We start from the raw sequence: 72,089 nt of genomic DNA, 5'->3' as shown, positions 1-72,089 counted from the left end.
GGTTTTAATCTGTAAGTAGTACATGTAATTTTAGGAATAAGCATTGTTGGAGATAACACACTATGCAGCGTTCTCTTTTTATCTAGCCATTGCTCACTCCCATACAACAGAGCGGCACCATGTGTTAACGCCATATTGAGGTCACGGAGGAGTGTGTTCTCACTAACAGGAGCGCACGGAACCTTTTGCATTTGGAACTTTCTATACAGTCATTCCTACCTGCATTCACACTCTCCTCTGTGTATTGTCTCAGCAGTGCCATGGCAAGCCAATATTCAGAGTTTTCAGTTTCTTTGCCATCTGTGTGTGTCACTATTAGTTAAACATTTTCTTATCATTCCCACTATTTATACTGTGTATATGGGATATCCATATCCTGGTTATTATCGTTACTGTGTCTCAATTCAACATTCTTAACTTGATTTATTGCACAGAATAATCTTCAAAAGCAGATAAAGTTGTGGGAAAAGAATTGAGGAACCCTTAGAAATGTTCTGAATCTCTGCTTTTATGGCTTCTATAATGTGATCTAATCTAAATATGTGAGTGATATATCATTTTTAAATAATTGGTGTGAACGACCAAGGTTATCGGTAGAGAAAGTGTGACCTCCTGGGGTAAGAGCATCTTTGAAAGAGAGAAATTGCAGTCAGATATTCTCTGATCAATCTTACTTTATGTTATATGCAGAAACCCTACACAATATTGGGCTAGCTGGATGCAATGCTATAGACCCCAACAGCTGCCAACGGCATTCATGTTATTTAAAAGTTTATTCATTAAATTTAGTGTTTTAGGAGTCGTGCGGATCAAGGACTCTATTTGCTACAAGGGCCCTGTTGGTGCACAGGGTGAATCGTGCACACTCCCTACTGCCTGTACATGAGCAGGGCTGGATGTGTAAATTCCAGTGCCCAAGGCCTGCTGTCACTAACCAGGTAAAGGGATACTTAAGCCAACTAAAAAATAAGAGTTTCACTTACTTAGGGCTTCTACCAGCCCCCTGCAGCCGTCCTGTGCCCGCGCTGTTCCTCAACGATCCTCCGTTCCCCCAATGCGGCTTAGTTTCGGTGTCGCCGACGGGCCACTGCACCTGTGCAGGACGCTATTGCAGACAGGAACGCAAGCAAGGATACATATGGCCAGGGCTGCGCAGGCGCAGTGGCCTGCCGACTCTGAGTCCGCAAAATTGAAACTAAGGCAGGGGAATGGAGGCACAGGAGTGGGAACAGGACGGCTACAGGTCATTAACAGCCCTGGAGTCAGTCTGACAGCTGGAGGAGAGGAAACTAGCAAAACTGATATACCATCTGTACATGCAAAAAATGACAAACATATGACCCTACGGAAGAGTGCGCCGACAGGGTCATACGCATAGCACCGCCCCATGCTCAGTGCGCACTGCTGGGCAGGAAGTACGTCACTGGGATTCCCTTCAGTCCGCGCATGTGCGACGCACCACGCTCCGTTGTTCACACATAGACTTACATTACTTCAATCACGGTGCTTGCGGTAATGTGCTGTTGCCCTTGTGTCTGCTCAGATACTTCCACGTACCCAAATAAATTATATGCATATAAAAAAAAGACAAATAAAAAAAAAACATAAATAGTTACCTTAGGGACTGAACTTTTTTAATATGTACAGTATGTCAAAAGGGTATATTAATGTTAACTTATAATGTTATTTACAAAATTATGGGCTTGTAATTAGTGATGGATACAAAATTAAAAAATGTTTTACTTCCAAATAAAATATTGGCACCATATTTTGTACAGTGGAAATATTTTAAATGCTTTAATAACCGGCACAAATGGGCAAATAAAATATGTGGGTTTTAGTTATGGTGGCATGTATTATTTTAAAACTATAATGGCTGAAAACTGAAAAATGATTTTTTTCCATTTCTTCTTATTTTTCCCATTAAAATTCATTTAGAATAAAATAATTCTTAGCAAAAAGTATCACCCAAAGAAAGCCTAATTGGTGGCGGAAAAAACAAAATATAGATCGTTTCATTATGATAAGTAATGATAAAGTTATAGGCAAATGAATGGAAGGAGCGCTGAAAGGCGAAAATTACTCTGGTGCAGAAGGGGGAAAAACCCTCAGTAGTGAAGTGGTTAAAAGCAATCCTATTACTTGATGTAGTGACTGGTAAGATTGTTCACAAAATGCAGGTGTGGTAGAAACAATTTATTATAAACAGGGAAGTGCTCCATTCATTGTTTATTGAATGCATTGTTTATTGTTTCACCCTTACCCACTATTTATGTTCTTAAACTACATAGCAGTTGCTATGGCCGCTATGCTGTATTTATAGACCTCTAGCAGTGGACACTTGAACACTAGACAATAATTGTGCTGTCACAACAGCCTCTCTATATGTTATTAAACATTGTTTATATTTTTTCTACAATAGTATATTCCAGTTCCCCTGCAAGATTTAGCTAGTTAGGATATCCCAACTGTCACTCCTTGCTTAGTAGACATTTTGTACATCATTCAGTTAGGGCCTGAGCCCACTAACGCAGGTGTATCCGCTTATGTCCGCTTTTCAGCATCTGTAATGCTGGGTACACACGATGCGTTTTTTCGGTCGATTTTCCATCCGATCGATTTCTGATTCGATTCTGTTATCTTTTCTTATCTATTTATATTGACTTCTATGAGAAATCGATCAGAAAAAATAAGATAGGACATGTCGGAAATTATCTATCGAACCATCTATCTAACACAAAATTGTACAGTATGTGTGTACCTAGCATTACATTGATGTGTAACTGAAAAGCGGCACAACTGCGTCAGTGAGCTTAGGCCCTTATAGATTGAAGTCAGTTGGTGAGGTGATCCTGTATGTACCTTGCAATCACATCGTCTTTTTACCTATGAAAAAGCTCTTAAAAAACATCCCTGTATGCTTTAAATGCAAGTAAAGATACTTCGGATTATACTTGGAGTCTTATTTCATTAAGTTGAACTGCCTGTAGAGGTTTCTGAATCAGTGTGGAGACATACTGCTATATAGACTGGTTCTAATGGAGTGTGCCTCACACATAAAGCGGGAATCGAAACAGAACAATAATAATAGTCAAGCAGTTAAAAATTAGGGCTCATGGAAACTTGTGAGAAAGAAGAACCAATAGTGATATCACAGTGGGAAGCCCCAGAGAGCAGGAGCCCTGTGCAATTACTCATTTTACTTTCCCAAACATCAGCCCTCAGTGGCATGACCAGGAAGAAAAGATCACCCCCCCTGGACTTTGATAAAGCTGCCTGGTTCAGATCCATTAGAAGCCCTCATGTAAGATTTTGATAGTGTGTGTTGCCAGGAAGATTGCTTGCAGCTGCTACAGAGACAACAAGACAGGTCTACTGGTTTATTCATAATACTGCTGAAGGCCGATACTCTTTGCAGCAGCCTAAGGCTCAAGCATCCTGGCGTTTAACCAGGTCAGTGGTTGAGCTCCACTGGAATTTCTTTGAGGGTATGAGTGACGATTGTGCAGTTGAAAGAAAACCACAACCATATGCAGCGAAACTCGACAAGACCTTTTTATTTTCATTTCCTAACAAAAGGCTGATCTGTCCAAAACATTCTTTACAAAACACAAATTTGTGCAGAAATATTACTTAACCACAGGCAATGAAAGTCCCTTTAGATTAGGGGAAATACATAAGCAAAGAAATGAGCAAAAGCCAATATGAGTCTCATACTGAAACCTTTGAGGAAAGGTTCTGCAAGCTCTTGCTGTTGTAGAGAGACTGTGATAAAGCGTTTGCTATGCAAACAAAAATTAAAGGACCAGAAATCCAAACATATACAGTTGGCTTGAGTTGGCTAGGTGTCCATTGAAGGACTAGAAGTTCAAAAATGTTAGGGTTTCCATACACTCATCGGCTGTTTTCAGTAGATTTAACATTAGATTCCATATAAATATTGAACCTAATGAAAACCTATTGAAAATATGATATATACAGATCATATCTTAACCTTTTCCGGACCGCCGCAGGTAAATCCTACGCCGCACTTGTGGCTGTCTAAGCCTGATGCGGCGTAGGATTTACGCCGCCTGCCATTTCTGCTCCCGATGCGATTGTGCGCACCCGAGAGGGGAGATTAAGCTGTCGTATGAAAGCTGACATCTTCCCTCAGTGATCAGGAGCCATCGCGATTAGCTCCTGATCACGTGTTCACTACGATCGCCAGTGGATCATAGTGATCACCATTAGAGCTGCGGCGGTCTGAGGGGAAGAAGAGGATCCACCCACCTTCCTGATGTTCCCCCGGCGATCGGTGCTCCCCTCCGCTCTGGCCGGCATCCCCACTTGCTCTGACGGAATTGTTGGATCCCGGCTCGATTATGTCATCAAGCCGCGACCCGGAACTTAATGTCAGTGCAAGCGAGGATTCCGGCAAGAGCGGAGGGGGCTAGAGCTGCTCATTGCTGGAGCCTGGGAGGTGAGTAAAGGCAGCTGGCTACAGGAGGGACACCTGGTTGCAATGGGAAGCCTCCTCGTGGCGCCCCTGGATAGTGCTGTATAGCATGAACTAATTCCCGCAGGGCGATTGTTTTGCGGTTTTTGGTTTTGACCCTGCATATTTAGGCATGCGAAAGCAAATGCTTATTTGCATGAGCAATGTCTCGTGATTAGCCAATAGGCCAAATTTGCAAAGCCAGATTTGTCAGGTTCACTTGGTTGATGCACACATGCTTTTTCTCTGATTATAGTCAGCATTGCATTTCTTTCTTCTGAGGGCAGGTAGTGAGTGGCTTGTTTTAGGAGGTGAGAGCCCTGGAGCAGGCTATTTACGCCTGTCCGCCCCTTATGTGTCGCGCCCAGGTTATGCGCATATAGCAGAACGCAATGGACGTTGAGGTAAGTGCCTGTTTTTAATCCTGGGAGGTGTGTGCGGGCGGCTCTTCCCGGCGCTGGCCACGCTGGGGAGATCGCCTGCACCCCCTGGCCTCCACCTCCGGGGTGCCGCTGTGTGGGTTCCAGGCGGTGAGAGTGCCTGGGACCCCCGCGGCCCCTGGTTGTATGGGGGCAATGGGAAGCCTCCTCGTGGCGCCCCTGGATAGTGCTGTATAGCATGAACTAATTCCCGCAGGGCGATTGTTTTGCGGTTTTTGGTTTTGACCCTGCATATTTAGGCATGCGAAAGCAAATGCTTATTTGCATGAGCAATGTCTCGTGATTAGCCAATAGGCCAAATTTGCAAAGCCAGATTTGTCAGGTTCACTTGGTTGATGCACACATGCTTTTTCTCTGATTATAGTCAGAACTAAAGATGTCACCACCAATGATACATTTCATAATGTGAATCGGGGAGAGGAAAGATTTTACAATGGGTAAACTCTGACTAAATAATCTATACATTAATATTGTAAATAATAAGCAATTTTGTTATGTTATTTTCACTACAGTTCTTCTTTAAAGTAAACCAGAGGCAAACCTTGCGTAAAAAAAAAACACTGCACCTCAGCACACAAGCTAGTGAACTGGGTCACGGGGTTGAGGTCCATGTCATGCTTTAAGTGACTCTGATGTTTCCTTCTTCCAAGCTAGAGGGAGCCAGGAGGTAGCAATAGAGTCTCATGAAGTATGGCGTCAACCGAAAGTGAGTGAACTCCCTGTGACCCTGTCAACTGCTTCGGACAGTCAACCCCACCCCATGTGTACACACACAGACCCCTTTCTACCCTCCACTGGCACCCTCTCATCACCTTGGAGAGTACTAGCACAGGGTGCAGTGTAAACTAAGCTGAATTCTCACCTCGCAACGATGGAAGATGGATCACAGCGACGATGGAAGATGGATCACAGTGATGTACCACGACGACTAGCGCTCCCCCTTCCATCTTCCTGCCAGCGGGTATGTGCAACGTCACATGACAGCATACAAAGGGTGCGAACAAGACTTCAAGTGATCGTGGTACCTTCAGTGGGATTCATCGAGGATCTTAAAGAGCCTGTCGTTATCGCTGCATGATGCTAAACGACGTTCACATGAACGCACAACTGTACCCATGTCATGAGACCGTGGAGACGACCGCTCATTGCTCAAAAAATTGCTGGTCATCTGGTAAATCGTGGAAAAATCGTGAGGTGGGTATGGACCTTAAGATTTAAGGACTCCAGCACTGTGCCAAATCTCAGTTCTTTCCAGCTGCTTCATGCTTTATGCTCCTATCCTTCAGCTACCGATGCATGATGACGTGATACGGAGCCAGTCTTTATGGGAATATATATCATGGATTGGTAAACTTGTGTCAATGAGCTCCTTGTTATTCTCTCAAGGTACTCCCAATGTGATAAGCCATGTGGGATGGGCTTTTACAAGAGTCAGACCCTCACGTTCTCTGACTCTGCCTTCCTTGCCACTCAACCCACATGGTTGGATAAGGAGGGGGAAGAACTGTTTTTTTTTGTTTTTGTTTGTTTGTTTTTGTGCTTTTTACTTTTTTGTAATTTCATTTCCCACTTTTTGCACATTGCGTATGTGTGCAGACAGACAGTTTAAATGAAGGTCTTCCCCAAGAATAACACTAAAGAGCCACAGGTCATTTTTAAATAAATGATGTGGTGTGCAGCCTCCACACAATACAGGGCAATATCTGCAATTAGGAAGGAAAATATGCACAGACGTATTATTTCCCATTCATTTCAATGAAACTGACCACCACAGCTCTTGATGTGTTGGGACCCTTAGAAGGCTCCATTTTCTGCACACCAAGGCTGCATTTTTGCCCAAGCAGCAGTGGGCACAACACTCTATATGCACCTGTAGGGGACCAAATGTGTTTTGGCACCTGTATCTCACCCTTTGACAGATGCCACCATAACAAGATAATCAATATAAAAATCTTCTCCTACCAGTGGTTTTAATGTACTGTTGTAATGCAAAAGCCTTGAATAATTATTTATTTATTGGACACTACTGCTTGCTTGCTAATTTTAAAATTTCAGGAGTGTGATAGAACTTCCATTAGGCTTGCTACTACTATTTGTGCCCTTATCTGAGAAAATGTATTTACTTCCTAATTGACAGAACTTGGGCAGTTCTTTATACCAGGGACCAATCAGCAGAGTGATTTTCTATCGCTGTTTGTAACTTCCTGTCTCCAAAACCAGAGTTTACATTGTTGCCATGGAGGTCCATGAAATCTTACCAAAGGACGCAACGTGATAAATCTCACCAACGGCATAACAATTACCTATTTCATCCAAATATAGTGGAACTAAAAAGGTTTTAATGTAACGCGGCTTGCGGCAATTTGCTTATTTGGCAGAAGTTGCACAGTCTTCGGAAATTCCCTTTTTGCTAAACTCCAAATTTGTTTCCACATCACACAGTGAACATAAATGTCAGTTCTTTTGCAGTTTGTGGGAGGCCATATGAAAAAAACAAGCACCTTTTCAAAAAATTCCCTTTAGCAAACATGTGCTTTTGGTTCTTGGCCACATATAAAATAAACCACGTACATGCTGAAGTGACGGGGAAATGGACTTACTGGGCCTAAATTACTAAGTCTGCATCCTGCCCAGGTGGCAATGCTGCAATCTGATGAAATAAATGGATTGAGAGAAGTGTATAGAAATATATCCATCACTGTTCATTGACCACACAAGCGCCTCTCAGCTGCAACCACTGTGCTCACACCATAGGGGGACTGTCTGTCCATCACCCATGCTGAGTGCTAGCAAGCAAACAGCCAGTGAATGGGAGTAGCTGAAAGGTGGTGAATTCACAGCTTTCAGTTGCACATGTAAAAGAGTCCTTAGTACATTATAGTAAATTATATACAATATAATATATAATACATATTAGATATGCAATTACATAGCATATGCACAAATCAATAAAGTTGCAAAAAAAGTATCTCTAGCCACTCATGCATGGATTTTTGCTCTGTGCACGAGCGGCTTTGTGCTACTGCGTAGGCGTGGACCACATTCACATTCGTGCACAGATGAGAAGGCAGCCAGCAGTGGTAGGTCGAAAAAAAGACATGAGGAGCTTCTGGACCATCCAAAGGTTTCCATCTACTTTGGTATCTAGCTTTTTATATTTTGAAAAGTCCCAAGAACTTTATCAACCCTGATACTTAAGTGGGCTATTCATGGCTTTTGCCATTCTTTCTTGTAACAAGTACTTTTATCTGTTCTGGGATTCCTACTTTAATACAGCTAGTAGGGAACTCTACAGATGAATGGCACAATTAATATCACATTTATTCAGGTACTCTTTATCTCTTCAGTCATGTCAAATGCAATTCCCCCCAAAATGGGAAAACGTACTGAAATACTCGGTTGTATCCTTCCTCATGCAGTACTCAGTTTCCATGTTTTTGCCTTTTATTGCTAGCAACAACTTGTAGGGAAAGGTATTGTGATTGGTAACACCATTAAGCTGTGGTGCTACTGTATAAGTACAAGAAGAGGTGTCACCTCCCTTCTTGCTGTATGAAAATCACATGGTCAGTCTTAAAGTGCCCCTAATGATACAATCTTGATTGCACAATCTTACCACTTCTATGTAATATGAGTATCCAGTCCAAGTATTCTTACAAGGCATTGTCGCTAATCATATTGGGGCTGCGTAGCTACTCTTCCTGATTCATGGCCACACATGCGCAGTATGCCGGAGCTGCAGACTCCATGCTACTGCGCATTTGCGGGCATGCTCATGTATCTACTGCGCTGCCATGAATCAGGAAGAGGAACTGTGTGGTCCTGATCCCCCCGAGGGGGGCCTCGCTCATCAACAGGGGGGGGCTGTTGACCACCTAGGGAAGCCTCAATAGGATCCTGAGGCTTCCCTCTCTCTTCAGGGTAATGGCCTATTTTGAACCCGAGTTTCAGCTCGGGATTAGACTGTTTTGAAGGGATAGGTGAACTTGTGTTTGTAAAATCACCTCTCCTGTAATGATTAAATTATTTATGTAATGCAGCAAACTGCCTGGTAATCTGTTTGGATTGCTGCCTGGGGTACATAAGCCTACAAACTTCTCATATTAATTGTTTCACCACACATATACAAAAATGATAAAACCCAGTAACATTAGAAGGAATAGTGTCCTTATTGTACAGCCAGATTACACAGAACATGATCTGTTATTAAGCAGAGAATTCTGTGAAAAAAAGATCAGGTAACTGAATTGTTATTATAATGATTATTTATTTGCATTAACCCACAGGTTTGGATAGGTGACAGATTCACATGATGTCAGAACAATAAGTTCTTCTAGCCGAGCATGCCCTTACATCTACTGTGTGTGTGTTGGCTCATAGCGTTGTAGGCTGCGCATCACTGACATGTCAGGCTCACGTTAACACTTTCTTGTCCCCGTTTACTTTCACTGCTTTCTGAGCACAACCTTCCAACACCTCTCTTCAGCTCTCCTTCCTTACATTACTATCATCTTTATTACACACATCGCTGCCTGTGACAAGCTTATGTAGGTAGCAGGAACAAACTGCGATGGACAAACTCTCACCCTCACAGACATTTTCTAGCTTGCTGGGTTCACACATAAATCTGTACATTTCCCTTCCAGTCCTGTTCTGTCCTGTCAGTTTTATACTAGTCTTGTCTTGTAAGTTTTGTATCAGTTTTCTATGGCTGGGTTCACACATAAAAAGTGTACAGTTCAAATCATGTCAGGTTAAAATTTATAGAAAACTGATGCTAACCTGACAGGACTGGAAGGAAGGCTCGGTTCCCACTTGCGCTGAACCACATGTGGCCAGCAGGAGTGGAGCCCTCCCATGGTCCGCTGTGGTCCGGATGGAGCCCTTGGTAGATGTGTTCTAGCCTATATGGGGAACACATCTGCTCTTATGGCATTATCCTGGACTGCACAGAAGTGTAGGGACAGGTTGTAAACCCCTCTGAGGGACAGTTAAAGAGAAACTCCGACCAAGAATTGAACTTTATTCCAATCAGTAGCTGATACCACCTTTTACATGAGAAATCTATTCCTTTTCACAAACAGACCATCAGGCTGCGCTGTATGACTGATATTGTGGTGAAACCCCTACCACAAGAACTCTGGGAACCGTGGTACTCCTGGCAGTTTCCTGTCTGTGAACCTTGTTGCGTTGTGGGAAATACCTGTTTACAGCTGGTTCCAACTGCCAAAAAAGCATTGCAGCAGCTACATCACCTGCCAACAGTAAAAATGTCACCATGTGATAAATGTCAGAATGTTAATCAGGGATTTAAAAACATTTACAATGGGCAAACACTGACTAAATCATTTATACATAATTATTGTAAAAATGAAGCACTTTTTTATTACATTATTTTCACTGGAGTTCCTCTTTAAGGGACAAGACAATATACACTGTACAGCATTGTAGAAGATGTCAGCATTATATGAATACTAAATAATACTAAATAATAATAATAAAGTGTAGTCCGCTTACAGCAATGGATCCATTGCAGATTGGCAAGTGTGAACGGCTCCTGTATATAAAATAGGTCATCAGTTTTGCAATGAGCGGAGGACAAACAAAAATGTCCATTCTCAGCTCAAATGGGAAAACACCTGAACAGAAATGTATAGATGCCCCAGTACTGCCCTATCAGTTTTGCATCAGTTTTCTATCCGTTTTAGGCTGTGTTCCTAATGAATGACACCTGCTGGATCCTTAGCGACACCCTAGCTACCACTGGGTGCATTGTTCTTCACACACACACTAGCAGCCACTACGTCTTTTATCAGACACGCACAGCTTTCACTGCTTCTGTCCCCCAAATGCTTTGACTGCTGTTGACAAGATGGATCTTGGCAAGACTGAACTTGCTATTGTCAGACGTTACTGAGATGCATCTCTGTGCTGCCATCAAATGGCTAAACAAGGTTATGGTGGCATTAGTCACCGCAAGCTTGTTTTAAAAATAATGTGCCACTTTTGTACATCATTTAGGAGTAGGGATGGAACTTGTCCTGGCCTAGGTTCCCCAGCGGTGAATTTCCTTCTCTTAATATCCAGCATGACCTCTGAGCTGAACTCAGTTGCCCAGTAGGGATGGAGTTCACGGCAGTGACCAGCTGCGTGTACCCGCATTCCCACCAAGAAACACAGGTTCACAAACGTCACTGACCAGCTGACTTCAGGTCAGAGATCATGTTGGGCAATGTGAGACAGAAGTTCACTGTTGGTGAATCTATACCAGGGATGTCAAACTGGTCCTTCGAGCGCCGAGGTCCTCACACATTTTTTTACACAGCTCAAGTTAATTGATGGGTCTTAATCAGGAAAGGTGTGGTCCATCAGGAAGAACACATTCCTCTCTTTTTCAGTCCATCCTAAACACTGGCATGGATCTGGCCCTCCAGGCCTGGAGTTTGACACCTGTGATCTATACCATTCCATCCCTATTCAGGGGCAAACGCAGGATTTTTAAGGGGGGGGGGGTTCCTGAAAGGTCCAGAAGCACGTATGTCCCCGAGTGCTTCCGAATACAGGTGGCTCCATACTGCCCATGCACAAAAGTGCGCTGGCGTATTACGGAGCTGCCTATCTTTGGAAGTACTCAAGGACACGAGTGTTTCTGAGGGCTTCTGGTAGCAGCAAATGTGAACGGGGTACAGCGCTGGAACAACTCCCCAAGAGAGGAACAGGAGATAGACTTAGTTTGGACAATTCAGTGGAATATGCTACATAGTGTCACATAGCGCAAGCGATACCCATATGATGCAGGGATATATGCATCTGCGGAAGATGGCGGCGCTATATAAATACTAAATAATAATATTTTGCCTCACCAGGATTGCACTTTTATTTAGCTTTCCTGTATGACAAGAACACACAGCCAGCTCTAGGGGAAGAGGGAAACAATGGTGAATGAAGGAGGCTGGTGCACACCAAGAGTGCTTCTGAGCGTTTTTCAAATCAACAGTGATTTGAAAAGCGCTTGACTAATGTTACCCTATGTGGGTGTTCCCACAGCAGCGTTGTGATTTTTTCAAAATCGCAGGTATACTGCATGTAGCATGTTTTTGAGCAATTCATTCAAAAATCGCTCTGAAAATCACTTCACAAAATCACACTCACAAATTGCTAGCGATTGCTATTGTCATTTTGGCGTGCACTAGCCCAGAGAGAGGAGTGGAGAAATTGAGAATAGCCTGAGATGGAGCAGAGAACTTATCTGTATTGCAGTCCCACATCAGACAGGCTACTTGCCTGTAATCGGACTCCTGTCCCTGTCAGTCTCTCACACAAGTCAGAAAGAAGCCCTCCTGGAGTCTAGGGACTGTCAAAAACTTTTCAGCTTGTTAAACACCTTACCCACACATGCAGTCATTATAACAATGGGGAGAGACCAGACAGATGTTTGCCCACGGACCCTGAGTCCAGGCAAGCTCTGCATCATGCTGTGCATATTTACCAGTTTGCCTGCACTCTAATTTCATCATGTCGGACACTTCTGTGCTGTGGAGAGTCCAGGACTCCATAATCAACATTCTCTCACTGCAGGCTGCATCTTCTTGTGAGCGAAGCTGGGCTGCCTCTCTCATTCTATTAGCTGGAGGGAAGCACCAGAAGTAAGAAGGGAGGGAGAATGAGGCTGTTTATATTATGCGGGCTTCCCTGGCTGAATACACAGCTCAGTGCAGGGGGGAGGTTCCAGACACCCGGAATAGCCCCCTCAGTTCACCAGTGCCTATTTAGGAGTCAAAATTCTGGATCTAACCTATTACAAGGCATAGTAGTTTAGTGGAGTTGAGTCTAGCCATGTTGAAAGCAGTACTTTCTCATTTTTGTGACTGCAAATACACTTTGACCTTCCAGAGTTTGCCAGAAGATGGTACCACTCAACGCAGATATCTAGTTCTTGGATCAAAATGCCTTTACTGTCAATAAAAGATATCATTACTGCTTTCCAATGAGTCTCCCAATATTAATGTTTCGCTTGTGTTAGTTCTGCAGTTCAGTAGCTGCAGCTTATTTATTTACCTCTTGCCTTGTAAACCGGTTTCTTTTCTGAAGCCAGTATGTTCTAATGTCTAACACCAGAGAATAATATAATAGCCTACTGATACCATCAAAGTAAAATTCCTACCGCACTTCAATGATTTCTATAAGACTCACCGCAATGACCTCTAGCTTGACATGCAGAAACTCTGATATCATTTCAATGAGGCCAATCTTTGTTGCATAACATGTGTGGTGACCTTTCACACCCAATAAACAATGGCTCAAAAGGTTCCACAAGTTGAATGATTCCTACTGAAGATAAAAAGGGGGGGGGGGGGTTATGAAGGGAAATGGGGTCTGTTTGTAGCAGAAAGAAGAACTCAAATGTATGAATTACAGACAATCAATATACATTGTGGCATGGCTTGTGTTTCCTTTGATTGTGTAACCTTTAACCAAGGAAACACAGAGTAATTATTAACCTTTTAATTAAAATGTCGCAAAGCACTCAAAGAAAATATAATATTTTAATGTTCATTTGTCTTCATTATGTTATTTGTAATGCTTTAAACTAGATCATATCAACAGTATGGCCAATTTCTACCTTACCCACACAGATTTGGGAGGACCAATATATAGAAACTATAGAGCAGTGAGGTAAATTACCGACCTGCACGGTAAACACCTTAATAAATGTCAGTAAATGTCAATTCATGGAGATAAAAGCCCAGAAACGTGCAGTGATTACCTACAGCTTTGATGTGTCGGAAACCAGCTTCATATGCGATAATACAAGACTGACAGGAGCAGAGAGGCAATAGGAAAAGCCTCCCTCTCCTGCAAGTCCCTCTAATAGGCTTCGATACCTTCTAAGAGTGGTCAAACTTCTCTAGCCTCCAGGCAGCGGAGGAGAGAGACGGCACAAAAGTGATTTCCCCTGCAGCCCTTCAGACATTTAACCCTTTAGGTTCCTGTTTGAAGATGCCGAGAAGCAAGTGAAAAAATCACCTAAGCATGGAATGTTTGATGTTTCTTGGAAGTTCTTTAAACTCTGCAATCAAATAAAATGTTAAGAAAGACTAATAGACAGATTCAGAGGGAGTAGAACAAACATGTACATCTAACAGGATGTTCAGGATGCCTTTTACTATTGTAATGCTGTCAGTGCACGGAGAACAACATGTAACAAAACAGACAACTCCACTCCGTTCTGCTGTTACTGAACAGGATTTAGTGAATTGAAGACCATTTTTTGGTAAATTACTGAATTACTACTGCACCAGTGAAAATCTTGATGAATTAGCATAATAATTCTAAACTACCAAATGCGGTATTTTCCCAACCTGATTTTTTTTTTTTTATCAAACAGCCCTTAATGAATTGAAGCCTAAGTTGGTAAAGCATACACCAATTATTACCAGGCCAGATACACCTCACCAACCCAAACACACAGAGCCCACAACCAAACCTTTCCTAAAATTGTTATAAGGGGAGTGTAGCCACTTTATCAAAACATTACACTGTTTATGTACAGCCTGGGTTTTTACAGGTTGGAATATTGCCATAGAAATCCAGAAGAGTTGCAACAATCAGTACAGATAAAATCTAAAATAAATACAGCTTAATGAGCACATTAATAACACCTGCCATATAATTGTTACATTATTCAGGCCTTATTTGTTATGCTAATCAGCAGTGTCAATTTATGTATTTATTTAGCATCCATTTTCTAATGGAATTAGCAGCTGTGCTTGCAGGTGAGTACACAGCGTTGATTAAAGTTGAAGAAGCGGAAGACACTCTGTCTTCTATGTTGCGCTGTGGGGGGAGGGTGGGGGGAGGGACAATAGAGCGGCGCGTGTGTGGCGTGACAGGGTGGGCGGGAGAGCAGCATTCACAATGCCATTGGCAGTCGCTGGGGGTGAGTTGATCCACCAGGCGGATCGCTTGCGGATGGGGGTTCGGTATCACTCTAGTGCCGGTTTCCCTCTAGGCACAAAAAGAGATTTCCCCTGCAGCCCTTCAGACGTTTAACTCTTTAGGTTCCTGTTTTTGTTATGCTAATTAGCAGTGTCAATTTATGTGTTTATTTAGCATCATTTCCTAATGGAATTAGCAGCTGTGTGTAAAGGTGGCTACACACCGTTGATTAAAGGATACCCGAAGTGAAATGTGACATGATGAGATAGACATGTGTATGTACAGTGCCTAGCACACAAATAACTTTGCTGTGTTTCTTTTTTTCTTTCTTTTTCTGAAAGAGTTAAATATCAGGTATGTAAGTGGCTGACTCAGTCCTGACTACAGTGTGACCCTCACTGATAAGAAATTCCAGCAATAAAACACTTTCCTTGCAGAAAATGGCTTCTGAGAGCAAGAAAGAGATAAAAAGGGGAATTTCTTATCAGTGAGGGTCACACTGAAGTCACTTCCTGTCTGAGTCAGAACTGAGTCAGCCACTTACATACCTGATATTTAACTCTTTCAGACAGAGAAAAAAAAAAAGGAACACAGCATAGTTATTTGTGTGCTAGGCACTGTACATACACATGTCTATCTCATCATGTCACATGTCACTTCGGGTATCCTTTAATTTTTTTCTGTCGGGGATCGGGTTCCTATTTCCTTGGGTGACTTTGCTGGGCCGGGCTGCACGGACGCGAGTTAGCTGACGACACACTGTGTAGCTCTGCGGGGGGAGGGACCGGCGCGTGTGTGGCGTCATATAGTGGGCGGGAATCAGCATTCACAATGCTATCAGTGGTTGCTGGGGGTGAGTTGATCCATCAGGCGGATCGCTTGGGGATTGGGGGCATGCCTACAAACAGCCCTGTCCCCAAGTCACTCTTACTTCAACCAGTGAGCCTTGCAACTGACTGAGTCACAGGGACGTATAGGTATCATTTACATGGACATTTTAAAGAGCTAACCCGCAGAGGCTTTTACTCATGGTGCTCAATCTTCTCCTTTGCTGAATGCAAGACTTTGGCGATCTTTCATGATAAAACATTTTTTTGCAGGATAAAGAATCTGCAAGCAGTCTGTTTGCATCTTGAGAAGGTAGTCAGCATGAAATGATGGCGGCAACCTTATTTTTTGACAGCAATGCTGCCAAGTTTTCATCAGTTTTCCCAACTTAGGTGGAATACTGCTTTATGTTCCACTTACTCTGGGCAAAATACCGCTACTGTCTCCCAACTACTTGATGCTGCCACTCTCCTGATACGGGATGAGAATTAAATATTATGGCCCTAATTCAATTCACTTTTTCTCCTAAGTTTTCTCCTGCGTGATATTTTCATATCCTATCAATAAAATACCTTCTAAGCCACCAGCAAGCTAGAAAATACTCTGAATGAATTTTGACAGTACTTTCCACTTGGGTTTAAATTGCTAAAAATTTATTTTCAACAGAAGATTAAAAATTAGCTCCTAGGAGAAAACTCACGTGACAGGTGAATTGCACATGGGTCAGTGGATTTCATTCAGAGGACAGAGGTTGAGGCACAGGTATTGGCCACCTGCCAACCTAAACACCTGAAACTCCACTTGGACATTAAACACCTGAACCTCCACTTGGACAAAATATAACTTACCTTCCTGTACCACACCTTCCACAGTTGCCCCCAATATCTCTCTAACTGGAAATAATAGGAGTCTTGGTAACTCCTTTGGGCCCTATAATGCATAAATTTGCATTTATGACCCTGATCACCCCAGCATCACAGAACAACTATTTCTTTCCTGTGGATGATTGATTCTCAGAAGAAAATTCACCTACTATACATATTGCTTCTTTAGACTAATCTCAAAAAAGAACTGTAGTGAATATAATGTAATTAATAAAATTGCTTATTTTTAGACAGAATTAATTTATACGTTATCTAGTCAGTGTTTGCCCATTGTAAAATCTTTCCTCACCCTGATTTACATTCTGAAACTTATCACAGGTGGCTACATCTTTAGTCCTGTCAGGTTGCGAAATATACACAACATATACACAATCAGAGAGCAGTACTGAAGAGAGCAGGCAAGAGCAAAGTGAGGGCAGAATGCAGAAAACAGCAACAGGTAATCAGGTGCAGGAACAGGATCAGAATCAGGAGTGTCTAGAAACTCAAGGCGGACAGCAAACAAAGTTCTGGTGACGGGCTGGAGAAAGGGCAGTTATTTTATAGGCCATGCATAATCACCAACAGGCTGCAACTGGTGGTGTGATCCTACAGAAAGTGCTCCTGAACCACCCGCAGGCAAAACAAGGAACTGCAGGTCTTTTCCAAAGTCAGTAGGCCACCTGCTGATGGACAACGGAAGTCCAGGCAACCACATTAGAGATAAAGCCACCTGCTAGTGGACAGCGGAAATCCAAAAGCAGCCAGAGTCACTACTGCCACCAGGAGGCAGAAGGTGACATGGCATGATTCCTAACACCATAATTGTGGCAGGTCTGGATTCAGAAATTTCAGAGGTTTAAAAAACCCAGCATATAATGTGATGACTGAGATGCGCATTGGAAGCTTGGGCAGCACTATTGAAACTGAGAAGGTTTGACTAAAATATTTTTGAAAACATTGAAGCTGCTGCTTTTAGTGCTTCAGGTGGAGCCAAGTTTCATTCATCAGAGAAACCTGGCTCATTTCTTCTCGGCAGGGAGTGAAGCCAGGGACTGAAACTTGTGCCATTGAGAAGAACAATACAGCAACAGTAACTCCCATATATCTGTCCACACAGGTTCTTCTTGAGCCAAGTTCTTAAAACTGCCATTGTGAATAAAAATAATACAAAGATGCATATTAGCGTTTAAAGAATAAATGCATGTTGCAAAAAATAAAAGCTATATTAGTTCTATTTCTTTTAGAAACATGTTCCCTTGCTTGTGGTCTGCTGGGAGAGGTCATCAGTTCTGTCCCTGTACCGGCTCTGAACTAGCATAAGTCTGAATGATGCGTATGTGCACTTGTGCTAACTTACCATTCTCTGTCAATATTCACCTTAAAGTGAATCGTGCATAATTTTTAACACCCAGGGCAGCTCTATAGCAAATTAAAAATGCATTCTAAAAATGTGGTTTTGTAAGGAAACGCGGAAAGGCCGCCGTCTCTCGAGGTGAGGCGGCTGTTTCCGCGTCCAGCATGGCGTCACAACGCGGAAAAAACACTGCATGCCGCATAGGCAGTGCGGCGGAATCCGCATTGGTAACGGCGGAATCCGCATCAGAGGCGGCCCCCGCACTAGATACATTGCATGACAGTACTGGTGTGGCTGGGACTGATAGTCCACCAGGATTCAGACTTACACGCGCGCGAGCACAGAGGCAGAGTTTAAATAGCAGTTAGAAGGGTGTCGGCTGACCAGCTGGGTCAGCTGACAAATTCCACTGCTCTCATTGGACCAGCAATTAGGGAGGTCCTGGAAAGGTCCTAGAGTATATATACTGCTGGTTGTTCACTTGCTCTTTGTCTGGCGTGCGATCACACATGTGGGAGCACCCAGATCCGTAGTCAGATCCGCAAGTGTGCCGGGACCAGCTGGAGCTGTAATCCTACACTTAGCTAGATTCTGTTGATAGCTAAAGTACTAGTTTGATTGTGATTATATGTTATGACTTTTGCCTGCTTTGACTATCCTCCTGAACTCTGATCTTGTACCTCGATATTTCTGATACTCTGTTGCCGAACCCCGGCTCGTTCCTTGACTCTGTTTCTGCCTCCTGATTTTGTACCCCGATATATCTGATACCCCGTTGCTGAACCTTGCCTGTACTTTGACTCCGCCTTTGCCTCCTGATCTTGTACTTTATCTGTCCGTGTGTGTACGACCTGGCTTGTCCGACCTCGAGAACCGACCTTACTGTTAGAGGCGGTTCCTCGTTCTGTTAAGTGACCCTTCCGCCAGAGGGTTACTTTCAGTATATCCTTCCCGCTGGCAGCCTGACTCCTCCCGCCTTGGAGAGCTCAGGTTTGCGGAAGGAATCTGTACAGTACGCCTTACTGTACTGAGGCCCTGTCCTCTAAGTGTTACTGTTACACCAAAACACTACACTCTACTCAGGTGAACAGAGGTTAGCTAGTATATCGGATTATCAGTGATACTGCAGATCACGTATAATCACGTATAATCTGGTATACATCTGTATTCCCATTGATTCTGCAGATCACTGGTAATCAGACCACAAACAAATCCCCATTGTACTTCAGAAAACATTAGTTACACTTGAAGAATTTCACACCTAGCCTGGATAATGGCAGTGGAAAAGTAGCAGGGTGTTGAGCTTCTGAAACATGGCATCCCTTTCAGCTATTTGAAGCCAGGAGCTGCTTAGATCCCTTTAAGGCAACTAACATACCTGGAGGCGGAAACTTCGATGTGAGGTTAGCAACCCTTGCAGCTAACAGTCTAGAATTCTGAGGTTGAGAACAGAGTGCCCAGGCAGGAGTGCTTGAGTTAAGTGGGAAACCAAGGTCGATGCCAGTTTGGGTAGTCAACTTAGGGCTCGTTCCCACTGTTGCGACGCGATTTCGGCCGCATTCCGACGCTTGTAAAAACGCATGCGGATGCGTTTCCACATGCGTTTTTACCCGCGATTTTGCATGCGATTTCGCATGGCAGGGTGCCATGCGAAATTAACCATGACACTGCCAGGGCTAAATAAAATTGAAAAAGGTGCGAAATCGCACGCGAAATCGCGGGTAAAAACGCATGTAACAAACGCATGCGTTTTTACTATTAAATACATTAGCGGCGATTCGCACGGATTCCCGACGCAGGCGAAATCGTTGGCTCTTTTGTGCGTTTTTTTCACGCTGAAAAAAACGCACCTCAACAACGCTACAGTGGAAACAGGCCCATCCACTTGTATTACATGTGCGGATCTGCATGCGTTGGACGCATGCAGATTCGCGATAGTGGAAACGAGCCCTAAGTCGGGGTCAGTAATGATGCAGGTAGTCAGACTAGCCAAATTCGGTAACAATTCAGATAAACAACCAGGCCAGAATCAGCAACAGTTCGGGAGGTCAGACAAGTACGTTTCAGCAGCAAATCAGATATTCTGATCGGATTGGTTGTAAATAATCTCCGTTGATGGGCATAATCGATTACGATTATAAAAATAGTCCCCCGATTGGATTTTCGTCGAACCAAAACTTGTTTTCTCTTGTTGGTTGTGATAGATAGTAAGTAAAGATTGGTTTGTTGATGGTGTACAGTACAATACAATAACTTGTGTAGTAAACGATTTTTCTTCCGATCACAATTATCTGATCGCTGGAACGATTTTTTGCTAGAAATTGGATCATTAGTGGCCACCTTAACACAGTGACAGCAAGACTGTCTCAGTTGTCACTTCCTTGTGTAGTTCCACCAACTCTAGTCATAGAGTAGTCTAGCTTCTAGTGAAGCTAGAAATCATGGGGCCCCATAGCAAAACTTTGGTTGGGTCTCCTGTGGTGCATTCGCAATTCTCACCGAATAGGTCATATCTCATATGCAGTGTCATGTCAGCAGCAGAGCTGGCAAGATACATTTTCTAGCTGGTGCGCAAACACACACACACACACACACACACACACACACACACACACACACACACACACACACACACACACACACACACAGGGCCGGATTTGTACTTTTTACCGCCCAAGGCCAATTATACCGTCTGTATGGTTGTTATCTCCGTGTGCCGCAATGAGAATTCTACTTACATCATTGGATGTCACAGACAATAACTATTTCAGTAATACGTGTATAAATTATAAGTTATATTTTCCTTAAGAACTTGTATGTTATGTTTGCCATCTCATTAATGATGGAACCATTGTGTCACTATGTGAGTTAGGCTGAAGTGTACCTGTAGGATAGAGCTTACAGGTCTTGCAGGGACGACACAAGTACACAGGACAGAGAGTTCAAAGGTTAAAGCTGTCCTTGTAGATAGGGATGGCTGCATGGAAGAGCTTTACTGTCCCTCACTGAGCCGCCCCTAAATTTCTGGTGCCCTAGGCCATGGCCTATGTGGCCTTGCCAGAAATCCGGCCCTACACACACACACACACACACACACACACACACACACACACACACACACACACACACACACACACACACACACACACACACACACACACACACACACACACACACACACACACACATACATGCTTAATTAGCTCAGCTCTTATCAAGCTTGCAGCAAAAGGCCTTCTTGGGCTTCAAAACCCCCTGCTGATTAACAGCCCATCCATCTAGATTTAACGTTGACAGAAATCATAAACCCAGCTCTCCTCTAGACTTAGTGGCTGCAAAATTCACACCTCAAAACTGCTGGCTAGAGTTCAAAGGAGAGGACCATACATTTGTTTTACTCCACCCAGCACTGTAACTCTAAAATTCATATTTTTTCATATTTCATGTTTTTTGTAAGCACTACAAAATACCAGCCAAGAGGGGTGCTCGCCAGGTATTGCGAATTTGAATTTACCCGTGATCATGGGTAGATTTTCATTCGAAGAGCTATGCTGCTGCCGAGTTCAAATTCTAATGTACCCGAATAGGCGCTCTCGAATTCGGCTGTGATCACGTGTGATTACGAATTCGGCTTCGGTATCCAGGGGATGACGTCATTGGGCCAATCAGAAGGCCCCCAGCCAAGACCCTAGCAACCAATCAGAGGAGGGGAGCCTGGCTCTCTCTGTATACTGTGCTAGGCTAGTGTTAGGTCTGTTTGCAGGCTAGGCCTGCTAGCCTAGGTAGCCTTAGCCTACTATCTTAGGTAGGTTAGGGATTATAGTTAGTTGTGTACTAGTACTAGTTTAGTTAATTTGTACTGTGAGTTTATTAGCTTCAGTACTGTGTTAGTAGTTACTGACTGTACAGGCCAGCATCTGTTGTGATCTGTGACTGTAATCTGCACCACCCTATAGATTGCGTCCGTGTGTGACAGACTTTTATTTGTCACTGTCTGTCAGTGTCACACGAGTTAGTTATTGACTACTACACTAATACTAGGGATTATAGTTTGTTGTTACCTACGTACTACTTTACTTAATGTGTACTGCTGTAGTCTGTGAGTTTATTTAGTGCCGCAGGCTGTACTACTAGTCTACTACTGTGTAATAGATACTTCACAGGCCACTAGGCCAGGCCAGCATCTGTTGTGATCTGTGACTGTCATATGCCCCACCCTATTGATTGCGTCCGTGTGTGACAGACTTTTATTTGTCACTGTTTGTCAGTGTCACACGAGTTAGTTATCGACTACTACACTACTACTAGGGATTATAGTTTGTTGTTACCTACGTACTACTTTACTTAATTTGTACTGCTGTAGTCTGTGAGTTTTAGTGCCGCAGGCTTTACTACTAGTCTACTACTGTGTAATAGTTACTTCACTGGCCACTAGGCCAGGCCAGCATCTGTTGTGATCTGTGACCGTCATCTGCCCCACCTTATTGATTGCGTCCATGTGTGACAGACTTTTATTTGTCACTGTCTGTCATACGAGTTAGTTATCGACTACTGTAGACTACACTACTGTTAGTAGTACTACTACTATTTAAAAAAAATTAATTCATTTTTTTTGTCACTCACCACCAGTCACCACCAACCCAGAGTCTTTATTAAAGTTTACAACCTTTCCCGCCCTTTGTATATATATTTTTTGTTTTTCTGATTGTATTTCCATATTTGCACAATGACTGGCAGAGGTGGAGGGCGAGGCACCACCAGGAGAGGCAGCGCCATTGCTGCAGCCACTGCCAGCACCAGCAGGTCTGTGACTGGTCCGCCGCCAGCCACTGACCGCAGAGTTGTGGAGGAGGGAGCAGAGGCGCAACAGCAGCGTGTTGCGCCCATCTTTGCCGTGGGTCATCGCCCCCGGCCCATTGCGGAGAGTCAGGCACAGGCTGTCTTGGAAATTATGGCGGAGCAGCAAGCCACCGTTTCCAGCCAGATCTCCAGCACCAGCGAGACCAGTGCCACCACTACCAGCACTCCGGTCCGCAGGAGGCCTCCACCACCGCTTGAGGTCACGTCGAACCCCAGCGACTAGCCTGCCCTCACTGAGCTTGCTCTTCACCCCAGGGACCGCAAGCGTTTTGAGGGATGTTGTGGAGCAGTTCGAGGAGGAGATGCTGGGGGCATGCAAGGAGGAGGAGTTTGAGGTGGAGGAGTTTGTTGTTGACGCAGAACAACAACCTGAATTTGCTGAGGAGGAGGAGGGGCGAGATGCAGGGGATGTTGGGGCAGAGGAGTTGGTTGAGGCGGGTTTAGAGGAGATGTTTGGGGATGATGATGATGAGGTGCTGTATCGTCCCTATGTACCACCACCAGCACAGTTGGTTGAAGGCAGCTCATCATCATCAGAGGAGGCGTCTCTGGCACAGAGGCGCGGCAGCAGCATGGCGGCCAGCACAGGGCGTGGAAAGCAGGCGCCACAGCCTGCTGCTTCAGCTGCTACCACCACCACCCGCACCAAAGCTCCTCCAAAAAAAAAACAGCCATCCAAAGGCAAAAAAGCTCCTCAGCCCTCAAGCTTGAAGGGCAAGTTGAAATCCCCAGTCTGGCGGTACTTCACTGTGTGCGTTGACGACAAGACCCATGCCATTTGCCACAGTTGCAGTGCCAGCCTGAGCAGAGGTCGCGATCTCAACAAGTTGGGTACCTCGTGCCTGCAGACCCACTTGGAGACCAAACATTTTCAGGACTACAGTGAGTTTCTGAAGCTGAAGGACAGTGGCGTAGGCAGTGGTCAGAGCCAGACAGCCACTGCACAGACTTCAGCAGCAGCAGCATCCCACCCTCCTGCTCATCCAGCATCAGCAGCAGGAGCACAGAAACTCATGCCTCCCCCCACCCCCCGGGCAGCCAGTCCTCAGTGGCCTCATCTGCTTCCTCCACAGTGGCCTCCTCTTCCTCTCGTGCAGGCAAACGCAGCCAGACCCTTCTCAGCGAGTCATTTCCCGGTGTGACCAAGGTGCTGCCTCCCACCAACAGGTGCATCTGGGTGCTGAATGGATTGCTTGCCCGGGCCATGTGCTCCCAGCTCCTGCCATACTCCTTTGTGCAGGAGGGGAATGAGATGAGAGCTCTCCTGCAGTATAGGATCCCGGAGTGGCAAATCCCCTGCCGCCACTACTTCTCCCGCACGGCAATCCCAGCACTGCAACGCTTTGCTATGGCAAACGTGGGCTGCTCGCTCGATCACGCCATGAGTGAGCGGATCCACATCACAATGGACTCCTGGAGCAGCTGTTTTGGAACAGACCGCTACCTGTCCTTCACGGCTCACTGGGTCAGCCTGGTGGAATGCACCAGTGAGGAAGCAGCAGGTCCATCCTCGGGCGCATCAGCAGCAGCAGCACCAGTAGTCCACTATGTGGTGCCACCACGCAGGGTCAGGGGAGAAGCAGCAGCTCCCGCCGCCAAGCAACCCCGCCTTAACAGCAGCGTGAAGGCCCACCATTGCCAAGCGCTGCTGGAGATTGTCAGCCTGGAGAAGACGTGGCTGACCCCCAGAGAAGACTGCTGGCTGCCATCACCAGGGGACACTTGACCCACGTCCCCTGCTTGGCCCACGTCCCCCATGTCCTCAACCTGGTGGTGCAGAAGTTCATGCGCATCTACCAGGGAATGGACAATCTTTTGGAAGCAGCTCGGAAAATTGTGCGCACTTTCCACCGCTCAGCTGCTGCCGCCTGCAAACCTGGTTGACATGCAGCAGTGCGAGGACCTGCCACGACACCGGCTAATCAACGATGTGCCAACACGCTGGAACTCCACCCTGGTGATGTTGGAGTGGCTGGTTGAGCAGAGGAGAGCTGTCAACCACCACATTGTTGAGGGCACTCTCGCCGGCACCACCAAACTCCAGCTCCTCTCCAACGCACAGTGGGGGCAGATGCAGCAGGTCTGCTTGGTGTTGGCTCCCTTCCTGCAGGGAACCAACCTGGTCAGCGAGGAACGGGCATCCCTCTGCCAGTGGGTGCCCTTTGTTTGTCTGCTTGACAGGGCACTGTGCGATTTGATGGATTTGGGAGAGGAGGCCCTGAACCAGCTGTACCAGCAGTACGCCCTGGAAGTACTGTCTTGCCCCCCTTCCAGCGTGCTGTCCGAGAGGTGCTTCAGTGCGGCCGGTGGTGTGGTCACCGAGAAGTGCTCTCGTCTGTCCCCAGAGTCCGTGGACAGACTCGCATTCCTCAAGATTAACCAGGCCTGGATTGAAGGCACATTCCAGGCACCTGTTGTCGGCGAGAGGAGGACATGAGGTCCCTGGGAATTATCTTTTCACAACTTTAACCTTCAGTCCCCTGCTAATTTGGCCTTGTTTTTCTGTAGGTGTTGTGGTACCACCGCTAGGTACCATGGCCCGTTACATTGCCTGTTGCCAAACGCTACTCCTCCTCCTCCTGCTGCTCCTGCTGCATTTAAAGTCCTGCTGTCTGCGTTCCCACCACCAGGGTCCACAGAATTATGCACTGCTGCCATGCGCCACTAGCTATTACGCCACTACAATAGCTACATTTTGTTGTATAAAATAAAATCTGAAGTGGTTTGGGTTGAAAACTGTGCTGTCCCGGTTGTGTATTGGACACAATGTGGGCTTCACGACTGCTGTCCGGAACCTCCTGCTGTTGGTGTTTATTTACAGCCATGGTACCAACGCTAGGTACCATGGCCCGTTACATTGTCTGCTGCCAAATGTCACTCCTCCTCCTCCTGCTACTGCTGCATTTAACCTTCTGCTGTCTGTGTTCCCACCGCCAGGGTCCACAGAATTATGCGCTGCTGCCATGCGCCACTCCTTCTCCTCCTGCTACTGCTTTATTTAACCTCCTGCTGTCTGTGTTCCCACCGCCAGGGTCCACAGAATTATGCACTCCTGCCATGCGCCACTAGCTATTACGCCACTACAATAGCTACATTTTGTTGTAAAAAAAATAAAAAATTCTGAGATGTCTGGGTTGAAAACTGTGCTGTCCCAGTTGCGTATTGGACACAATGTGGGCTTCACGATTGCTGTCCGAAACCTCCTGCTGTTGGTGTTTATTTACAGCCATGGTACCAACACTATGTACCATGGCCCGTTACATTGCCTGCTGCCACCCGTCACTCCTCCTGCAGCTGCTGTATTTAACCCCCTCCTGTCTGTGTTCCCACCACCAGGGTCCACAGAATTATGCGCTGCTGCCATGCGCCACTAGCTATTACGCTACAAATTTAGCTGGAAAAATTTTACAATAGTTGAGTTCTGTAAGGGAAAAACATTGTTGGGTACAAGAGGAAGAATATGAACACAAAAAAATAAAAAAAAGGTGGTGGTGGCGAAGAAGAAGAAAAACCAGGTGAAGAAAAAGAAGAAGAAGAACCATGTGAAGAAGAAGCAGTAGGAGAACAGAGGCGCCAGCAGGATAAAAGTGGATAAAAACTTTAAAATTTGCTGGGAGGAAGCGGTGGACTTACCTCCATAAAGCAGACACGAAAGACTGTCTGAATAGTAGTCACATTTATTAATTAGTACCCCAAAACAGTGCAACGCGTTTCACAGGCCCAGCCTGCTTCATCAGGCAATAAACATGGGGACAAGACAGAATTTCAGCAATAGCCAGTGTAGCGCCTCAGTGAAGAAGAAGAACCAGGTGAAGAAAAAGAAGAACCAGGGGAAGAAAAAAAAAGAAGAACCAGGTGAAGAAGAACCAGATGATGAAGAAGAAGAAGAACCCGATGATTGAAGAAGAAGAACTAGATGATGATGAAGAAGAAGAACCAGATGATGATGAAGAAGAAGACGATGTGAAGGTGAAGAAGATGAAAACCCAAATGAAGATGAAGCAGAAGAATAAGCCGAAGAACCAGATGTCGGTGAAGAAGAAAATGATGAAGATGATGGTGATGATGACGAGAAAGAAGATGGTAAAACAGAAAAAGAAGACGGTGAAGAAAAAGATGGCGAGAAGAAAAAGAAGGTGAAGACGGTGAAGAAGAATAAACAAGAAATGCAGAAAAAAAGTTTTCTATCAAAAATTTTTTTTTTTTAAATTACACCTATTTGTGATTTCCCTTTAAAAAAAAATTTGCTTGAAGGCCATCCGAATTCGTGATCAAGACTATTACCCGAATTCAATTACCGATCACGACTCGAATTCGATGGGCGTGATCACGGCCGAATCCGAATTTGACCCGGACCCGAATTCGAATGTACTCGAATCGAATTTGGGTACATTCGAGCAACCCTGCCAGCCAACCCATTTTTACAGAGGTTGTTAAAGGGTCACTTAAGTCTCTGTAAAGAAATGAGTTTTACTCACCTGGGGCTTCCAGCAGCCCCCTGCAGCTGTATTGTGCCGACGCAGACTCCATCAGATGCTCCTGGCCCGCCGGCAGCCATTTCCGGTTTCGGCGACAGGTGCGGACAGGCCGGAAACGCGAGTGATTCTTCGCGTTGCCGGCCACAATAGTGCCCTCTATGCTGCTATAGCATATAGCAGCATAGAGGGGGCTATTGTGGCCGGGAACGCGAAGAATCACTCGCGTTCCCAGCCTGTCGGCACCTGTCGCGGAAACCGGAAGTGGCTGCCAGCGGGGCCAGGAGCATCTGATGGAGTCTGCATGGGCACAATACAGCTGCAGGGGGCTGCTGGAAGCCCCATGTGAGTAAAACTCATTTTTTTCCAGAGACTTAAGTGTCCCTTTAAAGGGATCCTAAAGGCAAGGAAAAAAAATTAGTGTCACTTACCTGGGACCTTCTACCAGCCTTTTGCAGCTGTCCGGTGCCCATGCAGCCACTCACCGACGCTCCGGTCTCCAGCCGCGGGTTAGTTTCGTTTTTGCCAACTCTGAGTTGGAAGGCCACTGCGCCTGCGCAGCTCTGTCCATGCATATCCTTCTTCCCATTCCCGTTCGCAACAGTGTCCTGCACGGGCACAGTGGCTCGCCATCTGTGAGTCGGCAAAAACGAAACTAAAGCGCGGCAGGGGAACGGAGGATCGTTGAGGATAGGATGGCTGCAGGGGACTGGTAGAAGCCCCAGGTAAGTGAAACTCATTTTTGCCTTTAGGATCCCTTTAAGGGAGGTTTGTAAATGGTGTGGGCTCTTTGGGTGACAGAGAGGATTCACTTACGTAAAAGGGATTCAGTGGTTCCAATTGTTGTATAGTGAAACTGTGTGCAATAAAATATATAAACTAATCAAAGATCACGGTTCGCATAATTGCAGTGTGTACAAATGTTTCAAATAAACACATTTTCTTTTGTATTCAACAATATAGAGTTCAGAATATTGCTCATACAAAGATTTGTAATATATTTCTAAAGAGAATAGTTATTGATCTTAAAGTGTATCAGAGCTCATGAAAAGAAAAAGTTTTATACATAACTGGGGCTTCCTCCAGCCCCTTAAGCTCGGATCGCTCCCACGCCGCCGTCCTCTGCTGTCTGCAGCTTCGGGAACCGGGTCCCGTCACTTCACCCAGTCTACGCAAGAGAAGTACTGACATGATAAGCCTATGAGACGTTCACAGTGCGACTTTAGCGTTTCATTGTAACGTGTAGTGTTATGCGTTATCTGTAAACGCACAGGTTACCAAGTACAGGAAAGCATACGTTTCATTGCCTGTATGTGTAGTACCTACTGTATGCGACGGTAACGCAGCATTAATGTGCATTACAACCATTTTGTTGCGGTGTAATGCTGCGTTGCGATTTTAACATTGCAATACGACGCAATGTCCCACTGTGAATAAACCCTTTTACATGTTAATAAACTTTTTTTGACAAGAAAAAAGTCGTTCTTGAGAGTTCCATTATCAGAAAAGATACAACATTTCTTGTTAAAAGGAAACCTTTTGCAGCACTTGGAAATACTAGCTTGACAAAAATAGGTTAAGATTACAGTTGCAAAGCATAAAAGCATATTCAGAGTACATTTATCAGCAAAACTCAGATTGAATCTATTGCTGACCTAAAATAAAAAAAACCAAACCTGACTTCTATATGAAAACCACAAACTGATATCTGGGTAAAAATGTCTCCTACGCTTCTATTTCCACCTAAACCATGTGCGGGCGAGATGCTACCAAACCCAGCTTTAATATGTAGGCAGATGCCTCAGCTTCTCCATCTACAAATATACAAAATATCAAAGCCACACTAAAGAGTGGGATGTTTGTGGCCATGCGGCTATGCTTAAGGTGAAACTCCAGGCAAAATGTACAAGAAGACGTACTTATACAGTACGTGTTAAAGGGAACCTGAGGAGAGAATCGTCTCAGGTTCCGTACTTAACCACTTGCCGACCGCACGCTTATACCGTGCGTCAGCAAAGTGGCAGCTGCAGGACCACCAGCTGCAGGCTGATTAATCAGGAAGCAGCCGCTCGAGCGAGCGGCTGCTTCCTGTCAATTCACGGCGGGGGGCTCCGTGAATAGCCTGCGGGCCGCCGATGGCGGCTCGCAGGCTAAATGTAAACACAAGCGGAAATAATCCGCTTTGTTTACATTGTACGGCGCTGCTGCGCAGCAGCGCCGTAAGGCAGATCGGCGATGCCCGGCCAATCAGCGGCCGGGGATCGCCGCCATGTGACAGGGGACGTCCTGTCACTGGCTGCACAGGACGGATAGCGTCCTGTGCAGCCCCGATCACCGGGGGGACAGGTAGGAGAGGGAGGGGGGTGAATGTCGCCGCGGAGGGGGGCTTTGAGGTGCCCCCCCCCCCCCGCAACTAGCCTGCCCACCAGAGCGATCAGACCCCCCCTGCACACCATCCCCATAGGGGGGAAAAAAGGGGGGCGATCTGATCGCTCTGCATAAAACCTGATCTGTGCTGGGGGCTGCAGAGCCCACCCAGCACAGATCACAAAAAATAACGCTGGTCCTTAAGGGGGGGTAAAGGGTGGGTCCTCAAGTGGTTAATTACTGGGGGCTTCCTGAAACCTCCTTAAAGTGGACCCAAATTAAAAATACAAGATTTCAGAAATAAAATCTATTTTCTAAATTATAATGATAAATAGCAGCCTTTGACTGCATGATGACAAATATAAAATTCTTTACATTTATTGGAGGAACCCCTCCCTTCCTTTCATATTGCCGGGACAGAATCCAGCAAACTGGTGGAGTAGGTAGTATCCTGCAAAGGAGGAATTGCTAATGGCTGCTACCAGTATAACCCTAGTTATGAAAAAAGAAGGGTGAAAATCATGTACTGAAATGCTCATAGGCTTAAAGGAGTGTTTATTTATCTTGTATGTGTCAGAGTGGTGCAACTAAATATTTTGAATAAAAAAAAATGTTTGGTTTGGGTCCGCTTTAAGGCAGCTAGTCCCTTGCCATCTCCCTGGGTGACTCCTGTCCCCAGCAATTCAGCCCTAAAGCCTGGCCGAGCTTCATGGGAGCCATGGGAGCGCGCCTGGCCAGGCGCACTCGCATGGCTAGGAGCGCTCTGCGGGGATATTGCGCAGGTGCAGAATGCTCCCAGGGATGAGAGCGCACCGGGGATCGCACCTGGCCAGGTTCAGGCTTTCGGGTTGAATTGCGGGTGACAGGAGTCAACTGGGGAGACGGCGAGGGACAAGGAGCCTTAAAGTGAACCCCCAGACTAAAAATCTACTCAACAGCACTGAAAAGGATTGATGTTTCTTTAACAGTTTCACAGCATTAGAACTTTGTTTTTCTTACCCAAACTTCATTTTTAGCTGCACAGAAAAAAACTGCCCGGGCATTTTTGTCCCCTGATACTGTGCAAAGCATTATGGGGTTTCTGATGTTGTTGTTCTCGTTCTGCTGTTTTAGCGCAATTTTTTTCTTTTTAATTTAGAATTTGAGATTTGAAGCCTAGCGCGCGCAGCTGGGAGGGGTGATCAGGACACAGGACAGTTGGAACTGTGTCTTATGCTCCCTGTCACCTCCTTTCAACCAAAAAGATGGCTGCCCCCATGAAAAAGATGGCTACCCCCATGAAATCACAAACATTTGCCTGTTCTTTTAAAACAGGGTGGGTAACTTAATGACAGTATGTTTGTTTCGGCTGAAGTTCCACTTTAAGGAAGCCTCAAGTAAGTATGGTACCTGAGATGCTTCTGGTTTCTGATATACTTTAAGTCATTTGAAGATGTTATACCTTTGTGTGTTTGGTATCTCTTGCAGTCTTCTGCAGCAGTTGCTAATGCTGAAAAGTCAATCGGTCTATACTTCCTGTGTAGGAATGATAATGGGAGTCATTCACTATGATCATATTCCTTCTGTCAACAAATAAACAACTGAAAAATAAACTGACTTCAGCTATGCAATGCCCAACCACATTAGCCTCCCAACAATATGGCTGGGGTTAATTCACCTAGCACCTTAACCACTTCCCGACCGCCGTATGTACAATTGGCGGCCGGGAAGTGCACCCCGCAAGGACCGCCGTATTGACAATTGGCGGCGGTCCTTGTAGGGGCATGGGCGGAGCGATCGCGTCATCAGTGACGCGATCCTCCGCCTCCGCCTGGCGCCGCTCACCCGCCGCAACATCCCGCCGGCCATACGGAAGCGCCGGCGGGATGTTAACCCGACGATCGCCGCATACAAAGTGTATAATACACTTTGTAATGTTTACAAAGTGTATTATACAAGCTGCCTCCTGCCCTGGTGGTCCCAATGTCCGAGGGACCACCAGGGCAGGCTGCAGCCACCCTAGTCTGCACCAAGCACACTGATTTCCCCCCCCCCCTGCCCCAGATCGCCCACAGCACCCATCAGACCCCCCCCTGCCCACCCCCCAGACCCCTGTTTGCACCCTATCACCCCCCTAATCACCCATCAATCACTCCCTGTCACTATCTGTCAACGCTATTTTTTTTTTGTATCCCCCCCTGCCCCCCGCTCCCTCCTGATCACCCCCCACCCCTCAGATTCTCCCCAGACCCCCCCCCCCAGACCCCCCCCCCATGTACTGTATGCATCTATCCCCCCTGATCACCTGTCAATCACCTGTCAATCACCTGTCCATCACCTGTCAATCACCCGTCAATCACCCCCTGTCACTGCCACCCATCAATCAGCCCCTAACCTGCCCCTTGCGGGCAATCTGATCACCCCCCCACACCAATAGATCGCCCGCAGATCCGACATCAGATCACCTCCAAAATCCATTGTTTACATCTATTCTCTCCTCTAAACACCCACTAATTACCCATCAATCACCCATCAATCACCCCCTATCACCACCTGTCACTTTTACCTATCAGATCAGACCCTAATCTGCCCCTTGCGGGCACCCAATCACCCGCCCACACGCTCAGATTGCCCTCTGACCCCCCCTTATCAATTCACCAGTGCATTAATTACATCTGTTCTTCCCTGTAATAACCCACTGATCACCTGTCAATCACCTGCCAATCACCTATCACCCATCAATCACCACCTGTCACCCCCTGTCACTGCCACCCATCAATCAGCCCCTAACCTGCCCCTTGCGGGCAATCTGATCACCCACCCACACCATTAGATCGCCCGCAAACCCGCCGTCAGATTATCTCCCAAATGTATTGTTTACATCTGTTATCTTCTCTAAACACCCACTAATTACCCATCAATCACCCCCTATCACCAACCGTCACTGTTACCTATCAGATCAGACCCTAATCTGCCCCTTGCGGGCACCCAATCACCCGCCCACACGCTCAGATTGCCCTCAGACCCCCCCCCCCCTTATAAATTCGCCAGTGCATTAATTACATCTGCCCTTCCCTGTAATAACCCACTGATCACCTGTCAATCACCTGCCAATCACCTATCACCCATCAATCACCCCCTGTCACTGCCACCCAACAATCAGCCCCTAACCTGCCCCTTGCGGGCAAACTGATCACCCACCCACACCAATAGATCGCCCGCAGATCCGACATCAGATCACCACCCAAGCGCAGTGTTTCCATCTATTCTCTCCTCTAAACACCCACTAATTACCCATCAATCACCCATCAATCACCCCCTATCACCACCTGTCACTGTTACCCATCAGATCAGACCCTAATCTGCCCCTTGCGGGCACCCAATCGCCCGCCTACACGCTCAGATTGCCCTCAGACCCCCCCTTATCAATTCGCCAGTGCAATATTTACATCTGTTCTCCCCTGTAATAACCCACTGATTACCTGTCAATCACCTATCAATCACCCATCAATCACCCCCTGTCACTGCCACCCATCAATCACCCCCTGTCACTGCCGCCCATCAATCACCCGCTGTCACTGCCACCCATCAATAAGCCCCTAACCTGCCCCTTGCGGGCAATCTGATCACCCACCCACACCAATAGATCGCCCGCAGATCCGACGTCCGATCACCTCCCAAGTGCAGTGTTTACATCTGTTCTCTACCCTAAACACCCACTAATTACCCATCAATCACCCCCTGTCACTGCTACCTATCAGATTAGACCCCTATCTGCCCCTAGGGCACTCAATCACCCGCCCACACCCTCAGAATGCCCTCAGACCCCAGCCCTGATCACCTCGCCAGTGCATTGCTTGCATCTATTCCCCCCTCTAATCACACCTTGAGACACCCATCAATCACCTCCTGTCACCCCCTAGCACACCTACCCATCAGATCAGGCCCCAATTTGCCCCGTGTGGGCTCCTGATCACTCGGCCAAACCCTCAGATCCCCCTCAGACCCCCTTCCGATCACCTCCCCAGTGCATTGATTGCATCTATTTTCCCCTCTAACCACCCCCTGAGACACCCATCAATCACCTCCTGTCACCCCCCTAGCACTCCTATCCATCAGATCAGGCCCAATACAACCTGTCATCTAAAAGGCCACCCTGCTTATGACCGGTTCCACAAAATTCGCCCCCTCATAGACCACCTGTCATCAAAATTTGCAGATGCTTATACCCCTGAACAGTCATTTTGAGACATTTGGTTTCCAGACTACTCACGGTTTTGGGCCTGTAAAATGCCAGGGCGGTATAGGAACCCCACAAGTGACCCCATTTTAGAAAAAAAGACACCCCAAGGTATTCTGTTAGGTGTATGACTAGTTCATAGAAGATTTTATTTTTTGTCAAAAGTTGATTTTTATTGGTTTTTTTTCACAAAGTGTCATTTTTCACTAACTTGTGACAAAAAATAAAATCTTCTATGAACTCGCCATACACCTAACGGAATACCTTGGGGTGTCTTCTTTCTAAAATGGGGTCACTTGTGGGGTTCCTATACTGCCCTTGCATTTTAGGGGCCCTAAACCGCGAGGAGTAGTCTAGAAAACAAATGCCTCAAAATGACCTGTGAATAGGACGTTGGGCCCCTTAGCGCACCTAGGCTGCAAAAAAGTGTCACACATGTGGTACCGCCGTACTCAGGAAAAGTAGTATAATGTGTTTTGGGGTGTATTTTTACACATACCCATGCTGGGTGGGAGAAATTTCTATGTAAATGGACAATTGTGTGTAAAAAAATCAAACAATTGTCATTTACAGAGATATTTCTCCCACTTAGCATGGGTATGTGTAAAAATACACCCCAAAACGCATTATACTACTTCTCCTGAGTACGGCGGTACCACATGTGTGGCACTTTTTTTTACACCCTAAGTACGCTAAGGGGCCCAAAGTCCAATGAGTACCTTTAGGATTTCGCAGGTCATTTTGCGACATTTGGTTTCAAGACTACTCCTCACGGTTTAGGGCCCCTAAAATGCCAGGGCAGTATAGGAACCCCACAAATGACCCCATTCTAGAAAGAAGACACCCAAAGGTATTCCGTACGGAGTATGGTGAGTTCATAGAAGATTTTATTTTTTGTCACAAGTTAGCGGAAAATGACACTTTGTGAAAAAAACAATTAAAATCAATTTCCGCTAACTTGTGACAAAAAAATAAAAACTTCTATGAACTCACCATACTCCTAACGGAATACCTTGGGGTGTCTTCTTTCTAAAATGGGGTCATTTGTGGGGTTCCTATACTGCCCTGGCATTTTAGGGGCCCTAAACCGTGAGGAGTAGTCTTGAAACAAAAATGACCTGTGAAATCCTAAAGGTACTCATTGGACTTTGGGCCCCTTAGTGCAGTTAGGGTGCAAAAAAGTGCCACACATGTGGTATCGCCGTACTCGGGAGAAGTAGTATAATGTGTTTTGGGGTGTATTTTTACACATACCCATGCTGGGTGGGAGAAATACTTCTGTAAATGACAATCTTTTGATTTTTTTACACACAATTGTCCATTTACAGAGGTATTTCTCCCCCCCAGCATGGGTATGTGTAAAAATACACCCCAAAACACATTGTACTACTTCTCCCGAGTATGGCGATACCACATGTGTGGCACTTTTTTGCACCCTAACTGCGCTAAAGGGCCCAAAGTCCAATGAGTACCTTTAGGATTTCACAGGTCATTTTGAGAAATTTCGTTTCAAGACTACTCCTCACGGTTTAGGGCCCCTAAAATGCCAGGGCAGTATAGGAACCCCACAAATGACCCCATTTTAGAAAGAAGACACCCCAAGGTATTTCGTTAGTAGTATGGCGAGTTCATAGAAGATTTTATTTTTTGTCACAAGTTAGCGGAAATTGATTTTAATTGTGTTTTTTCACAAAGTGTCATTTTCCGCTAACTCTTGACAAAAAATAAAATCTTCTATGAACTCACCATACTCCTAACGGAATACCTTGGGGTGTCTTCTTTCTAAAATGGGGTCATTTGTGGGGTTCCTATACTGCCCTGGCATTTTAGGGGCCCTAAACCGTGAGGAGTAGTCTTGAAACGAAATTTCTCAAAATGACCTGTGAAATCCTAAAGGTACTCATTGGACTTTGGGCCCTTTAGCGCAGTTAGGGTGCAAAAAAGTGCCACACATGTGGTATTGCCGTACTCAGGAGAAGTAGTATAATGTGTTTTGTGGTGTATTTTTACACATACTCATGCTGAGTGGGAGAAAGATCTCTGTAAATGGACAATTGTGTGTAAAAAAAATTAACAAATTGTCATTTACAGAGATATTTCTCCCACCCAGCATGGGTATGTGTAAAAATACACCCCAAAACACATTATACTACTTCTCCTGAGTACGGCAATACCACATGTGTGGCACTTTTTTGCAGCCTAACTGTGCTAAGGGGTCCAAAGTCCAATGAGCCCCTTTAGGCTTTACAGGGGTGCTTACAATTTAGCACCCCCCAAAATGTCAGAACAGTAAACACACCCCACAAATGACCCCATTTTGGAAAGTAGACCCTTCAAGGTATTCAGAGAGGGGCATGGTGAGTCCGTGGCAGATTTCATTTTTTTTTTTGTCGCAAGTTAGAAGAAATGGAAACTTTTTTTCTTTTTTTTTTTCCTCACAAAGTGTCATTTTCCGCTTACTTGTGACAAAAAATAATATCTTCTATGAACTCACTATGCCTCTCAGTGAATACTTTGGGATGTCTTCTTTCCAAAATGGGGTCATTTGGGGGGTATTTATACTATCCTGGAATTCTAGCCCCTCATGAAATATGACAGGGGGTCAGAAAAGTCATAGATGCTTGAAAATGAGAAAATTCACTTTTTGCACCATAGTTTGTAAACGCTATAACTTTTACCCAAACCAATAAATATACACTGAATGGGTTTTTTTTTTATCAAAAACATGTTTGTCCACATTTTTCGCGCTGCATGTATACAGAAATTTTACTTTATTTGAAAAATGTCAGCACAGAAAGTTAAAAAAATCATTTTTTTGCCAAAATTCATGTCTTTTTTGATGAATATAATAAAAAGTAAAAATCGCAGGAGCAATCAAATAGCACTAAAAGAAAGCTTTATTAGTGACAAGAAAAGGAGCCAAAATTCATTTAGGTGGTAGGTTGTATGAGCGAGCAATAAACCGTGAAAGCTGCAGTGGTCTGAATGGAAAAAAAGTGGCCGGTCCTTAAGGGGTAGAAAGCCCTAGGTCCTCAAGTGGTTAATATTGCTGTGCGCAGATATCACATGGCAAATTACCAACACTAATGCCAGCAGAGTACTGCATGTTGCGCAATAAGCGTGACCTGCACTACATGGGTAGTGTGAGCCCTATACAATACAATATATACAATAACATTTCTATAGCGCTTTTCTCCCGCTATGGTAATACATGTTGTGCTACTTGCGTAATGAGTATTATCATAGTAATGTTTGTGTTACTTATGTAGTGTGAGTCACGCTAAGTGCGCAACAGGCGTTACTCTGCTGGTGTAAAAAAGAAAAATCTGTGCTAGAAAATATTAATGGTGCTATGTGAATAAGACCCTAGGGGCTTGATTCACAAAGCGGTGCTAACTGTTAGCACGCCTGTGAAAACCCCCTTAGCACGTCTAAACATCTACTGAGCGCGCTCAAGATGGCAGCCTCTCCTTTTACCTGCTCCACACCTTGTCTCGGCTCTGGGAAGCATTAATCACATATATGCACAGAAGGAACAAAAATACTTACAGATTCTGCACCATGAAATCTCTGGCTACAACTGGAACCTTCTGGGAAACGTGGAAGTTTATGGATGGCTAAGTTACAAGCTGGATTGTCCTCACCATGAAAGTCATGTGTAGCTGACCTTGGTTTTGGAGTCCTGCATGGGATTGGGAATCTGATAATCCACACAAACAAACAAAAGCCTTCTCTACTCCTACAAGGACACACAATGGAATAGGATTTCTCCACCTGGATACTCATGAGGTCCACAGCTTCAAACAAACCAACACAATAAAAAGCATGTCCATGCAACACAGCAAGCAGATCTCCTACCTTCCCAAGTCTTCTTCCCAAGGTAAGGAAATTCATCCTCCTCCCCCAAACAGAAGTAATATCTTTCAGCTGGCAATCCGTTTTTGCAGCCTGTACAAATACTTTAAATGCATTCAGAGGCTGAAATTATATTGACTCCATTGCCTTTCTAAGTAAACCTTAGTAGGCCCTATGCTTCTGCATATCAATGGACTTTTCACACCTCTTCTAGCAGATTCTGAAGGCCAGCATTTGCTTTTGTCTACCCCCCACTGATAAACAACAACAATCAAAGGAAGAGCTTACTTAACCCATTCCTTCCCAAAGAGCAATGTTAATCTATACAGCCAGCTTCTTACTATCTTTCAGGCCATTGAGAGCTGCATCTCACATTGGAAAAAAACAAGCTAATTTGCTGGAATCTCTAGGGATTTTAAATAAAACGCACAGAGGTAAAAAAGGCGGCCAGGCTCATAAAAAGTGCCACACTCAGTCTCAGTCCAACTTCAGGGACCCAGGTCCATTCAAAGAAAAGAACTTTCCAGCGATCTCTAGTGATGTTTACTGGAAATCAGAGGCTGAAAGTAGCAGAAGTTACCATGTCCCTAGTCAGAGATGCAGTAACACCCCGGCAGTGAACCCAGTCGCCATTGCTAAGCCCCATGCAGTCACTGCATTGCTCTGCAATGCCCGCTCTATAAACAATAAGACAGCCATTATTGCGGACCTTATTCAGACATGCGATTTTTCATGCATCACTGAAACCTGGATTGATGCCAATGCGGGCCCCACATTGGAAGCAACCATCCCATACAATTACTCAGTCCTAAGTGAGGGAAGACGAGACCGCAGAGGAGGGGGTGTAGCAATTTGTGGCAAAACAACTCTGCAGCTCAGGGCCCTGAATGTTGGCTCAACAAAGTCCTTTGAATGTATAGGTGCCCAGATCTCAGCTGGTAAAGGCTTCAAAATTTTAGTGGTTTATCGTCCCCCCGGAGATGCTGACCCTTTCCTACAGGAATTCCCAGAACTTCTGGCCATGCTGGCTCTGTCTTATCCGAGATGGATCATCCTTGGTGACTTCAACGTCCGGGCTGATAACACTCAATCACAAGATGCAAATGAACTAATAAATCTCATGGGTGGACTAGGCTTCACACAAGTTGTAAAATCAGCTACCCACAGAGGAGGGCATACCCTAGACTTACTGTTCCACCTCGGAATGGACATTAGTAACATAACAGTAACCCCAGTGGTGTGGTCAGACCATCACATAATACAGTTTACTATTGAACATCACCCTATCAAGCAGCTCCCTAAAGAAACAATCAAAACCCGTCCCCTGAGTAAATTAACACCGGAGAGGATAACTGCCAACCTGGATTTTACAAATCTGCTCCACAGTCAAATGGACCCAAACTCTCTAGTAACCCAGTACAACAACACGATATATGAAACACTTGACAGTATTGCCCCATGGCGCACCAAATCAGCAACCAAAAAGCAGAAAGCTAATTGGTTTGACAAAACCATCATGGATCTAAAAAAGAAAGGGCGCAGACTAGAAAGACAGTGGCGTAAATCAGGGACTGGGGAGCACAAATCTAGCCTAGTTCAACACCTCAGACAATACCAACAAGCAATAACCAAGAAAAAATCAGACTTTATCTCGCACAAAATATCTACAGCCAACAACAGAGCTGCTCAACTCTTCCACACAGTGGAATCACTCTGCAATCCTTCCTGCCTAAAAGCCCCAACCACATACTCCAGGGAAAGGTGTGAGGAATTCTCTGCCTTCTTCACAAACAAGGTGTCTACCATCCGTGCCAGCATTACACCAACAACATCAATTGACCACTGGACGTTGCATATGCCTACTACCGTACCACCATGGCAAGTCTTTGACACTCTGAGTGTAGAAGATTTTGGAATTCTCATTCAAAGTCTCCGCCCCACTACCTGCGACCTGGATCCTGGCCCAACTGGATCCTTAATGCAGTGCCCAGCGCTGTTCAGGCCAGCACTTCACAAAATCACTCAGTGCTCCTTGCAAAGTGGACTTTTCCCAGAAGAACTAAAGAAAGCAATCATAAAACCCCTCCTGAAGAAACCATCACTAGATCCTGATTCTGTAACCAACTACAGACCTGTGGCGAACTTACCATTCCTATCAAAAGTTATCGAGAAAGCAGTCGCCAACCAGCTAGAAGCCAGGCTTACAGATAACAACATCTTTGATACTTTTCAGTCAGGATTCAGGAAAAGGCACAGCACTGAAACAGCATTAGTCCGAGTAATGAATGATCTACTTACTGCAAGGGACAAGGGTGATTGCTCAATTCTGATTCTTCTTGACTTGTCAGCAGCATTTGATACTGTGGATCATGAAATACTAATCCAGCGACTGAAGAATTACTGTGGCCTAAGGGGTACTGTTCTTAGCTGGTTTCAGACCTTCCTATCTGGCAGGACACAGCAAGTATGTCTGGGCACACACTACTCTAATCCAGTGCCACTTGCCTATGGAGTTCCACAGGGTTCTGTACTATCACCATTACTCTTTGCAGTCTACATGCTCCCACTGGGCAAAATAATCCAGAACTATGGTTTAGGATACCATTGTTATGCAGATGACACACAACTGTATCTGTCCTTCAAGCCTGGCACCCAAGACCCATCAGCATCCATAAATGCGTGTCTAGTGGATTTACAAAATTGGATGAACACCAGCTGGCTGAGGCTGAACTCTGACAAAACAGAGGTGTTGGTGGTAGGTGGTCCACACATGATGGATAAAGTTCAAAACGCTCACCACCTCAAACTAGCAATTGGGGGAGATACTGTACAGTATAAAGACTCTGTGCGAAACCTTGGGGTGATCCTGGATGGAAATCTAAAACTCAGACAGCAGGTATCAGCTGTCGTCAAGTCTTCCTTCTTCCATCTAAGAAATATAGCGAAAATCAAACACCTTATCCCAGCTGAAGACCTACCTGCCCTGGTTCACGCATTTGTATCCTCCCGCCTAGACTACTGCAACGCCCTGTTAATCGGATCTACAGATAAGGTTCTGCGCCCCTTACAGCTAGTACAGTACTGCAGCCAGACTCCTAGCCAATGCCCCCCGCAGCTCACACATCACCCCAGTACTGCAAACTCTTCACTGGTTGCCAGTAAAATGGAGAATCAATTTTAAGATCTGCCTGCTGACATTCAAGGCTCTACACCACATGGGACCCAAATACATAGCGGATCTATTGGAACTTTATGCCCCTCCACGCACCCTCCGCTCTGCCAACAAGATGAAGCTGGTTATTCCCAGGATACACTTAACATTTGGTGCTCGGGCCTTTTCCTATGCAGCCCCTACTCTATGGAACTCACTTCCACAATCAGTACGAGAGGCTCCTTCTCTGGACAGCTTTAAAAAAAGGCTAAAAACTCACCTCTTTTCCCTAGCCTTTGAGACTGCATAATGCAGAGTCACAGCGCTTTGAGTCCCCAGGGAGAAAAGCGCTATATAAATATTATTGTTATTGTTATTGTTAAACAAGCTTTTCGCGCATAAAACTTTATGCGCACAAAACTTTATGCGCGTAAAACTTTACGCACGTACTGCGCAGGGCGCTCTGCGCAAAGTGCCCATTAAAGCCTATGGGACTTAGCGCGCGTAAAACTTTGCACGCGCAAAGTTAGCGCGCGATCTGATAGAGAAATCCAGTGCTAACCTACTTAGCACCCTGGTTAGCGCGTCTAAAGACTTTAGACGTGCTAAGTAGGTTAGCACCGCTTGTGCATCAAGCCCTATGTCTCATACAACCAGGGGAGCCTCTAGGCATAGGCAGTACAGGCCATTGCCTGGAGTACCCGAGGTCCTGGGGACACCATGTTGCTGGATTAAGCCCTGCCCCTGACTAAGCCCCGCCCCCATGGGTGTTCTATTACTTGCTTCTGCTGCATCTGCTTAGCGTAAGTTGCAGGCAGCTGCCACTGTGTCCTCCTGTGCCTTGTACATTCCCCCCCCCCCCCTTGTGCTGCCTTCTGTCCCTTTTGTGTCTCCTTCTGTCTCACTGTGCCTCCTTCAGTCCCTTGTGCCATGTCTGACCACCCGTTTGTCCTTCTGTCTCCCTTTATGCCTCCTGTCTCCCTTTGTGCCTCCTTCTGTCTTCATGTGCCTCCTTCAGTCCCCCTGTGCCACCTCTGTCTCTTTCTGTCCCCCTGTGCCTCCTTATGTCCCCTTGTGCCTTTCTTTGTCTCCCTGTGCTACCTCTGCCCCCCTGTTCCTCCTTCAGTCCCACTCTGCCTCCTTCTGTCCTCATGTGCATCCTTCTGTCTCCCTTTGTGCCTCATTCTGTCTCCATGTGCCTCTTCAGTCCCCATGTGCTACCTCTGCCCCCTGCGCCTTCCTCTGTCCCCCTGTGCCTCCTTCTGTGCCCATTTGTGTCTTCTTCTGTCTACCTGTGGCTTTGTCTGTCCCCCTTTGCCTCCTCCTGCCTCCCTGTGCCCCCATACATCCCACTCTGCCTTTTTCTGTCCCCCTTTTGTGCCTCCTTCTGTCCCCCTTTGTGCATCCTTCTGTTCCCCTTTGTGCCTCCTACTGTCTCCCTGTTTCTCCCTTTGCCCCCTTTGTGTTTTTTTCTGCCCCCATCGTGCCTCCTTCTGCCGCTTTTTGTGCCTCCTTATTTCCTCCTGTGGCTCCTTTTGTCTCCCTTTGTGCCTTAATCTGTCCCACATTGCGCCTCAATCTGTCCCCCTTTGTGCCTCCTTCTGTCCTTTTTTGTGCCTCCTTCTGGCCCTCATGTCTTCTTCTGTCCCCCTGTACCACCTGCTGCCCCTATGTGTACCTCCTTCTGTCCTCCTGTGCCTCCTTCTGTCCTCCTTTGTGTCTCATTCTGTCCCCCATTGTGCCTCCTTTTGTTGCCCATGTGCCTCCTTGTGTCCCCCTGTGTGCCTCCTTCTGTTCCCTTGTACCTCCCTATGTCGTCCTGTGTGCCATATTCACTCCCCCTGTGCCTCCTTCTGTCCCCCTTTGTGCCTCATGAAAGTGGAGCCCTGCCTATGCGTATTTTCTGGTGAAACGCTGCCCGCATTGTGTAATTTCTAGTGAAACACTGCCGTATTATGATTATTTTCTGGTGAAACAATGCCGCATTACAATTATTTTCGCGTGAACCGCTGCTGCAATATGATTACTTTCGGGTGAAATGCTGCTGCAATATGATTATTTTCTGGTGAAACGCTTCTGCAACACGTGAATTCTCTGGTGAAACGCTGCTGCATTACGATTGTTTTTGTTGAAACGCTGCTGCATTACGATTATTTTCTAGTGAAACGCTGCCGCATTATGATTATTTTCGGGGGGGGGGTTAGGGCGCCACAGGTTTTCTCGCCTGGAGTGACAAAATGGCTAGAGGCACCCCTGCATACAGCAGAGGCATAGCTACTGGCAAAGCAGCCCTCAGCAGGTTGCGGGGACCAAATTTCTTGATCTCACACTTATACATGAGTCCTCCCACAGAGGGTATTGAGATGATAGTGATCAACCTACTGTGAGGGGAAGTATCAGTAGTCAGCTAAGGGAACCCAGAAGGGCTTGATGTTCCACAAGGTAAGGTATGCCTTAAGGCCCATACAAACACCTGACTATGGCAGCCAATAACGACCGCCTGAATCGATAGCATGTGTGCAGGGGCCGCCGCTCCCACACCTGCTGTGTGACGTCATGCACGTGCCACTCCGTCATCCCTCTCGCCGCCCCCCCAGCCCCCCCCCCCTTTCAAAAGAATCATCATCAGGTATATAGCTGACACTTGTGTCTGTACATGCAGGCTAGCGATGTCACCCTTGGCGATCAGGTCTGATCCCAGACAGGCAACGTGTGTATGCACCTTTAGACATTGAACACTTACCACACAAATAATTGCCCAAGTCAAGTGGAAATAGTCAGATAGAACAACCATCTTCTTATGTCTTTATGCAGCTTTAGCCATTCTGCAAAGTGTGGTTGGGTTAGGAGCTTGCACACCTCAGACAGATGTATCTATGTACCAGAAAGTAGAAAGCATAAGGCCATTCAAGATAAAACACAGATCATTGTCTGGAAGGGCCGGCGCGTCTTGCAGGACACATTGGGGCACTAGCAGTGATGCGAACACACATTGGAATTGCTTAGCCGTAACATGCACTGCTATAGTGATTCGGGAACATGCAGCAGAAAACTGCAGCATGTCATCCAGAATCATACCAAAGTGCAATTTGAACGCCAAAGCATTGGAGGGATAGGCAGCATTTCCGTGCCTGAGTTGCCTGCAGGTGAACCCTGCAGATTCGGGATGGATTCAACCCTAGTGGAAAAAGGCCCTAATTCTCTTGTGGGAGCTTTGTCTCTCAAGTAGCAGGCATTGCTCCTCCCTCTTATTGCCCCTGTCTTTCATACCCTGAAGTACAAGCTATTGTTGTTTGTTATTATTCTATCCCCCCACCCCCAGTTCTTCTCAGGTCTGGCAGGAAAGAACACTGGAGCGTATTCACTAACTAGCAGTAAAATTTAGCAGTGAATCTACTCAAATGCGGTGTCCGAAAAAATGCCTGCAAGCGCTATTTTTTTCCACACATGCGAACCGGAGAACTGCTGCAAATGCTACAGTGAAAATGTAGCCTTAGTGTCATCACTAGTTACTTGGTAAAGCACTGTAGAAGATATCAGCACTATATATATATAATTAAATATTGCAAGTAAAAGACCTGTACTTGTGTCATCACACTGCACACTGCATACATGAATTGTCACATTGAGAATGACTATAGCAACAAGGGAACTGCTCGCCCTGGCCAATCAGAAGTCTGTTAACGTCAGAAAGTCTGCTCCCTAGCCATAAAAAGTGGCTCACAAATATACACAAAGTTGTACCTCATTCCTCCTCATTCTCTTCTGCATTTGACACTGTCGACTACTCCCTCCTCCTCCATTCACTGCAACCTACAGGTATCCATGACCTAGCCATAGCCTGGATCTCCTCCTACCTCTCCAACCAATCCTTAATGACATCCTTCAATGACTTCGCCTAAACTTTTACACTACTCTTGGTTGGTGTTCCCCAAGGCTCCATCATGGGACCCTTACTGTTCTCATTCTTCACCACCTCGATTGGGAAAATCATCTCCTCCATGGGATTCAACTACCACCTGTATTCCAACGACACCCAGATATACCTCCACACCCAGGGCCGGTTTAAGCAACAATGGGGTTTCAAAATAAACCTGGGGGGCCCCCCAACAGATACCCTGGAGCAAAAACTGGCATTAAGGGACCTTTTTTGCAGCTTTTATAGTCAGGGTTTGAAGCCCCAATCGGTCGGAGCTCCACATTCTGGCTACCCCAGCCTGCATGGGGGACAAGGGGTTAAAAAGTTTCAGGAGGGGGGACCCCACATACGGTAATTAAAAAAAAAAAATTCCCACACTCTAAACATAAAAAAAGAATTGGGAAAATAGGAAAAAATGCCAGGGATCTTCATACAGCCATATTGCGGCTGTATAGCGATCCCTGGCCAAAGTGCTGCAGCTGCGTATGGACCCCCTGGAAACCCCGTCAGGAAATGTATTGCTCTTTCCTTTGATACATGTAAAATTACACTACTGTTAGGTACTAAAAGTGACATTTACTGCTTTAAAAGTATACTTTTTTCCTTTCGAAACTTTAAAATTGATTTTCTCAAAAACTATAAGGTCTTTTTGAAAAATTGTTTTTTCCTTTTATTCCCAATGATCTCCTTAACATATCCTGCAAATTTAGGGTTTCTAGAATTTAAGGTGGATTTGCTATTAACCATTAAAGTTGGCTGGTTTTTAAATGTGTATTTTTTTTCCTTTGAAACTTTAAAATCGATTTTCTCAAAAACTATAAGTCGATTTGAAATTTGTTTTCCTCTTGTAGCCACTGGGGGCCCCTACAAGCTCTGGGGCCCTGGGGCAGCTGCATCCTTTGCCTCTATGGTAGCGCCGGCCCTGTCCACACCCCAGATCACTTCTATTCCACCATGGAAAAGGTCTCCACTTGCCTCATCCATTTCTTCCTGGATGGCCATCAGGTTCCTGAAGCTTAATTTGAACAATATTGAGCTTCTGATATTCTACCCTCACACAGCTCCACCCCTCTCACCAACACTAACATCCGCCCTACCCTGAACTCTGCTCTTTCCTTTGCACCCCACATCGCCCCCCCCCCCCCCCTTCAATCGGTAATGAATGCAGAAGCCAGACTGATAAACTCCTCTCATCGCAGCGCCTCCACAACTTCCCTCTGTAAGGCTCCCTGCACACTGCAAATCCGTTTTCCGATTCCGATTCCGATTCCGTTTCCGATTCCGATTCCGATTCCGTTTCCGATTTTCCTTGAATACATTCAACAGAAAAACGGATCAAAAAACGCAGCATGCAGTTAAGATTAAAAATCTGAATCGGAATCGGATGTAAAAACAGATTAAAAAGCGGAATCGGAATCTGAAATGCATGCAGTGTGCAAGAGGCCTAAAGCCCTCCACTGGCTCCCCATTCACTTTGCGATCAACTTCTGTGCTTACCCTACAACTCTTTGATCTTGTCTACAGGCACATATTGGCCCGCCCCTTCTGATCCTCCAATGACTTGTGCTTGTTTGCACCACACACTTCTCACCCCCATGCACGATTGCAGGACATTAGCCCACTCTCTGTAACTTGCTCCCACCAGCCATCAGACTCGCCCCCCACCTAAACACGCCCTCAAGACTCACTTTATCATGCTCGCCTACCCCTCCCAGGGGTGCAGCTAAGGTTTTTGTGGCCCCAAGCGGACTGTAGCAAGAGGCCCTATCCTGCGCCGCACCGAAAAATGGGTGTGGTTATCCCGCATAAGTGGGCGTGGCCATGACATGTGGGTGGAGCAGGAGGGCAGATTGGGGCGGGGCTGTTTGCGGGGAAAAAATGGATGTTGGGGTGATTGAGGCGCGCGTAGCGCGCCGAAAGATGGGCGCGGCCATGACATTGTATGGGTGAAGCTTAACCGTAGCACAGCAAATATAGCCAACTATGACCATTAAATAATAAATGCAGCAACAGTTACCCCAGACACCAGAAAATAAAAACGCAATTTGGGCCACATTTCAGCAGAAATCAAACGCAATTAGGGCACATTTTCAGCCGAAATCAAACGCAATTAGGGCACAGTTCAGCAGAAATCAAACGCAATTAGGGCCACATTTTCAGCAGATATCAAACGCAATTAGGGCACAGTTCAGCAGAAATCAATCGCAATTAGGGCACAGTTCAGCAGAAATCAATCGCAATTAGGGCACATTTTCAGCAGATATCAAACGCATTTAGGGCACAGTTCAGCAGAAATCAATCGCAATTAGGGCCACATTTTCAGCAGATATCAAACGCAATTAGGGCACAGTTCAGCAGATATCAATCGCAATTAGGGCACATTTTCAGCAGATATCAAACGCATTTAGGGCACAGTTCAGCAGAAATCGATCGCAATTAGGGCCACATTTTCAGCAGATATCAAACGCAATTAGGGCACAGTTCAGCAGATATCAATCGCAATTAGGACCACATTTTCAGCAGATATCAAACGCATTTAGGGCACAGTTCAGCAGAAATCAATCACAATTAGGGCCACATTTTCAGCAGATATCAAACGCAATTAGGGCACAGTTCAGCAGATATCAATCGCAATTAGGACCACATTTTCAGCAGATATCAAACGCATTTAGGGCACAGTTCAGCAGAAATCAATCGCAATTAGGACCACATTTTCAGCAGATATCAAACGCAATTAGGGCACAGTTCAGCAGATATCAATCGCAATTAGGACCACATTTTCAGCAGATATCAAACGCATTTAGGGCACAGTTCAGCAGAAATCAATCACAATTAGGGCCACATTTTCAGCAGATATCAAACGCAATTAGGGCACAGTTCAGCAGAAATCAATCGCAATTAGGGCCACATTTTCAGCAGATATCAAACGCAATTAGGGCACAGTTCAGCAGATATCAATCGCAATTAGGGCACATTTTCAGCAGATATCAAACGCATTTAGGGCACAGTTCAGCAGAAATCAATCGCAATTAGGGCCACATTTTCAGCAGATATCAAACGCAATTAGGGCACAGTTCAGCAGATATCAATCGCAATTAGGACCACATTTTCAGCAGATATCAAACGCATTTAGGGCACAGTTCAGCAGAAATCAATCGCAATTAGGGCTGCAAAAAGAAAAGAATTTACTCACCTGGCAGGCTGGCACTGGCAGAAGTCTTCTCTCCCCGTCTCCTCTCCCGGCCGGCTCCTCAGGCGCACAGTTCCCACGGAGCTCCCTCCCTGGCTTCCTCCTCCAATCTCCCGCGCTCGCGCGCTGATTCATGCAGGGCTACGGGAAGATGGCCACCCGAAGCCCTGTACTGGAGAGTACAGGGCGCCATCTTCCTGTAGCCCTGCTCTGCTCTGCCAGTGCCAGCCCCGCGGGGCTGCGGGGAAAAAGTGACGTCACGCCGACGTCACGGAGCCGCCGAGGCCCCTAAGATCATGAGGCCCCAAGCGACCGCTTGGTTCGCTTTATGCCTCGCGGCGCCCCTGACCCCTCCCTCCCCCATCAGTACCATAATACATTACGCTGGGCACCCTCTCAACAGACGCACCTATCGTGTCTCTACCCCCACACTTTAGATTGTAAGCCCCTGGCAGGGCCTTCCCCCTAGTGTTTCCAGCTTGATTATGCAGACTCTATCTATTTTTACCAAAGACAGTGAACTACTGTTATCAAAGGCATTTGCATGATATTTTTTGTTATGAGCTCCTTGTATGTACCACCTTGAATGTTAACCCCATTTATCTATTGTACAGCGCTGCATTATATGTTGGTGCTTTATAAATACTATAAATAATACTAATGATAATTGCAATCTGGGACAGGAAAAATAGAAGAACAGTTATGTGACTGTAGGAGTTAGCTAGACCATAAGGTATAGTTTCTAGGGAGTGTCTGCAACACCTCAACCAAATAACTGTGTGTTATTTGGGCTCAAAACAAGAGCAATTATATGGTAGAGGAAGAAAGCCCTTAAAAAATAGCACCTCCCACAGCAAAATTTGAAAAGGTATAACAAAAATCTTTATTCAACATTGGGTATATTAATAATCACAGTACTGATGATTCAATTAAGAATAAAACCATTTAAAAACCAAGCAATTATTCCAACATGATCCCTGCTGCATATGAAACAAATCACTCTAAATGCAATATATTGTATAATGACACAATGCTGCTGTCAGATATAAAACCCCACAGTAGGCTCAATATTGAGCCCAACGGGGAGAACCCGGGTTCAGTATACAACCTAATGTAATGCAGGACCAATAAACACCTGTGCAATAAAAAAAAAACAAAAAAAATAAAATAAAAAAAACCCCACACAAACAAATATCGCATATATAGGATTATGAAATAAAGTGCACAATTGCCATCCAAGTATACAGTATTACTAGTGATAAGATGCCTAATAAAATATTAAGGCAAAGGAGCAGCACATAGGAAAAAGAGCATTCCTTGTTCCCTGCTGTGCTGCTGAGATTGACTTCACCATTTCTGGGCTAAGTATCTCCTACTTTTTGCACTACTCCACTTTATGCTCTCTCCTTGATAAAGCGAGGTGACTCTCGCGGAACTAGTGGGATCTTGTCCTCTGAGGGGATTCCTTGTTCCCTGCTGTGCTGCTGAGATTGACTTCACCATTTCTGGGCTAAGTATCTACTACTTTTTGCACTACTCCACTTTATGCTCTTTTTCCTATGGGCTGCTCCTTTGCCTTAATATTTTATTAGGCATCTTATCACTAGTAATACTGTATACTTGGATGGCAATTGTGCACTTTATTTCATAATCCTATATATGCGATATTTGTTTGTGTGGGTTTTTTTTTGTTGTTTTTTTTTATTGCACAGGTGTTTATTGGTCCTGCATTACATTAGGTTGTATACTGAACCCGGGTTCTCCCCCTGTTGGGCTCAATATTGAGCCTACTGTGGGGTTTTATATCTGACAGCAGCATTGTGTCATTATACAATATATTGCATTTAGAGTGATTTGTTTCATATGCAGCAGGGATCATGTTGGAATAATTGCTTGGTTTTTAAATGGTTTTATTCTTAATTGAATCATCAGTACTGTGATTATTAATATACCCAATGTTGAATAAAGATTTTTGTTATACCTTTTCAAATTTTGCTGTGGGAGGTGCTATTTTTTAAGTGCTTTCTTCCTCTACCATATAATTGACCATAAGGTATAAGCGATATTACAAAATATAAAAATTTACATTTAAAGCAGGGGTGAACTGGAGAGAAATGGAGAGAATGTAGGATATAGGTAGGAGACTAATGGCTCCATTCACAAAAGCGTGATAACTGTTAACACACTGTGAAAAGTGCTTCGCGCAAGTTGTAGCGTGAAAACTTATCACGCGCAAAAATTCGTGTTCGCGCAATAGCGCAAATTTTTCCCACATTGGCACTCCGCGTTCGTGTGATAAATTCTCGTTATCGCGCAAACATGAAGGTTAACGCACAATAAATTCACATTATTGCACATACGCAAATTTTTGTGCGTGATAACCGTTTTTCGCGCAAAGCACTTTTCACACCTGTGATAACAGTTATCACAGCTTTGTGAATCAAGCCCTCGGAGTCACCTGTTTGGTATATCTTGTACTGCCTGCTGCGAGAACCCCACATTGTAAAAAGTTCTGCCAACCAAAGTATTGCCAGCCTGCTTCACCTTCATTACAAGAAAAGATTGAAAGGAAACAAGTCATCAGGATGCAATCATCCATCACTGAAGCCAATTTCTAGGTGCCAAAGTAGCACAGGGCTGCTTGGAAAAAAAACCATTTTTGGCAGATCTGGCTATGCTTTGTCAAAGGTTATACCAAGCTGTTTGATAAAACATAATTTTGGGGACTGGTTCAACTCTAGCTAACATATTTTTCAGAGAACCCACAAAAATCCTATGTTTCTAAAAAAACAAAATTTAATTTTTTGGAAAATGTAGCTATAGTCTTTACATGTGAAATACTCATAATGCTGATGTTAGACAGCTCTTTGTAATAGCCCTCATTGACAAACCTTAATGAGTACCTAAGATGAATAAAAAAGAAATTCATACATACCTGGGGCTTCCTCCAGCCCCCTTTGGTCTAATCGTTCCCCTGCCGTCCCTGCAGAACCCTCCCGGCAATGGGAGCGCTATGGGGCGTGCACGCGTGGAAAGGCCGCGCATACACAGTACGCCCTCAAATCCCACAGTTACCGGGCTGGATTGCACAGGTTGCAGGCAGCGGAGGAGAACGGCGAGGGACTTATCAGGATGAAGGGGCTCCAGGAAGCCCAAGGTATGTATGTATGTTTAAAACATTATTTTTTCTTCCTCTCAGGTTCACTTTAAGCTTGGTCTAGTTCTGGTGCAGTTCAAGAGTACAGCTCCACTAGAAAGATGGTTTGGTCAGGTGCACAGCAGTGGGGATGTTTGACTTCCTGATGACCAATGGACCCCCACCAGGTCTCCCCCCATGTAAAATACGTATTCCTCAGGCCCAGGGTGAGTGTTGCACATTCACCTATCCGCTGGCATGCCTCTTCCTGTGTCCCGCATTTTTTGCAAATACGTAATACGTAACACCCCCCCCCCCCCCATGTGGTCATGTGGTACAGGTGCCTCCGGCAGCCATCACAGAGGAAGATTAGAAAGGCACGGGATACATGAGAAGGCATGCCAAAGGGTAAAAAGTTCATGGGGGAAAACTGGGAGGGCAGATGGCTTGACAAATTTCTGACAGATTTCATACTGGTCAGATTCGATCAGAGATGGATCTATCTCATGGTTGAATCTACTGACCATCTGTCAGTATATGGGCATCTTACTGTTTACAGAAATTGTTGTACACTAGTTTTAGAGGCATACTTAAAGAGAAACGGTAACCAAAAAATGAACTTCATCCCAATCAGTAACTGATACCCCCTTTCCCACGAGAAATCTATTCCTTTTCTCAAACGGATCATCAGGGGGCTCTGTATGGCTGATATTGTGGTGAAATCCCTCCCACAGTGTGATGTCAGCGCCTCATAGCACTGAGCTACTGACATCACACCGTGGGAGCCTTGTTGCATTGTGGGAAATAACAGCTGTTTTCAACTGCCCAAAAAAGCATGCAGCATCTTCTTCCAGCAGTAAAAATGTCACCATGTGATAAATGTCAGAATGTAAATCAGGTAGAGGAAAGATTTTACAATGAGCAAACACTGACTAAATCATTTATACATAATTATTTTAAAAATGAAGCACTTTTTTATTACATTATTTTCACTGACATTCTTCTTTAAAGGGAACCTGAACTGAGTAAAATTATTTCAAATAAACACATGAGGTAACTTCAAACTAACATTACATAGTTACCTTGCCATTAGTTCCTCTCAGAAGCTCACCATTTTCTTCTGACAATGATCCCTTCCAGTTCTGACAACATTTTGTCAGAACTGAAATATATCAGTTGCTGTCAGTTATATGTCAGGTAATGTTTATGTTTCCCTATGGCTCAAGTGGGCGATGTTACAGTTTAACAGTGTGCTGACCAGGAAGCTGTTATGGGGTAATGGCCATTTTCAAAATGGAGGACGGAGAATTCCCTCGATCACAGTGGACAAACAGGACGACGGAGGGAAGAAAGAGATTGACGAGTAGACTACACGGGAGGGAAGTATGACTTGTGTATGTTTCTTTTGACTTTTAATTTTCAGTTCAGGTTTTCTTTAAAGTGTTGAAGCTTTTTAAAACAGTGTAACAGTTCATTCATTTCACTTTCCCTTTTGACTATATAGGAAAATACCGGTAAATTCCTAGTAGATTTTAGTGGAGTGGAATTTTCCAATTCTGCTCATCTCATCTCTCTCCTTGGTATTTCATTTATGAAATTCCATTTTTCTAGTTATCAGCAGAGAATGATTCTTCTGACCTTTCTATCATTTCATTTTTTTGTCCTATTCATATTTGCTGACTATTACTGTCATGCAGAGTCACTATCTGAAGTGCTGAACTGCGTCAGAACTGGATGAAATGAGCAAAGACTTTTCTGAACTTCCCCTCTCTGCAGTCGCTTGTGTGCGGAAACTCATGTCACTGTACTTCCTCCCAGCGGTGTCTACGCGAGGAAGTTTTATGCACTGTCATAGTGTTTCCAGACATCATATGTATCTTGGTCATAAGTTTCTGCTGCGTGGGTTAGTGGGGATTTTTGGAAAAGGTATTGCACTGCAGAAAGTTTGCACGCTGCACTTTTTTGATAAATAGGAACTTAATTTAAAAGAAAGAAACATGTCTCAGCATGCTACTTTTTTTGTGCATTTAAAACAAACAACCAAAGAGTTGTCTACATTTTTTTTAAAGTTGTCCCCCCTTCTTCTTATTCCTTCTCTTATACAAGAATATCTCTGACCACACCTCTGACCTCAGAGGAAATCTGGGCACCAGTCCAAGCTTTAAGAGCACCATTTTATTGAATCCACCATACATGACAAACAGGTCTATGTTGACGGCCTAAGAGTGAGGCCATCCACACTACTTACTTACCGCATCAAATAATTGATTAACCGGAAGCACCACAGCCATACACCAACCACCCCACCACCCCAGGTGCTGCCAAATTGTGTATCTTGTGCCACCCACCCTACATCTCTATTGCTGAGTACCTCTGACCCATTTGATGCCCCAGGCATCTACTCCCCCCTCCCCCCGACCACCACTGTGCCACTACTGTGCCTTTACATCCCCTCCGACCACCACCACCACAACCACACAAAAACATCTCTATTGAATAAAATAATAATACCCTATAAGTACTTTACCCAATACAGGCACTATTCTCTGACTGTTTGACAGGAGTGTTGCTAGGATCTCGGAATATTTGGAGCACCTCTGGGGACCAAAGAAGGGGTATAGCAAGCTACAGCAAAAAGTGGGTGTGGCTACAACACATCGTGGGTGGTGCCAAATATTGGACACAACATTAAAAGTAAGCAAATCTAGAAGATTCTTTTTAGGCATTTTTGTAATAATGTGCCTCACTGTCACCCACCTTTTACTCATACATTACTGTGCCACAGGCAAGCATGGCTGCACCTCATGCTACAGTGTAACACATAAGACATAGTTGTAAAAAGTTATGTGGGAAAAAAAAAAATCTAAATTGCATAGAGATGTATTTACAAAATGGAAATTAATTATGTCGCAGTGGGCCCAATCCTATTCACTTTTACTCCTATGTTTTCTCCTAGGTGTTATTTTCACATTATAAATAAAATGGCTTTTTAGCCACCAGCAATCACATACTTTTTGCTACTTTTTAAAATGCAGAGTGTGAAAAGTTATTTTAAAGAGATTCTGTAACGAAAAAATACACCCTCTGGAGAATACTTACCTTAGGAGGGGGAAGCCTCTGGGTCCTAATGAGGCTTTTCCCATCCTCCTAAGCCTCAACGATGTCTCCCTCCCCAAAAAAAAGGCAACAACGATATCAGCTGTTGCTCTGTGGCGCCTGCAACATTTACCTACCACGATCCTGTGCAGGTGCAGTAGCAGCTTTCTGATTGGGCTCAGGCAAAAATAGCAGAGCCTGAACGGGTTCCCTCTACTGTGCAGGCAGTACTGTGCAGTACGCGCCTACGGGACAATTCAGAGGACCCTAGCAGAGAGTTGTGGTCGCCCGGGAGGATGGCGAGGGAGCCAAAAGTCTGGAGGGGGCTGGAGGAAGCCCCATGTATGTATGAATTTCTCCCCCCCCCCCCCCCCCCCAATCCTTTAAGGAAGAAAATGGGGCAGGGAAGAGGAGGAAATGGGACGGTAATAAAAAAAACATTGCAGCAAGCCTTCCTCTTCCTGTCTGAAAATGTGACTTTAGCAAGAACAAGGAGAGGAACGGATAAGGCACAGATGTAGGTGGATCTAGCATAAACGTGCCTCTATGCTTACCTTAAAGGACAGGTCCGAGCAAAAATAAAAAAAACAGATCTACTTACCTTCCTCCAGCCCCTGGCAGCTGATATGTCCCTCGCCGCAGCTCCAGTGTCCCGGGGTCCCCTCCGTTGCAGATTCCGACCTTGCCAGGTCGGCATCCTTTGCGCCTGCGCAAGCGCATGGCTATGCCGATCGTGCTCACGTGGCCTGCAGCGTTCTGTGGAGTCGAGAAATGTAGATCTGATTCTAAAGAAGAGTATAGGAGTTGACTTGTCCATGAGTCAGACCTAAATTTCTGATTACTGATTGGGAGGCGCCTCTTCTTCTCTTTCTCCCTGCATGAGTATATGTGGAGCACTCAAGCTGGTTAGCGTACACAAGCATCCCAGTTAAGTCTCCCGATGTCACGTGACATGCATCAGGAGATCAGAGGGATGCTAATGCACAGTAACTGGCTTGAATGAATAGAGATGAGAGGACCCGGATTCCGCGCTGAATCGCAACGCTTGGATGGCAGTCTATGCACTTCTGATGTCCTTCCGGGTCTCATACATTGTGCTGAAAACGCCATCAGCAATACATAAGTGGGGAACTGAATCCCGGCAATCCAAAGCAGGGCTTTTTGGCTCCAGTAATGCTATAGTCTGCGCACAGGTAATTCGGGGATTGCTGGTGCCCGAATTACTTTGTCGCAACTCAGAGGGGAAATAGTATTTAACACCCCCCGAATTTGTGCGGCAGCAGGGTTAGACGTCATTCAGCTCACCCTGCACCAAAAAAAAACTGCCGCCGAAATGGTATGTATGCCCGGCTATCAGCAATGGCACAGCACTTACCTTGTAAAGTAAATCTGTGAGGTTGGGGGAGCGAAAAGACAGATACTTACCTTAGGAGGGGGAAGCTTCTAGATCCTCCTGAGCTTTCTCCTGTCTTCCTCCACCAAGCCATCCGCAATCAGAGCTGCGCAGGAGTGACTTCAGCAGAAAAATTTGAGCCTGATCGGGAGTGTGCTACTGCATAGGCATAGACAGCTTGCACATGCACAGTAGCATGGACCTGATTGGGCTCGGCCTTTTCCAGAAAATCCCTGGCGAGTCCATGCTACTGTCGATAAGCGGATATTCAGGGCAGCGGAGAAACGGCCAGGAGCAGCAGGATGGTGGAAGCCTCCGGATCATTCAGAGGCTTCCCTCTATTGAGGTAAGTACCAAAATTGGGCATTTTTCCCCCTTACAGGATTCCTTTAAATAGTAAACAAGGCCTCAGCACTGATGCCTTTACTGGAGTCAGGGATGTTGCCATGAACTGGCTGGTCCAGAACATTGTCTGTGTGCAGTTTATTGTGCATGTGCATATGGATTTTGGAATACTACAGGATTAATATTGGTGCATATATGCATAGCCTGGTATACACATTCAATTTTAATTGGCCAATGACTGGCCAATTTTACCCCCTTCATGCAGTATGAGAGCTTACCTACACAATCTGTTCATAGTATTCAAAAATCTCTAGACCCTCCTATATACTTTATGGAGGTGGTAAAATGACCAGTCCAAATAAATGTGTGTACCAGGCTTATATTATGCATACGTCCAAAAATGGGGATAGGAAATTTGAGTGCAGGGTGAAGCCGAATAACGTCTCACCATGCAATTGCAAATTTCCCGGTGGCATTACTTAATACTTCCCCCTCAGGCCGCCATGGAAAGCTATTGCTGGTGGCTGAATTGCATTTTGTTTTCATCCTTTTGGCTCTGTCTTTCGCCCGCGCCCAAGTTACCCTCCGAACAGTGCTGAAGCCGTAATTCACATTACAGGCTATGGTGGCGCCCAAATACCTAGTGCCCTTTTTGCCTGTCTTAGATATTATTACATGAAATAAAATACATTTTTAATGCCACTTATGGGCATAACAATCACCCCTGCGACTCCTGCCATCGCAGGGGGGCTCAGAGGGTCTGGGGACCCCTCCTCCTCCCTCTCCCCAACTGCAGCTGCGGCCAATTAGCAAAGAAACCTCCCCATTTGTTCACCAAAAAAAAAAAAATGTGTGCAGGAACGTGTGTATTTTTTTCCTGCTTCCAGACGCTGCTTCACAGCAGAACACATTGTACTACTGCCATTCGCCGCCTCCCGATCACGTGACCCGCATGGGGTTCAGGGACCAAGGTAGCCCTATACTATCATTTTATTAAGTCTAGTTACGCCCCTGATGCCACTATTCATATTATTTCATACATTATTAATGATATAGGCACAGGTAGTTCCAGTAGCTGTATTACATTTTTTTTCTTCCTTGAACAGGAGTTTTAGGAAGACGGAAACAAGTTACAAAACTTTTAATGGACATTGCACACTCTTTATGCACAACCAGAAATCTCGCTTTCTTACCCGTGTAACTGCAGTGAAAACATTACCGCAAAGCCAACTCCCACAATTCATCCAATGCCACCTAAGCAAGGATTGAAACCAGGAAGAGGTTGTTTGTTTTTCTTCCTTTCATTATTTTTCCATTTCATTCTTTCTCATTTACTTGAAGAGAAACGTACTGAAATGGGGCAAAGGGCCCAGAGGTTTAAAATAAACAAATGTGAAATGCAACAATAAAACAGTTTTGGTTTCCTTGTGATCATTTCGACGGCAGTCACTTGGCAGAACATCGCACTAATGAGAGCCTTGTATTAACTGGCACAGGAGAAGGAAAGCCGCGCACAGCCTCTGGAGAAACTGGCGTTTGAGATGGAATGTGGCAGTGTTTTTTCTTTATATGCCAGCGTTTGTCTTGGAGACTTTGCACAAAAGTGGCAAGTGATGACTTCTTGTATGAAAGTTGGAAAATTCAGGTTGTATTGTGAGTGATATCTAAATACAGAAATGGATTATGATGAAATGGGGCCCGAGGTAAGATAGCAGTTTTTCCCCATGCTAATGGTCACCCGGCTTATTTTCAGGGCCAGATTTGTACTCTTTACCACCCAAGGCCACTGTCACCAGCTGCCCCCTTCAGTATAGGTAGCGAGATGATCCCTTCCCTCCAGTATAGGTAGCCAGATGACCCCTCCCCCCTTCCCTCCAGTATAGGTAGCCTGATGACCCCCCCCTTCAGTATAGGTAGCCAGATGACCCCTCCCCCTTCCCTCCAGTATAGGTAGCCTGATGACCCCCCCCCCCCCCCAGTATAGGTAGCCAGATGACCCCTTCCCCCTTTCCCTCCAGTATAGGTAGCCAGGTGACTCCCTTAACCCCTCCTTTTCCCGCACCCCCCCCCCCTTCAGTATAGGTAGCAAGCTCGCATTCACACCAGTGCAACCATCAGTGTCACTCACTCATTTTGTCTGCTCGTCTCCAGTGCAGAAGCTTCCTCTTCCTTTCTGTCTCCGATGCTACCCAAGTCCATAGCCGCCGGCCAGAATTCAGAAGTGCACAGAGCGCAAGGTGGCTGCTGCACAGGCGGCTAGCAGCAGTGTACCGCCGCTAGGCCCTTGCCTGATTTGCCTGCATTGCAGCATTTGCAAGCTTGCAAATGCTGCACCAGTTTAGCCTGCTGCTTTGGTGCCCTTACTCCTGTGGTGCCCTAGGCCATGGCCTAAATCCAGCCCTGCTTATCTTTAGTTAGATTTGGTGAGGGTTAGCATCCACCAGGCCCCTAGACTCTCTCCAGGCCCTAGGCAACTACCTAAGATCGCCTTGTGGATGAACCGGCTCTTTCTAAATAGCATCTCTTGCTTTCAAAAGCACATAGGGAATATATGTAGGAACAAACTTGTGCAGCTAAGCAGCCATTACCCTCTATTTACTTGTGGCCCACAGGGCTAGCCTATGCCACAAGATGTTTTTTGTAGCTTGGCCTCTGCTTTTAAGCAAATCTGGGAGACTCATCATGTTGCTCTGCTACGCTAGTGCTTGTGCTTTCTACACATACAAAGGGCACCTGCATTGCAACAGTAATACCATCAAGCAGGGGTCACACTTAAGTCAGTGGAAAACCTCTTCCGTATTTGCATTGTTGCAATGGTTCCGGTGGTGCGGGGCCCTCTAAATGCAGTCTGGGCCCTGGGGCAATTGCTACCTTTGCCTCAATGGCAGTGCTGGCCCTGTCTATGCACTGATGTTCCTGTGTATCGGCATCGGACACTGATACGTGTTGCTGAATTTTGCTCAGCAATGCAATAGTGTGTTCAGGATCTATCTACAGGATCTATCTATCTATCTATCTATCTATCTATCTATCTATCTATCTATCTATCTGTCTGTCTGTCTGTCTGTCTGTCTGTCTGTCTGTCTGTCTGTCTGTCTGTCTGTCTGTCTGTCTATCTGTTTATGCATCCTTATTCTCCTGCTGCCTTCATTTTTCCTCTGGCTTTCATCAGTACTATTCAGCCCTGTGTCCATCAGTTGTTTATTTTTTCAGTGTTTGGAAAAGATACAGTTCCCTTGTGTTCTCTGTATTGGATATTACTATTCCGGAGATCAGTTTTACATTGTGCACTGGGCTGCCTGATGTTATAAACATATGGTAGAAAGAGAAAAGGAGACAAAAAGACCAGAAAATATGCCCCAAGGCAGGGACGTCTAACCAAAATGCAGAAATCATATGGAAATAAACCAGTCCTTTCAAGAGGCAAAAATGTACACAGGCATACAAGTCACATACTATAGTGTGAGCTTACATCATGTCAGGTTATGCTAAGTTGGTGTTAGGCCTGGGGCACACTAGAGCGTTTCCAGAAGCGGTTTCTGATTGCCGGCGATCAGAACAGCGATGCAGCAGTGAAATCCCATGAGAGTGGTTCCACTGCAGCGATCGCAAATATGCTGCATGCAGTATTGTGGGAGCGATCCTGGGGTGATGGCATTCAATGGCTGCAGGGCCAAATCAACATTGTTCTGAGAATCACGTTTGAAATTGCGGTACTTCATCGAATCGGTAACACAGCTGCTTTCTGATTGTAAGCTCTCTACAGAGAGGACAAATAAGATGCAATAGCATGGAGCTAGGAACTGTCAAACAAATGCTGTAGCTGCATGCTATTAGCATGCAAACGTGGCATATTTCCATCATACTGACCATCACTAGTCCTCTTCGGAGTTTGCAAAAGAGCACTTCTCATGGGATGGTAGCAGGGTAGTGAACCCTCATTATCACCAAGGAGAATAAGCAGGTGATCCTGAAGGGTATAGAGGTTACCAGATATAGTAGGTGGCACAGGCTCAGAGCAGCCCCTCCTGCTCCCGGGATTGCACACATTGTCCTACAACAACAGAAGCTTGCGAGGAAACACTAGAGTCTCGGGAGTGCCGAGGATGGAGCATGGAAGCAGGACTGCTAAGTGACTTCAACAACACTCCACTGCTCTACTCTTCATTAGGAAGGTGGACAACAGGAGGAACACCTAGGGCTACCTAATATGACTGTCTGATGAACACACAGGTCTATCTAATATCACTGTTTGGGGGACGCACCTGGCTACCTAGTATTACTTTCAGGGAAAACAGGGCTACCAAATACTACTATCTGAGGGGCACACAGAGCAGCTAATACTACAATCTGGGGGCACACAGAGCTAGCTAATACTATAATCTGGGGGCACACAGAGCTAGCTAATACTGCAATCTGGTGGGCACACCTGGCAACCTAATAATACTGTTTGTGGGCACACACATGGCTAGGCTACATTTCTTGGGGGCATAGCCGGCCTTTGACCTGTGCGACCAGAGCGGTCGCACAGGGCACCGGCTTCCAAGGGGGCGCCTAATAGCTGGTTATCTATACTGAGAGCACCTACACCTGATTTCCTATACTGGGAGCACCTTTAGCTGGCTACCTTTACTGAGGGCACCAACACATGGCTACCTATACTGGAGGCACCTACGCCTGGCTACCTATGGGGGTGATGGAGAGACCTTCAACTGACTATACTGGGGGCACCTATGCTTTGCAACCTATATTCAGGGCACCTACACATGAGGGGTGTTTTTTTTTTGGGGGGGGGGGGGGCGCACTGCGGCTATAACGCGTGGTGCAAATTGTTGGTGCTGTGCTATCATTGTAAATGGTGGCGGGGGGGGGGGGGGGGGCGGATAACTGTTCCGCTGATTGTTTTTATTAATATTCCTGAAAGGTTGTAGCATTGCTAAGTATATTCAGGATAATTCACTCTTTCCATCCATTCGTTGTTATTAATAGTATTTTTCCTATTATACATGTGTGAAGTGTCACAGAGATCTGAGCATTTGGCGTGATGTGTCACAACGTCAAAAAGGTTGCTAACCACTGTCCTAGGAGATATCTCAGGAGAAAAGGTGAATTGCATATGGGCCTGTGTATATGTAAATGTGTGTGTGTGCGCGCGCATGCATGAAGAGGATGAAGGGAGGGGGCACAAAAATCAGGTTTCGCTCATGGCGTTGTGAAACCTAAGGCCGACCCTGCTTGGGGGCTTATGTGGCTGCCTTATACTGCTATTTTGTCTCACCTGGCTACCTAATTCTGGTATGTGGAGACACAGCTACTTAATTATCTTATCAGAGGGCTCAGTGGCTACTTAAATCTGGTATTTGGTGGCACAAAGCTGCTTCATTTTTGTATCTGGGTGCATATGGCTTCTCAATTCTGGTATATGGAGAGCACATGGCTAGTTGAATCTGGTATCTGAGCGACCCAGCTGCTTATTAATGATAATTGGGGGCCACACAGCTGTATAATACCTGTAGTACTGCCTGTAGATAAAAGCCAAACTGCCTCTGCAGCATAATAATGCATTGTGGTTTCTCATCGCCTGTTTTACTGAGATTTAAGGACATGCTAGATCACTCTTTTAGAATAAAAACTTCAATTTATTGCAATAGGGTTTTTTTCCTTGGTGATACATGTAAGGGCCAAGAATATCTAGGTGAGAAGTAGGGAGAGACCGGGAGCTTAAGGGTGCAGTATCATCAGGTATAGGGAAGATAAAATTATATATATACTCACAAAGGTGGGTTACAGTTCCTGCAACCACCGTATAGGCCTGCAGGGAATTAACCGTCCCTGCTCGGTACTCCAGTTCCTGCTGGATACTGAATAGTCGCTCTCCTGTAGTATGATAGAGTTTCCAGAAAAACTGCAAAGATATTACCTCCAAAGGAGATCTGACTGGTAATGGGTATGATGGAGGCGCACAATGTTTGTTAATGTACAGTATAATTAAAAGAGAGGTAATTGCTTACCTCTCCAGAAGATATAGATATATTCAACTGGAAAAATGTTTTTATCCAAAAAGCAATCTGACAACGTGTTTCACGGGTCATGGCCCGCTTCCTCAGGTCAATACAAAATGCCTTGATAGCATAGGGGATAGGTGCCTCTAAACTACACCCTATCCCATATGTTATCAAGGCATTTTATAATGACGTGAGGAAGCGGGCCATGACCCATAAAACATGTTGTCGCATCGCTTTATGAATAAAAACTTTTTTTCCAGTTGAACTAGTGTCTATATCTTCTGTAGAGGTAAGGAATTACCTCTCTTTTTATTATATAATTTTTTATTTGTATTTTAAAATACTAAAATAGAACTCACATTGGGGCCTCCATCCTACCCATTATCAATGTATTGCAAGTCATATTAATAAAATTGCTGCACACCTCAAAATAAAATTCCAAATAGCTGATATTCAGTTCTGATTTAGTTTTACTAACTTGACTGTGAATTAACTTGAGCTAAATTATCACAAATACCTTCTGTTTTAAGAAGGCAAATTACACTAAGTGCTGCTTTTTAGTAGTAGGAGGGCTTTTCGGTCTCTTTTAGTCCCCTATATTTCCTTATTGGTTTTAGGTCACCCGAGCTGCTTGGGTATTCTGTTTAGCTTGTCATATCAGATAACATTGGTGAGATACGCTTGATGTTTTATGGAAATTACAATGCTGACAGGAATCATGGGTAGGAAGGTTGGTCACAACTTTGACAGTGACCATCAGGATCCATTCCGAATGTTTTCCAAATGACAGTACAGTCTTTTTCCAAAGCGAATGTTTCTTTTTCAACGCCTTCCGATTCCGATTTCAGTACCCAGGGAATGGTTCAAACAGAAAGAAAAGCTTTTTCAAAACTTAATATGGAAAATAAAGTCCAGGGTTGCTTATGCCAAATTAACCCGAGGAAGAATGCTTGGATGGCTGGACGCACCTGATTTATCCATATATTATCGCTGTATACACCTGCCCAGAATCTTAGATTGGAGAATAGGGGACAGGGACAGACCGTGGGTATTACTGGATTCAGCTAATGTGAAAGATGCTCTATCGGGGCAGGCTATAAAAATAAAAAAGATTGCGGGACAATGTGCACACCCACTGACCAGATCCAGTCTCATGACAACCATAGATACTTTGACATTAAATAATGGCCCCTCATGTTTGTGCACCCTTTGCAATAATGAGGATTTTTGGCCTGGTCAGAAAAGAAACTGGTTTATAATAAAGTTGACCACGACCTTAGAATGGCAAGTGTGATTGATAAAGGAATAAGTATCTGTGTGACACTCTTTGGGAAGACGCGGTGTGTGCAGTTTGATAAAGTGGAGCTGAAATCTTGCACAAGATAGAAGGAAAACAGAGAGAAATGCGCCCTGTATGTATTTAGAGAGTTTAGCCTAATTCCCCCTCATTTGTGTATAACCACAAGTTGCAATCTGATCTCTCCCGTGTCACATGACTGCCTACGGCAGATAAGCAGATAAGCCCATTTGAAAGCACTGGATGTTAACAATATGTCTGCTTCCATGAATCAGGAAGTAGAAACAGTGCAGATTTATTTTAAGATTTGTATCAGCTGTAACAAAGAAATGTTTTTTGTTTAAAGGTCATTATGCTGTTGTGTATCTTTTAGAGCAGAGAGGACTTCTGAGTTCAGGTCCACTTTAAATAAACTTTAGTAAGAGCCATATTGTCCCCAAAAGTTAGCTAAGCAATTATGATATGATGAGAAATGGTTCCTAGCCACGACTAGACCAGTACAAAATACTACCCAAACTATATAGAGAAAGAATGATAAGCAGTACCCAAATATATAAGAATCTTATTAGGTTATGGGAGAAGGATATTGGCTCTGCGCCAATATCTGGATCCTCCGCAATTCTAGCTACCAAAAAACTCAGATTAAAGTATTAAATAGCTGGTACTCAACACTGGATAGTAAAGCATTAACTAGTGTCACTTCTCATAATTGTTGGAAATAGGAACCTATTCTCATATTTTCAATTTTTTCCCTGTTATCCAAAGATTATGGGACAAAATAGAAGCCTTTTACAAGTGTGTATACATTGACTCTAAAATAGATAATATTACTGCAATGTTTGAATGTGTCAACTCCAAGAGTGCCATACACAATAATGAATTCATTTCTATTGGCACCATGGTAGTTAAAAACCTGACTATAAGTTTGTGAAATCAGCAGCCATCTCCACAGTTTAATGATTGGCTAACAGCAATGGACCATTTATTGGAAATTGAAACATTAAAATTACAAGAAAATCCAATAAGGAAAAATATGATCTTATTAGGTGAGAATTGGAATGTTAGATGAGAATTGGAATAAATGGAGGATGGAACATATATTGCCTCTGGGATAGCCTGTAAATTGCAAGGAATATCAGAAACCAGGAAAGTTACTTTGTCTCTAAAACCAATAGGAGAGACTATCCACCCCAACTGCCCATAGAAAGAGGGCGGGTGAAGATGAGAAAAGTGGTTGAATGAGATGAATGTATGGGGAAGGACGATATTGTCAGGATGTGTTGAATGTGTGCATGTGTTTGCTGTTCCGTTTACACTTGTATTATCATATGTATGAATACTAAGAGTAATAAATATTTTTGCCTGTTTCAAAATACAAATAAATGCAAATAATGATGCAAACTATAGCCCCAACACTAAGAATGAGCTGTTGAAGCTTTTATACTATAGTTGCAGGGATGAATTAGAGATCACCTCCAGCCCAAAAAAAAGGACTGAATGGCAATACATGTATGTAGTCTATGCACTGTGTACAGTTAGATGAACATATATAAAGTTTACATCTGGTACATCATAGTGGATAGAACAGACTCACATCTATATATGTAGTAGCACTTCCTTATTTCTGCTGAAGCTGAAGCATTGCATCATGCCCTCCTCTTCAGCCTGGTTAACTCCCCTGCCCCTCCCTCCCCTGCTCTCTGCCTACCTGGATCAAATTACTTCTCTTTTCACAGTATGTAGGAGAAAGAAGATACAGGAAAACTGCTGCAGCCTGTCTTAGGTCTGCTTGCTATAATTCTTATTTCAGATGTCAGTCTGCCTACCTGGATTAGATCACGTAGACATGGGGTGGAGTTATGACATTAATTCCCCAGCATCCTTTGCACCTATGGTTTGGAAAGGAAAAAAGGCCAGAGCCCAATTTCACACTGGGGGCGGGGATTTCAAGACCATATGGGGAATACGGACCCTGGGGGTGAGAAAATCACACTTTATCATGTGTGATTTTATATATCTTGGCAACTTATTAGGTTTAAAGCAAACTGTAATTGATCATTTAGGTACTCTTTACCCACTTGAGGACCCACCCTTTACCCCCCCTTAAGGACCAGCGTTGAATTCTGTGATCTGTGCTGGGTGGGCTCTACAGCCCCCAGCACAGATCAAACACCAGGCAGAGAGATCAGATCACCCCCCTTTTTTCCCCACTAGGGGGATGATGTGCTGGGGGGGGTCCGATCTCTCCTGCCTGCGTGTGGCTGGCGGGGGGGGGGGCACCTCAAAGCCCCCCTCCTCGGCGAAATTCCGCTTCCCCCTCTCCTACCTGGCCCCCTGGTGATCGGGGCTGCACAGGACGCTATCCATCCTGTGCAGTCTGTGACAGGACGTCCCCTGTCACATAGCGGCGATCCCCGGCCGCTAATTGGCAGCGCCGTACAACGTAAACAAAGCGGATTATTTCCGCTTGTGTTTACATTTAGCCTGCGAGCCGCGATCGGCGGCCCGCAGGCTATTCACGGAGCCCCCCGCCGTGAATTGACAGGAAGCAGCCGCTCGCGCGAGCGGCTGCTTCCTGATTAAGTAGCCTTCAGCCGGCGACGCAGAACTGCGTCGCTGGTCCTGCAGCTGCCACTTTGCCGACGCGCGGTATGAGTGCACGGTTGGCAAGTGGTTAAGGTGGAACCCTAGGCAATGCAATAGCTTTAAATGCCCCCTTAGGGCCATGTTGGAAAGATGAGTTGCAGAAGGGTCAGAGAAAATTGCAGGTGGGCCCCTTGACACTGACTAGGCCCCTGGCACATACCTTGGTTGCCTTGTGAATGATCCTGCTCTGCTCAATTGGGGAAGTCAAAGTAAACTGATGTTTGCGGGAAAAAAAAAACAAATGACAATACAGCTTCCAAAAGATGATCGGGAGAAGGGGCACTCCTATGTAAATCCCTTAGGACGTTCTAGACCATGAACATAGCTGAAAGATGTTTCATGCAGCAACTGCCAGACACGATGCCGATCGAACATTCAGCATGAATGTCGGCGTGAACACCTTCATAGAAATCCTTTGTATTATTTTTACCCGGCCTCGTTGAGATTTCTTTTGCCGGTGGGTAAAACATTTAAAAAGAAAACTTAAAGCAATGTCCCTAAAAGTTTGTAAGGTGGCCATGGCATGCCTGATCGACAATTTGACCAAATTTGGTTGAATGTATAAATCGGACATGCTAGGAAATCTCGGGTGACGTGGTCAGGTGACGTCATGCAATATCACGAGCAATTAACGCAACGGAACCCCCTGCCGATGTCCCTCCCAAATGTTATATGTATCCCCCGCCCTGGTGCCCCTGTATTGAAATACTTTACCTGTGATGCCACCCTCTAGTGTTCGCCGTACTTCCGCATTCTGGTGGCACGTGACTACCTGCATACAGCACATGTGAGACACATGCGCCCCATGTGCTATAATGCTGCAGTCACATGAGCAGGGGCGTACCAATAGACCCTGCAAGGGATGCAGCTGCAGGGGGGCCCAGAAGCTGCAGGGGGCCCCATGGGGGGAGGAGTTTCGTTTCCCTGTCCTTAGAGACTGACAACTAAGGGTATGGAGAAAAAAAAATCTGCTATCTACACATTTTCTAATGACTGCATCTGCTCAGCCACTGATAAGGAATCGTACAAAGTTTTGCAGACACAGATTTGCAAACAGTCCCTATTCAGTGTTCAGTAGGGTCAAGGGGGGCCCCCATCCAAAGTTTCGCAGGGGGGCCCAATGAGTTCTAGTTACGCCACTGCACATGACGTTCCAAAGCGGAAGTACAGAGGACAGTGGACAGGTAAAGTATTTTAATGCATGGGCACTAGTGTTGGGCGAACAGTGTTCGCCACTGTTCGGGTTCTGCAGAACATCACCCTGTTCGGGTGATGTTCGAGTTTGGCCGAACACCTGATGGTGTTCGGCCAAACCGTTCGGCCACATGGCCGAACTAAGAGCGCATGGCCAAACGTTCCCCGAACGTTCGGCTAGCGCTGTGATTGGCCGAACGGGTCACGTGGTTCGGACCCGAACGCGCTCTGATTGGCCGAACTGTCACGTGGTTCGGGTAAATAAATACCCGAACCACGTCATATCTCCGCCATTTGTCTGTGGGTTTAGCTTTGGGTAGGCAGGCAGGGTAGTTCGCGCTCCAGCCACGCTAGCCAGGGTCCCCCCAGTCATTGTGTCGCTGCTGGGAATAGTAGTACACCGCTCGCTCAGCCACACTATATAGCATTGTGTTTACTGCCACTCTATGTACCTCGCTCAGCCACACTATATAGCATTCTGTTTACTGCCACTCTGTGTCTGCTGGGAATAGTAGTACACCGCTCGCTCAGCCACACTATATAGCATTGTGTTTACTGCCACTCTGTGTACCTCGCTCAGCCACACTATATAGCATTGTGTTTACTGCCACTCTGTGTCTGCTGGGAATAGTAGTACACCGCTCGCTCAGCCACACTATATAGCATTGTGTTCACTGCCACTCTGTGTACCTCGCTCAGCCACACTATATAGCATTGTGTTTACTGCCACTCTGTGTCTGCTGGGAATAGTAGTACACCGCTCGCTCAGCCACACTATATAGCATTGTGTTCACTGCCACTCTGTGTACCTCGCTCAGCCACACTATATAGCATTGTGTTTACTGCCACTCTGTGTCTGCTGGGAATAGTAGTACACCGCTCGCTCAGCCACACTATATAGCATTGTGTTTACTGCCACTCTGTGTACCTCGCTCAGCCACACTATATAGCATTGTGATTACTGCCACTCTGTGTCTGCTGGGAATAGTAGTACACCGCTCGCTCAGCCACACTATATAGCATTCTGTTTACTGCCACTCTGTGTACCTCGCTCAGCCACACTATATAGCATTCTGTTTACTGCCACTCTGTGTCTGCTGGGAATAGTAGTACACCGCTCGCTTAGCCACACTATATAGCATTCTGTTTACTGCCACTCTGTGTACCTCGCTCAGCCACACTATATAGCATTGTGTTTACTGCCACTCTGTGTCTGCTGGGAACAGTACTACACCGCTCGCTCAGCCACACTATATAGCATTGTGTTTACTGCCACTCTGTGTACCTCGCTCAGCCACACTATATAGCATTGTGTTTACTGCCACTCTGTGTACCTCGCTCAGCCACACTATATAGCATTGTGTTTACTGCCACTCTGTGTCTGCTGGGAACAGTAGTACACTGCCGCTCACTCAGTCACCCCATTACTATATAGCATTGCTGGGATCTGTAGTACTCTGCTCACCCACCCATACCATTGTACTGCCAGTCACTGTGTATATTGCTGGGATCTGTAGTACTTCCCTCACCGTCAACCACTATATAGCATTGCGTACTCTGCCAGTCAGTGTGTATATTGCTGGGATCAGTAATACTCCACTCAACGTCAACCACTATATGAGCTCACCATGAGTTCCTCAGAGACCTCCGCTGTGAGCAGCACTCCCAACAACAGCAACAGCCAACGCCCCACGCAAGCTATAACATCCACCCCAGCAGCCAGTGGTCAGCAGCAACCCTCCCCGGAGGAGAACGTTGTGTCCATCGGTCCGGCGCCAGAGCGATTATTGAGGGCTGCCATTGAGGAGATGATGGGGCCTGATGTGGAGGAGGAGGTCGGGCTCAGGCCAGCATCCCAAGTTGATGTTGAGGACGATGAGGGGTCTGTGTCTGGGGATGTTGGGGTGGCAGAGGTGGTGGGTGGGTCAGACTCAGTAGAAGAGTTGTATGATGAGGATGATGATCGGGACCAGGCCCGCCATCAGGGGGGGACATCCGTGACTCCCGTCACGGGCCCGGGCCTGCAGGGGGGCCCCATCCCCGCCGCGGCCCTAGCGGGTGCCGCCCGCCCGCCGCTCAACCTCCCCTGGCCGCTGCACCCTCCCTCCATCCCTCTAGCCGCCGCCGCGTCAGACCCCGATCAGGCGGCGACAATAGTGCGGGCGCTAGGACCCAGCGCCCGCACTGATATGCGGAAGTGACGTCACTTCCGCATATAGAGCGGGTGCGTCCAGTGCCCGCTCTTACTGGTCGGGTCGCCGCTGATCTTGAGGTCTGACGCTGCTGGCAGCCTGGCAAGGTAGGGGAAGCAGCGGTGGCGGCTGGGGGGGACTCCCTGTCACTCACTCACTAGCTAAAGGGCCTCCCTGTCACTCACTCACTAGCTAAAGGGCCTCCCTGTCACTCACTCACTAGCTAAAGGGCCTCCCTGTCACTCACTCACTAGCTAAAGGGCCTCTCTGTCACTCACTCACTAGCTAAAGGGGCTCCCTGTCACTCACTCACTAGCTAAAGGGCCTCCCTGTCACTCACTCACTAGCTAAAGGGGCTCCCTGTCACTCACTCACTAGCTAAAGGGGCTCCCTGTCACTCACTCACTAGCTAAAGGGGCTCCCTGTCACTCACTCACTAGCTAAAGGGGCTCCCTGTCCCTCACTCACTCCCTAAAGGGCCTCCCTGTCACTCACTCACTAGCTAAAGGGGCTCCCTGTCACTCACTCCCTAAAGGGCCTCCCTGTCACTTACTCACTAGCTAAAGGGCCTCCCTGTCACTCACTCACTAGCTAAAGGGCCTCCCTGTCACTCACTAGCTAAATGGGCCCCCTGTCACACTCACTCCCTAAAGGGGCTCCCTGTCACTCACTCACTAGCTAAAGGGGCTCCCTGTCACTCACTCACTCCCTAAAGGGGCTCCCTGTCACTCACTCACTCCCTAAAGGGGCTCCCTGTCACTCACTCACTCCCTAAAGGGGCTCCCTGTCACTCGCTCACTAGCTGAAGGGGCTCCCTGTCACTCACTCACTCCCTAAAGGGGCTCCCTGTCACTCACTCACTCCCTAAAGTGGCTCCCTGTCACTCACTCACTCACTCACTCCCTAAAGGGCCTCCCTGTCACTCACTCACTAGCTAAAGGGGCTCCCTGTCACTCACTCACTCCCTAAAGGGGCTCCCTGTCACTCACTCACTCCCTAAAGGGGCTCCCTGTCACTCACTCACTCCCTAAAGGGGCTCCCTGTCACTCGCTCACTAGCTAAAGGGGCTCCCTGTCACTCACTCACTCCCTAAAGGGGCTCCCTGTCACTCACTCACTCCCTAAAGGGGCTCCCTGTCACTCGCTCACTAGCTAAAGGGGCTCCCTGTCACTCGCTCACTAGCTAAAGGGGCTCCCTGTCACTCACTCACTCCCTAAAGGGGCTCCCTGTCACTCACTCACTCCCTAAAGGGGCTCCCTGTCACTCGCTCACTAGCTAAAGGGGCTCCCTGTCACTCACTCACTCCCTAAAGGGGCTCCCTGTCACTCACTCACTACCTAAAAGGGCTCCATGTCACTCACTACCTAACCTGGGGGTCCCTGTCAGAATCCAGGTGAGAGGTGTCTACCATAATAAGGGGGCATTATGCCTATTTATGTGAAATGCTGTCTATTTATGTGCCTCATGTCTGCTGAATTTGTCTTGTTGGGGGCCTAATGATTGAATTTTTACTTGTTGGGGGCCTCATGATTTGTTGGGAGCCTCATTGCCTCAAGATTGCTGAATTTGTCTTGTTGGGGGCCTCATGATTTGTTGGGGACCTCATGATTTGTTGGGGCCTCATGATTGCTGAATTTGTCTTGTTGGGGGTCTCACGATTGCTGAATTTATCTTGTTGGGGGCCTCATGATTGCTGAATTTGTCTTGTTGGGGGCCTCATGATTGCTGAATTTGTCTTGTTGGGGGTCACATGATTGCTAACTGCGAGACTATGGGAAAAGCTGAATCATTACCATATGAGACAATAGCATTAAACCTACTTTTTTAGTTTTTTTAAACAGAAAATAAAACTGGGAGGTTCTAAAAAAATGATGGAGCACTTCCTCCTTCCGGCTTGAAGGAGGAAGTGCTCGATATCGAGGCTTGCAACGCGTCCATTCGGAAACTTGCACCTCGTTGAAACGCTGGGCGGAGAGCGGCGGTCTGGGTAATTAACCCCGCCGCATCTAGCCGCTCAGCTGTGGCAATTAGAGCTAACTTGAATCACGAGTATCCACCGTGGTTATTCGTGATTAATTTGTGGACAGCAAGCCTCCAACTAGCTCTGCCAACATGTAATGGCTACGCACATTTCTCAGTTTGGGGGGGGGGCCCAGACTGATGATTTGTGAGGGGCCCCAAAATTTCTGATGGCGGCCCTGATCGGGACCATCTGTATGTGCCTCAGAGTCCGACCCCGGAAAACATGTTGTATCGTGTGTTTAGGTACTAAAATCTGCGTTCCCACTTCCCAGTACTGCCCGGGTCCACGGATCCATATAATTTTTTGGGCAGCACTATCAAACTGTGGTACTATGAGTGAGTTGCCATGGTCCTTCTGTGCTGTCACACTCACCGTCTGTCTGCAGATGGATTGTTCAACACAGCTACGCCATCTGACATGTAGTCCTTGACCATCTTCTCCAGGCGATTGGTGTTGGAGGACGTGGAACTGCCCGATTGCTGTTCTGTGGGCTGCTGCATGGGTGTCAGAAAATGTTCCCACTCCAAGGACACTGCCAATACCATTCCCTTTTGGGCACTAGCAGCAGCTTGTGTTCTTTGCTGCCCTCCTGGTCCTCCTGGGTTTGCTGAAGTCAGTCTGTCGGCGTACAACTGGCTAGAGAAGGAGGAGGATGTCAATCTCCTCTCTAAAGTCTCCATCCTCAAGGGCCTGCTGGAATTGTTCCATTTTTGACCTGTCTGACACTTTCTTCAATCAGTTTTTTAACATTGTGTTTGTATAAACTGGGTATAAACCCAGTAATTGGTGTTGTCCAGAATAATGAATAATAATGAATAGTGA

The sequence above is a fragment of the Hyperolius riggenbachi genome, chromosome 12, assembly GCF_040937935.1.
Source record: "Hyperolius riggenbachi isolate aHypRig1 chromosome 12, aHypRig1.pri, whole genome shotgun sequence".
In the NCBI taxonomy this organism is placed as follows: domain Eukaryota; kingdom Metazoa; phylum Chordata; class Amphibia; order Anura; family Hyperoliidae; genus Hyperolius; species Hyperolius riggenbachi.
Note: the sequence above shows the minus strand (reverse complement) of the source record.